Source organism: Nicotiana tabacum, chromosome 3 (assembly GCF_000715075.1).
Source record: "Nicotiana tabacum cultivar K326 chromosome 3, ASM71507v2, whole genome shotgun sequence".
NCBI classification, from domain to species: domain Eukaryota; kingdom Viridiplantae; phylum Streptophyta; class Magnoliopsida; order Solanales; family Solanaceae; genus Nicotiana; species Nicotiana tabacum.
This window is the reverse complement of record NC_134082.1, coordinates 166456775-166527528: the sequence shown is the minus strand read 5'-3', so window position 1 is coordinate 166527528 and position 70754 is coordinate 166456775. Positions and strand designations below refer to the sequence as shown.

The 70754-nt window shown below is 38.8% G+C and overlaps 7 protein-coding genes across 7 annotated transcripts; 3 read left to right on the top strand and 4 right to left on the bottom strand.

Annotated features, from left to right (window-relative positions):
* The first annotated feature begins 9650 nt into the window (after window positions 1–9650).
* Window positions 9651–14543, top strand: LOC107824636 (purine permease 21-like). Its single transcript, XM_075247030.1, has 3 exons — window positions 9651–9764; window positions 13899–14214; window positions 14302–14543. Exons 1-3 carry the CDS (start codon window positions 9651–9653, stop codon window positions 14541–14543), a joined length of 672 nt encoding a protein of 223 aa, XP_075103131.1.
* Window positions 14544–21004: 6461 nt separating this feature from the next.
* On the top strand, window positions 21005–23203 carry LOC107807887 (purine permease 21-like). Its single transcript, XM_016632340.2, has 2 exons — window positions 21005–21113; window positions 21769–23203. The coding sequence occupies exons 1-2, from the start codon at window positions 21077–21079 to the stop codon at window positions 22953–22955; spliced, it is 1224 nt and encodes a 407-aa protein (XP_016487826.1). The 5' UTR covers window positions 21005–21076; the 3' UTR covers window positions 22956–23203.
* Window positions 23204–24225: 1022 nt separating this feature from the next.
* Window positions 24226–35639, top strand: LOC107807888 (putative starch synthase 4, chloroplastic/amyloplastic). The gene is made up of 17 exons (XM_075240681.1): window positions 24226–24462; window positions 24553–24707; window positions 26744–26942; window positions 27961–28042; window positions 28183–29245; window positions 29329–29380; window positions 30122–30244; window positions 30344–30419; window positions 30515–30699; window positions 30776–30970; window positions 31075–31146; window positions 32098–32307; window positions 33213–33338; window positions 34281–34430; window positions 34536–34597; window positions 34695–34770; window positions 35036–35639. Exons 2-17 carry the CDS (start codon window positions 24553–24555, stop codon window positions 35210–35212), a joined length of 3003 nt encoding a protein of 1000 aa, XP_075096782.1. The 5' UTR covers window positions 24226–24462; the 3' UTR covers window positions 35213–35639.
* A 146-nt stretch (window positions 35640–35785) lies between these two features.
* Window positions 35786–37141, bottom strand: LOC107807889 (chlorophyll a-b binding protein 21, chloroplastic-like). Its single transcript, XM_016632342.2, has one exon. It carries the CDS (start codon window positions 36678–36680, stop codon window positions 35883–35885), a length of 798 nt encoding a protein of 265 aa, XP_016487828.1. The 5' UTR covers window positions 36681–37141; the 3' UTR covers window positions 35786–35882.
* A 1193-nt stretch (window positions 37142–38334) lies between these two features.
* On the bottom strand, window positions 38335–39681 carry LOC107807891 (chlorophyll a-b binding protein 21, chloroplastic-like). The gene has a single exon (XM_016632344.2). It carries the CDS (start codon window positions 39223–39225, stop codon window positions 38428–38430), a length of 798 nt encoding a protein of 265 aa, XP_016487830.1. The 5' UTR covers window positions 39226–39681; the 3' UTR covers window positions 38335–38427.
* A 1208-nt stretch (window positions 39682–40889) lies between these two features.
* LOC107807890 (chlorophyll a-b binding protein 21, chloroplastic-like) lies at window positions 40890–41847 on the bottom strand. The gene has a single exon (XM_016632343.2). It carries the CDS (start codon window positions 41781–41783, stop codon window positions 40986–40988), a length of 798 nt encoding a protein of 265 aa, XP_016487829.1. The 5' UTR covers window positions 41784–41847; the 3' UTR covers window positions 40890–40985.
* Window positions 41848–43596: 1749 nt separating this feature from the next.
* LOC142177943 (uncharacterized) lies at window positions 43597–52045 on the bottom strand. The gene is made up of 5 exons (XM_075247025.1): window positions 51809–52045; window positions 51100–51165; window positions 50149–50985; window positions 44668–44915; window positions 43597–44341 (listed from the first exon to the last, which is right to left on the bottom strand). The coding sequence occupies exons 1-5, from the start codon at window positions 52043–52045 to the stop codon at window positions 43597–43599; spliced, it is 2133 nt and encodes a 710-aa protein (XP_075103126.1).
* Window positions 52046–70754: the final 18709 nt, after the last annotated feature.

Sequence of the window (70754 nt, the reverse complement as noted above, 5' to 3'; positions counted from 1 at the left end):
TGTAAGTAGCCCCCGCATTCTTCAAACCAAATGGCATGACCCGGTAGCAGTAGGTGCCCCAAGGCGTGGTGAAGGCAGTTTTCTCGACGTCCCCTTCATCCATCAGTACCTGATGATATCCAGCGTAACAATCTACAAAAGACTGTATCTTGTGTTTGGCACAATTATCAACGAGAATGTGGATGTTGGTCAGCGGGAAATTATCCTTAGGACTTGCTCTATTCAAATCTCGGTAATCTACACATACCCGAGTTTTCCCGTCCTTTTTTTGTACCGGAACCACATTCTCCAACCATGTTGTATATTGGACTACCCGAATCACTCCCGTTTTCAGTTGTTTGGTGATCTCTTCTTTAATCTTGTCACTGACCTCAGTTTTGAACTTTCGTTGCTTTTGTTGAACTGGAGGACAATCAGGATGAATCGGCAATTTATGAACCACTAGATCAACACCTAGCCCCGGCATGTCATCATATGACCAAGCAAACACGTCTTTAAATTCAAAAAGAAGTTGAATTATCGCCTCTCGCGTTTTCTTGTCCATGTGAATGCTTATCTTGGTTTCCCGGATTTCTTCCGGGGTTCCTAAATTTACCGGTTCAGTGTCATTCAGATTGGGCTTAGGTTTATTCTCGAAATATTCCAACTCTCGGTTTATCTCCCTAAAAGCCTCTTCCGCATCATATTCTGGTTCTGGGTTCATTAATTCGCAGTTAAATAACTCATTGTGATCTGGGCGTGAAGTCCGCAAGCATGTCATACTTAAAACCGCATTATTATGACTAAAAAGAAAGATAAAAGGAAAAATAATAAAAATCAGAACAAAAGAAAGAATGGGAAAGCAATGATGATTTTTTTTATTATTTTCTTTGGAAAGTTGGAAGACAACAATGTTTACAACTAGGAATTCAAAACAACAATTGAAAAGAAGAAAACGTTCAAGTTATGTCCTGGAGATAACTTGTGACACAGGAAAGGTGGCAGGACAGGTCTACCCGGACTTCCGTCTAGTCGGGAATGGCGTGGCCTCCCAGTTTTGAAGTTGGGCGTTCGGCCCCATGTACAACATCTCAGCAGTGCTTGTGCCTTCACCTGGTTGAACCATGTGGACCTCGTAGAGCATCTTTCTCATCGCCCCACATATCTCCTCGATTTCCTCAGCTGTGAAGACCTCATCACCTTCTTCAACGTACCTTGGCCTGATGAAAGTTGCATATAAATCTGGCAGTGGTCGAGGTAACTTCCAACCCTCATTTTTCCTTTTCTTTGCCCACTCTTCGTCTGCTGGAGTAGGCTTGAAACCTAGTCCAAAAGGTTTCTTGGTGACTGGCAAGGTAATGGGTTCTGTTATTCCCTGAAGGATTCGTCCAAGCCCCTTCCCTGGCCTAAATCCATGCCGGATCATCTCTTTGGCCACCATAACCGAGGCGTTAGACAAGAAAGGCTGGGGGCAGGGTATTCCCTCTTCGTGCTGCTCTGCCAGTACAATCTCAAAAGCTTGATAGACTGTGTGTTCGCTCCCTTCTCTCGGTTCCAGATATGGGGTGGACGGGTCCCGATAGATAGCATGCTCATCTTCCCCGTGGACCACGATCTCTCGGTCTTCTTACTCGAACTTCACCATCTGGTGAAGAGTGGAAGGCACGGCTCCTGCCGCATGGATCCAAGGTCTGCCAAGGAGAAAATTGTAGGATGTATCCATTTCGATCACCTGGAAGGTTACTTGAAATTCGACTGGTCCTATGACCAACAACAGGTTTATTTCTCCCATGGTATCTCTCTTGATGCCGTCGAAAGCTCTTACGCAGACATTGTTGGGTCGGATTCTTTCGGTCCCAATTTCCATTCTTTGCAGCGTGGAGAGCGGGCAAATGTCAACACCCGAACCCCCATCAAACATTACCCGCTTGACATAATAGTCTTCACATTTAACTGTTAGATGCAAAGGCTTGTTGTGTGTCGCTCCTTCCGGGGGTAATATCGTTCTTGCTGAAAGAGATTTGGTTGACGGCGAAGAATCTTTCCGTCATCCGCTCTAATTGTTCTACCGAGGTTTCAACTGGCACATATGCTTCATTCAGGGTCTTCAGTAAGATCTTTTGATGCTCGGTCGACCTCATTAACAATGACAGCATGGACACTTGCTCGGGGTACTTGCGCAGTTGATCTATCACTTCGTAATCCGGCATTTTCATTTGTTGGAAGAACATTTCCGCTTCTTCAACACTCACGGGCTTCTTTGGCGGGAAGCGCCTTTGTGTGGCGTTGTTCAGTTCTTGAGTATTTGAATACTTTCCTATGAAAGTATTTTCTGGAAGTTCTCCCATGACCTCTTTACCTTTGTACATTACCAAAGTCTTTTGATAATTCCACGGCACTGTGGACGGGTTGGTCATTGGCTTTTGTGGCACGCGTCCGATAACCACTGGCTCATTCGGCCGAGGTGGTTGAATCGTCCCCCGGACCACATAGGCCCCTTTTGGCACGTACATAGGTTTTGTCTTTTGGATTCCGAAGTTCTGCGTCTTCTCAGCTTGACCTCGTGGTATGTAAAGAACTTCATCCTTTACCGGTACCACTTTATTCTCCACCTTCTTTTCAGGCACTTTCTTTATAGCTTTGGCCTCTTCCCCCTTTTCTGGTTTTTGGTCTGTCTCAGGCCTCTTCCCCGTGTCGACAATGGCAATTATGGCTTTCAGTGCAGGGTCGAATTCTTTGTCTTCGCAAATCATTCCGATCAGCGGCCCATTATTGTGAGTAGGTAATGGATTGTTAGTTATATTTGGGATCTCCTCGTCCCTTAGCACTATTTTCCCTTGCTCTATCAAATTTTCGACCACTCTTTTCAACGACCAGCAGTCATTTGTATCATGTCCCTCGGCCCCTGAATGATAGGCGCATCTGACTCCAGCTTTGTAAGAAGGTGACGTCGGGTTTTGCCTTGTTTGAGGGATTGGTTGCAAGAAACCCAATTGGACTAGCTTCGGGAACAAAGTAGAGTATTGTTCACCGATGGGCGTGAAAGTTCGCCGTCGAGGTGGCTCTTGAGGGCGGAAGTTATTCTGCGGGGGTTGTGGGTTATAGTGGTTGCGGTAAGGAGGCTGATTTCTAGGAGGTGGAGCTGGGCCACGGTTGGCTTGTTGTGGTGGATGGGCATAAGGCTGGGCATTCATGACCATATAAGGTTGATGAGCATATGCCAAATTTGAGTGGGTGTAGTAGTGTTGTGGAGCTCTTTCCGGAAAATGGGGCCTGGGATGACGATACTCCCTTGCTTCCGAGGCTGCCATAGTCGTTTCTTCCTTCTTCTTCCCCCTTGTCGTTCCTCCGGACCCGCTTTGGACGGCCTGGGAGGTCGCCCTTATGGCTGCTTGACTCAGAATCCTACCTGTTTTCAAGCCATTTTCCACCATCTCTCCAATCTTGATCGCTTCCGCGAATGGCTTACCCATGGCTGACATCATGTTTTGGAAATAGTCAGACTCTTGAGCCTGGAGAAAGGTAGTGACCATTTCCACTTCATCCATGGGAGGCTTCACTCTCGACGCCTGTTCACGCCACTTAATAGCATATTCTCTGAAGCTTTCCGAAGGTTTCTTCTTCAAATTCGACAGAGAGTTTCAGTCTGGCGCAATGTCGATGTTATACTGGAATTGTTTTACAAAATCTCTGGCGAGATCATCCCATATATGCCATCGGGACATTTCCTGATCCATATACCATTCCGAAGCTATCCCTACTAGACTTTCCCCAAAATACGCCATCAGCAGTTCTTCTTTTCCGCCGGCTCCCCGTAATTGGTTGCAGTATTTCTTAAGATGTGCAATGGGGTCACCGTGCCCATCGTATTTCTCGAACTTTGGGGTTTTGAAACCCGTTGGCAGGTGCACGTGAGGGAACATGCATAGGTCGGCATAAGAGACGCTCTTTTGTCCGCTCAATCCTTGCATATTCTTCAAACTTTGTTCAAGGCTTCTCATTCTCTTGGCAATCTCATTTTGTTCTGCAGTTCTGGGTTTCTGATCCTGCCCAGGTGCGAGCTCGCACTGAGGCGGTAGAGGATTAGTACTGGTAGCGAACCTAGTTGGTTCCATTGAGAACGATGGTGCTTGGAATGTAAAAGAGGATGAGTCAAAGCTTGGCTTGTACGGGGTAGGCTGTGCCGCAATCGGGCAAGGCGATGCAGTAAAGACGTTCATGCTTGCATCAGTGGATGACATTCGGGGATGAGGCTCAGAAGGCGATCCAGCAGAGAAGGCTGAGGTGGCTGGGTACCCGAATGAGGTAGCAGGATAATTTATGGGGACATTAGAAGTCCCACTTGACCTGGAGAATAATTCAGGGAATCCGGGGACGACACTTGGCGGCTCTTTCCCATTATTCCAATCGTCCAACATTTCCAACATGCGGAGCCGTAGGATTCTATTTTCCTCCGCAGTTTCGGATTCAGGTGTGAGGACGGCTGAGATCGAGCTCTCCTCGGAAACAGGGATTGTTTGCAATGGAATTTCTGAAGAAATTTCCACACTTCCTTTTGACCTGGTGAAGTAAGTGTGAGTACTGCTTCTGGTCCTAACAACAGGTAGTTGAACACTTCTCCTTGACCTCGTGAAGTATGAGTGCGAGGCCAGACTTTCACCAAACCAACCGTCTTTTCAAAAACCCTGGATACTCATCGACAAACGCACGGTTAATTTGCAGCAAATAACAGATAGTTAATCTCACGTTGGGCATGATGCACCTATATAGTTAAGTAGATTACTATATGTTTGCTACGAGAGCATGCGTCATTCCGGCATTTTTCCTTTTATTAGTTTTTCCCCTTTTTCTTTTTTTTTCTTTTTTTTTGTTTTTCTTTTATTATTATTTTTGATTTTGCAGTAAAAGAAATGTGACCGGATCCGATGAGGATTGCCTACGTATCACGATGCCTACGTGAATCAGATCATTACGTAGTTCGAAAAACACAAATGAGCGTAAAAGAAACAACCTCTTTATTGTTGAAATGTTCTGTTACAAACTACATTTTGTAAAAGAAAGAGCAAACTTTGAAAGTAAACCTAGACTCAAAAATAAACTAAAAATCACCCTGGTGAGAAAAAACAGGCAGAAGATGCTAAGATACAGGCTTGACTTATGAGTGCATTATGGTTTTGAAAATTGGTGTCCGCGGGGCATCGTTCGGCCTCGCCGCGGTCCTAGGTGTGAGATCCCTCTCAAGTTGCTCCAACTCATGCATAGTCTGCTTGACATAACCCATTACTGCCGAGAGGACGGTAACGTTGGACATGTTCTCGCATCGTAGACATCGTCTGGTGATGGCATGGGCAATGTCCTTGATCCTATCTCTGGCTTGCTTCTTCTCTATGAGTAGGCATTTTATCTGATCGCTACATATCTTGAATACTTGAGCATCCTGTATATGCTGGTGCTTCAGTCGCCGTATTTCCAACTTCATCTGGGCTATTGAGTCGTACCAGTATCTGCTCTCAATTTGGAAACCTTTGGCCTGATTAGCTGCTTTGATCTCAAGTGTAACCATCTCTTTCTTTATTTTAGCAACAGTTTTCTCGTGGTCGCCTTCCAATTGATTCAGGTATCGGCGATGCTCATCTGCTCTTGTATCCCACTGTGCCCTGAGCTCTGCCATGATGTTTTCAGATTTCTCCAAACCATCTTGTCATTCCCTGATTTCACCTTTTAGCCTTTTTATCAGCTGCTCGTCTGATCGATGCCTTGGCTGTTTATCCGCATCCACCCTTATCTGTTTGATCTGGGCTCTGAGTCTTTCGTTGTCCTGAATTAACCTGTTCCGCTCTCCCAGATTGGTAGCATCTTGCACATTGTGCTCATATTTCAAACTTTCCACTTGTTGTTTTAACCTGCTGATTTCGGCGCAATAACCTCTTTCCTTTGCTAACCAATCCCACTGCCTTTGCGATGATTTGGTGAAATTCCGGATGTGGGGTCTCTTAGCAGGCCTTTCATGCTCAAGTTCCCTTCTATACCATGCAAGGTAACCTGGCGCCGTCTCTCCTTTGGCTCGATCCCGCACGCAAGTATCTGATTTCAAATATTGACACTCACTCCAGATTTGGCGAATCTTTGCTTCTGGGAATTGTCCGTTAGGACTTATCTCAACTGCTTGAGTGCTAAGATCTTCCTCATGAGGTACTGTTTGGCATCTTCCGAACTGTCTCAAAACTCGGCAGGGTGCGTAAGGTTGAATGCTCTTAAGCCCCATTAGTAAGAAATGAGTTTTAGCTACAGACATATATAGGATCTCATCAACAGGCAACCATCCCAACGTCCATTGTATTAGGATGGCAGTAAGAGCTTGAAAGAACGAGGTCCATGCCAGGACTCCTTTGGGCAAACTGATCCCTTTGGTTCTCGTGTAAGATTCTTCTATGCAAGTCTTTTTCGGGGAACCATGGCTCAAAATCTCGGAATGATGGCAGAGGTGCTCGGTCATCCATATCTGTAGGAGCAAGTTACAACCTTCGAAGAAATTTCCCCCAGCTTTACAAACTGTAAGAGCTCGAAAGATGTCAGATACCACCATAGGTGCGAGAGTACTGTCACTTTGCGTGAGTAAAGTGCTGACAACCCCGGATATCTTCAAATCAATGTTTCCGTCTTTCCTCGGAAATACCAGAAGGCCCAGGAACATCATCATGAAAGCTACCCGTCTGTGCTTGTCCCACTTCTGACGAACTCCTTTGCTGCACAGTTTGTTGATTGGATTATTGAATCCCCCTCGTGACCGTACCTATCATATATGAAGCATGGAGTACAAAATCCGGCTGCCAGATCCGGGTTGTGGACTGTTCTAGGTATCTTCAATGAATCTAGGAACCTATGCACCGTGACAACTCTTGGGGCGACCAAGTATTTTTCCTTCAAGGGAAGTTCAGTATTCCCGATGTATCCGGCCATTTCTTCCAAAGTCGGGGTGAGTTCAAAATCAGAGAAATGGAAAACATTGTGCGCCGGGTCCCAATAGGTAACCAAAGCTCTTATGATATCTCCCCGAGGCTGGATTTCCAACAAACCCACAAGACCTTTCAGATATTTCTTAACCTCGTTTTGTCCTTCAACACCTAGATCATTCCACCATAGCCGTAACTTGACAGGGATTTTGATCATTATTGAAAAATGTTCATTTTGCATCGTGCTCATCCTGCACATTTATTAAGGTGATTTCAACAAAAATGACTTGACTCAAAAATATTTTACAGAGGGGATCAAGTTTTGAACACGGCCTTTAAACACTTCGGGGACGAAGATTTTAAGGCTGTGTGGGTCAACTGGACAAAAATGCTAAACAAGACCCAAAGGTGGCTGTTTATGCAAAGTCAGCCTTCCGGCGTCCCTTTCGGGAACATTCGGCTATTTATGACAAAACAGCGTCACCCGATTTATTTACGACTCTTTTAAAGTTTGAAACGCATTTTTTTTCCATTGATTTTGGCTATTTTAGCAAAAATGGGGGTTGAACCCGACGAGAGTTGCCTACGTATCTCACGTCCGGTGAGAATCAAACCGGCGTAGTTCGGGAATATCGTAAATAGAAAAAATCAAATAAACCTAGAAATCAAGAATACATATTTTTATTATATTTTTTTCTTTTGCAAAGAGATAAAAACTAAAGAAAATATTATTTTTTTAGGAAATATTTGGACTGTTAGTCTGAATTTATAAAAGGGGTACTACGAAAGAGACAACATTTTTTTGATTATGAATTTCCGTTTTTTTTACTTTTAAATAAATACCTTCTTTTTTTTTTTTTAGGGAAGTGAGTCCCTACCCCTGTGTTGAGTCCCCTAAGTCAAATGCAACATGATGCAAATAAGCGTTCCTACTAGGGATCCGGCATGAAGTCAAGTTATTCTAGGTTCGTAACCTAGGTATTTGTTCTAGACTGTGTACCCGAGCGGACAACTCGAGTCGAGGAGGGGGCTACGTACCGGGGACCCGCGAGATCGTCCGGCTTTGTAACTTGTCCGACCTCTTTCTTATTTCGGGTATTGACACTAACAGAATAGGGAGTCTCGACCAGCGAGCTTCTCCCCGGAGGTAAGAAGAGAAGGGTTTCGGCACAGTTTATATACAGTTCAGATAATATCAAAGCGGTAAAAGACAACATTTAGCACGTTATGCAAAAACATGTAATAAAGATCAGATAATAAAGCCAAATATAACAATTATTCTAAGCTCGAATTCTTGAACCCTGAACCAGTGGTTCTGGGTTCAATCCCCAGCAGAGTCGCCAGAGCTGTCACACCTCCTTTTTGCGCGCCCGGCCTCAAAGGGTTAAATGCGCGAGGGGAGTTTTTCCAATTTAAGTGACAATATTCGAAATGGGATTATTTATTTAATTCAGAGTCGTCACTTGGGAAAGGTTTGGTTTTTGGTGTCCCAAGTCACCGGTTTATCTTGAATCCCAAATCGAGGAAATTTTCGACTTTTCCAAATGAAGTCTGCGAACCAGAAATTCTAAGTAAGGAATTCTGTTGACCCGAGGGAAGGTGTTAGGCACCCTCGAATCCCGTGGTTCTAGCACGGTCGCTTAAATTGTTATAATGGCTAAATATCTGATTAAAATACATGTTATGACTTACGTGTTTTTATTAAGTTTAAACCGCTTTTATCATTATCACTTATTTTTATAGAATTGCAACGTCGTGAAAATGCATCTCGAACCACGTCACAATCAATGCGTCCGTGATCGTCAACACATTTTGACTTCGTTGAGATTTGGATTTGGGTCACATCAATGTGCACCCGAATTTAAGAATATGATTTAATTAAGCCGCGCCTAAAGAGTCTAACGCGTTATTATTTTTTGAGAAGGCCATGAGATTCACTAAACGGCCTAGCCTGAATTCTAAATATTATGATTAGTTGTTGAGGGCCCCGCAGTTTGCATTTTTATTTGGCGAGGCTCGTCTCATTATTTTAGAAGAGGATATCCTAAAGTGACTACATTTCTATTATTTTTGTTTCCAGAAATAGAAGAAAGAAAGATGTATTCTAATTGAAGTATATGCTTTGGCCTAAACCGGATTCCTATCAATTTCTAATTACTTATAAAGTGAGAAGACGCCATACCTTACGAAAATGATTTGATTGAACAAAGAAATTACATGTGAGATTGATGAAATGCAATACTTAATCCGACAACATCCTTAAGTCGAATCCAAATCAAATTGCTTAAACAGGATTAACAGAGTTCTTTATTAAAAGATGTTACTGATAATGTTCAAAACTAGTCCTATAAACTGCCTAAAGAAATCGAAACTGGATGATTCAAGACTGTATTATATTTGGCTAGATTTAACAGCCATTTGCCCCTACCTATTCAAACGTAACTAGAAGAAGAGTGTGAATTAACAATTCTACCAAATGATAGCACATTCCATAAATTATATGACTACATCACGTGTACTGCCAACAACCCTATCGCAGTTTTAGACTAGAATATTTTCAATTAAGTACAAACTTACTAATGTGTTTTCTATTGGACTACCAATAACAGAATTTATACAACTTTAACAATATTCGCAAAGCTGTAAGTAAGGCAACAGATGATTTAAAAATTCTTCAGATCTTTCAATTCATGCCTCTCATGGTTACATCAGTATGAAATGTATACCTGGATGTTGAATACGACAGAAGAAAAGGAAGAAGATAGAGAAGATCAGCAGCAACAAGAACAGAGTAACAGCAGCAAACAAAATAACACAGCAGAAGAGGCTCGGGTGCAAGAATACAACTATAGCCGATAGAAAGAGTGGCCAAATGACAGCAGCACACAGTGGAGTAGAATCAAAACTCCAGGCAGACCAAAACCAGTAGTAAACCAATGAAAACACTCGACTAGTAGACTCAATTGGAACTTCAAAGAATCAGAATTGATTGAACGGATTGAACAAATGAAACCCAAACGGCAATAGGAAGAAGCAGTTTCTGATTGTTGACTGTATGCTTTCTATTTCTTAACCTCTCTCTATCTGTTCTGAAAATCCCAACCCCCAGTCCAGTCTGAGTTCCCTATGTGTGTTCCCTAATATCAGATGTATTCCTCTCCTATCCCTGTCTCCTATATGCTCTGTGTGTATTAATATCTATGTATTTCAGCTCTCCCCTTCAATCTCTTCTCTCCTCTGTGTTCACTCTATCTCTGCCCCCTATATGCTCTGTATATCCCTCTAATATCAGGTGTTATCCCCCTTTCCAACTGATGGAAGTCTGTGTCTATTCCTAATCCCCTCTCCCTTTGTGTTCACTAATATCCTATCCCTTCCCTGTGTCTTATGTCTTCCCTTTTATAAGCCTTCACATTACCCCTTTTACAGCCTGATAGATTAAAAGAAACCCCTCCCATGTGCCCTCTTCTTTTCAGTTCCACTTAGCTATTTAAGTATTAACCCCCATCAACATTCCCTGGCAGACTTATTCTTTAAAAAGGTTTAATACTTCTTTAAACTAAAGCAAAGTATGGGCAGCAGAATATATCTGACAGCATATGCTGTCAAACCATTTTTAAATCAAAAGCCCTTTATGCAGGAACCAGGTTGTGCACAAGTGCACCTGTGGTGCATAAATGCACATGCTGTGCCAAGTGCACATGCCCTCCAATTCAGAACTTTAAACAAAACATTCCTTTTACATTACTGATTCAAATTAACAACTATAAGTAAACAAACTCAGTTCTTAATTGATTCAAACAAATGCTTAGCAGAAGTAAGTCGATTTGTTATTGCTCGGATAACTGAAACTAATTGACGACATATGTCGACTCGACTATACTAGTTATAACACATACAATCGTAACCAAAAATCAGACATTTAACTGTAACGACACACGATTTGAATTATATTGACTAAGCAGAATTGTACCTGAGGAATCAGTTAATCAGTTCAAATTTGAAATTTAACTAATTGCACAACAAATACATACATACACATTATCAGAACAAGTAGAAGAAGAAACTCAATCAAACAAACAAAGGTTCGGGCAAGGTGGACAGGACATAGTTAATAAAAACTCAAAACAAAAGATTTCAACAATCATGAACAGCTTTTAAAACAATCACACGGACTAAAATAGATAAAGAAAAGCAAACTCACCTTAAAACCCAAAAATCAGAAAATCTTGACTTGGATTTGAACAAACCTTTCTTAAGGCTGAACGAACTTTAATCAAAGTGTTTCTCAGATGAGAAACACTTCGATTAAGGTCCATTAGACCTTAATCTCTTTGGCTCGAACAAACACGGAACATGCACGGGGAAAACTAGGGTTCAAAAAATTAGATCTGGAATTCGTGTTTCCCTGGTTAGATTCGGACCAAACCAAGCATGGTTTGGTCACGAGGGGGGTCTGGGGACTGTCTGGTGTGAAGTTGAGGTCGGTTGGTGTAAATCGGGTTCCGACTCGAATCTTCATCGAATCTTCAAATGAAGATTCGAGAAGGTGGGAAGGGATTCGAACTACGTGGTTAATAGATCCGTGTTCCGGATGGCAAGGGGTTTCTATGGTGTTAAGGGCGGGGTCACCGGCGTCCGTACCGCCGGTTTTCATGGTGAAGGGTATAGGGGAGGCTCTAGGGTTTGGGGTTCTGGTGAAGACGACGAAGGCTGGGGTTTGGATAGGGGGGCAGGGTAAGGTAAGAGGCTTATATATGGAATGGGTGGGTCGATCTCAACCGTCGGATGAGGCACGATGAAGGGCCAGGATCCTTCACCTCGAAGGAAATGGTGTCGTTTCATCTTTTAGAGGGTTTGGGTCGGTCCAGGTGGAAACGGGTCGGGGTCATTAGTGGGTTATGAGGAGGTGATCTTGGCCGTTGATCATTCAGAGATCAACGGCTCAGATCAGACTCAACCATTACGACGTCGTTTGGACGTCCTTGGTGTCAACTGGACACGGACCGGGCAAGCCTGGTTTTGGGCTGAGTTTGTTTGGGCCAATTTGTTAAAATTGGCCCAAGTCCGAAAAAGGAAGAGCTCTTTTTTTTATTATTTCCTTTTCTTCTTTATTTTAAAAAAAAACAAAACTAAGTAAAATCAAATTAAAATTAAATAAACACTTACAATTATTTGCACACACATTAAAATAATTCAAAACAGGTAAAAATCAAACAAAACAAAATCACAGACAAAGACGCCTGTTTATGATTTTCTATTTAACAACCGTGTTACGGTTCAGATTACGCATGACACGTACATTTTTTGTATTTTGTTTTAATAAAGTAAAAATGGGCAAAAATCATAAATAATTAACAAAGTGCCATGTAAGAATCCAAAAATTGTACAACGGGATCAATTGTTATTACTTTTTTTTTATTTCTTTTGGAGCGATTGTCGCGCGAAACAAAAATCACGTGCTCACAATGATGTTGATGACTCTGTTGTAACTAATGAGAAATCTGAATCATCACAATCAGCTACATTTGAATCCATAATGGCCTTTCCATTATTATATTTGGCCTTATTCTTCAACTTCGGGCAGTCTTTCTTCCAGTGCCATTTTTCTCGACAAAAGGCGCATTCATCTTTGCTGGGTCTGGATCTTGACTTGGATCTTCCCTTCTTTGTCCTCGTTTGATTTTGAGGACGACCCCTCACAAATAGTGCTTCTCCTTCTCCGCCCTTCTGTTTTTCTCGCTTTCTTTGTTCATAGCTGTACAAAGCCGAACAAACTTCTCTGAGAGAAACTTTGTCATTTCCATGGAGTAGAGTAGTTTCAAGGTGCTCGTACTCATCAGGAAGTGACGCCAACAACATTAAGGCCAAGTCACCATCATCATAAGTTGTATCCATATTTTGCAAATCTGTGACCAACTTATTGAAACTGGTGATATGTTCATTCATCGTGGTACAAGGAACATAGGTGAAGTGAAACAATCTCTTCTTCATGTACAATTTATTTTGACTGTTTTTCTTCAAAAATTTATCCTCCAGTGCTTTCATAATTTACTTGCAGAAGTTTCCTTTGTGTATGGATATTTCTGCTCTCTAGCAAGGTAGGATCGAATGGTACCGCAAGCAACACAGTTGATAATTCTCCAATCTTCTTCTCCAATAACATCTGGTTTCTTTTCTTCAATGGCCAGATCTAGCCCTTGTTGAAAAAGGACATCTAGAACCTCGCCTTGCCACATCCCAAAATGTCCGGACCCGTCAAAAATTTCTACCGCAAATTTCGCATTTGACACAATTCTTGTCATAAGCGAAGATGCCAATGATGACGTATTGTTGACACTTGATGTAGATTCTTCTTGTTTATTGTCTCCCATATTTGACACAAATATTATTTAATAGCTGACGACACAAATCAAGATTATTTCCTTTCTGATGTAGAAGATCAGACTAAGCTGCAACTACAGAGCATACTCAGACAGAACCTTGACTCAGTTACCAAGATAAATCTTTTCTGATGTGGAAGATCAGACTATGCTGCAACCACAGAGCATACTTAGACAGTACCTTGGCTCTGATACCAATTGTTGCGGAAGCCAAATGTATATAGTGTGAATAAGTCACAACTACTATACCAAAAATTATGACAGCCACCAAATAATAAATAAGACAATAAAACAACAATAAAGGGAACACCAGAATTTACGAGGTTCGGCTAATTTTGCCTACTCCTCGGACACAACCAATATTTTATTTCACTCCAAAAATACAAGTGAAATAATACTAAAGAGAGAAGATACAAATGCCTTAAACAGATGAGAAGGCAAATGAGAGGTGTATTTAATTTCCGCCACTCAATTGGGGTTCAATGTCTTGTTTTCACTATTCATGAGACTACAAAAAATTACACTTTTTGTGTCCAATTCTATTGTTCTCCTAACCATTTCCTCTGTTCTCTTGGCGTTACAGCCTGATCATGACTCTTCAAGCAAAAGGGAATCGTCTTCTCAAGGGAACCATCATTATGTGAAGGGGTTTGTATTCACACTAATTGCTTCAGCTGGTTTTGGTTTACTATTAGCCACGACAGAACTCATGTTTAGAAAATTCCTAAAAAAGAATAGCTTGAAAGAAAACATGGATGTCATTATTTGTCAATCGTTTTTTGCCACGTGTCTCATCCTTATTGGACTATTCGCAAGTGGAGAGTGGAGGAATTTGAAAGCAGAGATGCAAGATTTCGAGCTTGGAGAAGTGTCATATGTCATGATATTATTTTGGATAAGTTTGTGTTGGCAACTTTACTCCTATACTATAGTCTTCTTGGGCTGATTATGAAGGTATCTGCTGTATTTGCCAATGTGATTACCAGGTAGTTTGGGTGCGCCTCTAATTCAGATTCTATCTGTTACTATTATTTTCCCTGACAAGATGAGTGGGGTGAAAGCAATTTCTATTGTTTTGGCTATTTGGGGATTTTCTTCTTATGCCTATCAGCAGTACCTTGATGAGCAAAAGCACAAAGCTGAATTTTTAAATTGCAACGGAGCATCTGAAGAACTCGTTGGTGAAAGTGGTTTCACGTGCAAAGAAAATTCTACAGTTATTAATTAGCTAGGCTGTTTTCTTTTAAATTAAAATCTATTAGCTAGTATTTTTATGGAAAGGATTGCTGTTGATTGTTACTGTTATTTTCTTTTATCAATATGTAATATATTATAAATGTTCCATTACTCTCTCCGTCCTCTATTGACTTAAAATCATTTATTAAGGGTTTATTTTACTAAGTTACCCTTGTTAATTAATGGTTATAATAGTTGTAACTCCAATAAATTTAAAATTTGAGGGTACTTAATACTAAAAGTAATTTTGGAAGAAAATAATAAATCTCTCTTGAATTTGCTAAAGGAAACTACTACATAAAGATTTGTTGTTACAAGTTTCTTGGAAAGCTCCAAGATCACACTATTCTTACGGCTTAATATTGATGGTACTTTGGGTAATTAATCCGGGAGAGGTGGAAGTGGAGGTAGAGGAGTGCTTAGGAATAATAACAGGGATTCTTTAATTTGATTACGGCTTTGGATTTAGGAGATGGCTAATAATGAGACCGATATTAGACTACTTTAGTATATGGAATGGTGTGTATAACAAATGCATGTGGACTTTCTAGTCAAAATTCTGGCTTTTGTTCAAAGTGGTGACTCCTTGACCAAGACTATATTGAAGAGTATTTCAATCCACTTCTTATATTTTACACCCCCACGAAGTGAATAAAAAGGGCAGCCCGACACCCCATAAGTTGATTGAACAAAAGCCTTTATCTCAGTTCAATTTTATATACTATTTGGTTAATTTATCTTTATTCAAGCCTTGTTTAAATATTTTAAATTAGAGTATTATTATCGTGACTTGTAAATTAAAGTATTCCAAATAGGTAAGTTTATTTCAAAAAATTAGAAATGATTGTGTTTCGATTCACACAAAAAGCTAAGTAGCTTCGAGTCTTGTACTCCTAATGCGCTGTATAAACTGGGGGAGTAGTTTATACTGTTGAAGTTTGACAAAATGCCAAAGTCCCACATTGGTTGGGAGTTAAGTTTGGGGGGATTTTTCCCCTATAAAAGAAGGCCTAATGTTTAGGATTGAAACACACCTCTCATTTGCCTTCTCATCTGTTTAAGGTATTTATATCTTCTCTCTTTAGTATTATTTCACTTGTATTTTTGGAGTGAAATAAAATATTGGTTGTGTCCGAGGAGTAGGCAAAATTAGCCGAACCTCGTAAATTCTGGTGTTCCCTTTATTGTTTTTTTATTGTCTTATTTATTATTTGGTGGCTGTCATAATTTTTGGTATAGTAGTTGTGACTTATTCACACTATATACATTTGGCTTCCGCAACAATTGGTATCAGAGCCAAGGTACTGTCTAAGTATGCTCTGTGGTTGCAGCATAGTCTGATCTTTCACATCAGAAAAGATTTATCTTGGTAACTGAGTCAAGGTTCTGTCTGAGTATGCTCTGTAGTTGCAGCTTAGTCTGATCTTCTACATCAGAAAGGAAATAATCATGATTTGTGTCGTCAGTTATTAAATAATATTTGTGTCAAATATGAGAGACAATAAACAAGAAGAATCTACATCAAGTGTCAACAATACGTCATCATTGGCATCTTCGCTTATGACAAGAATTGTGTCAAATGCGAAATTTTCGGTAGAAATTTTTGACGGGTCCGGACATTTTGGGATGTGGCAAGGCGAGGTTCTAGATGTCCTTTTTCAACAAGGGCTACATCTGGCCATTGAAGAAAAGAAACCAGATGTTATTGGAGAAGAAGATTGGAGAATTATCAACCGTGTTGCTTGCGGTACCATTCGATCCTACCTTGCTAGAGAGCAGAAATATCCATACACAAAGGAAACTTCTGCAAGTAAATTATGGAAAGCACTGGAGGATAAATTTTTGAAGAAAAACAGTCAAAATAAATTGTACATGAAGAAGAGACTGTTTCACTTCACCTATGTTCCTGGTACCACGATGAATGAACATATCACCAGTTTCAATAAGTTGGTCACAGATTTGCAAAATATGGATACAACTTATGATGATGGTGACTTGGCCTTGATGTTGTTGGCGTCACTTCCTGATGAGTACGAGCACCTTGAAACTACTCTACTCCATGGAAATGACGAAGTTTCTCTCAGAGAAGTTTGTTCGGCTTTGTACAGCTATGAACAAAGAAAGCGAGAAAAACAGAAGGGCGGAGAAGGAGAAGCACTGTTTGTAAGGGGTCGTCCTCAAAATCAAACGAGGACAAAGAAGGGAAGATCCAAGTCAAGATCCAGACCCAGCAAAGATGAATGTGCCTTTTGTCGAGAAAAGGGGCACTGGAAGAAAGACTGTCCGAAGTTGAAGAATAAGGCCAAACATAACAATGGAAAGGCCATTATGGATTCAAATGTAGCTGATTGTGATGATTCAGACTTCTCATTAGTTACAACAGAGTCATTAACATCATCAGACATATGGTTGATGGACTCGGCTTGTAGCCATCATATGTGTCCCAACAGGGACTGGTTTGTGGAATTTCAAGAAGGAGAATATGGAGTCATCCACACAGCGGATAACAGCCCTCTTACCTCATATGGCATTGGTTCAATACGATTAAGGAACCATGATGGAATGATCAGAACATTAACAGATGTTCGATATGTACCGGATTTGAAGAAGAATCTCATCTCTGTGGGAGCCCTGGAATCAAAAGGGTTCAAAATCATTGCAGAAAATGGAGTGATGAGAGTATGCTCCGGTGCACTAGTGGTAATGAAGGCTAATCGGAAGAATAATAATATGTACCGCTATCGTGGCAGTACAGTTATTGGGACAGCGATAGTGACATCCAGTGACGACAAAGAGGCAGAAGCAACCAAGCTATGGCACATGCGCTTGGGACATGCTGGAGGAAAATCCTTGAAAACTCTATCAGATCAAGGATTGTTAAAAGGAGTAAAAGCTTGCAACTTGGAATTTTGTGAGCATTGTGTTAAAGGGAAACAGACAAGGGTTAAATTTGGTACAGCGACCCATAATACTAAAGGCATTTTGGATTATGTACACTCTGATGTTTGGGGTCCTTCCAAAACACCTTCATTGGGTGGGAAGCACTATTTTGTAACCTTTGTTGATGATTTTTCCCGAAGAGTATGGGTGTATACAATGAAGAGCAAAGATGAAGTGTTGGGAATTTTTCTCAAATGGAAGACGATGGTGGAGAATCAGACAGGCAGGAGGATCAAGTGTATTCGCACAGACAATGGAGGTGAATACAAAAATGATCATTTCAATAAGGTCTGTGAAAATGATGGCATCGTTCGACACTTCACTGTTAGACATACACCACAACAGAATGGAGTGGCAGAACGTATGAACCGGACCTTGCTGGAGAAGGTACGGTGTATGTTGTCCAATGCTGGCTTGGGCAAAGAATTTTGGGCTGAGGCAATTACATATGCATGTCACCTCATTAATCGTCTACCATCTGCTGCTATTGATGGCAAGACACCATTTGAAAAATGGTATGGAAAACCTGCTGTAGATTATAACTCTTTGCACGTGTTTGGCTCAACTGCATATTATCATGTGACGGAGTCAAAATTGGATCCAAGGGCAAAGAAGGCTATTTTTATGGGAATTACTTCTGGAGTCAAAGGATATCGCTTATGGTGCCCTATGACAAAGAAAGTAATATTCAGCAGAGATGTTACCTTTGATGAATTTGCTATGGTAAATAAGGTAACAGAAGATACCAAACAAAATGAAGGTGCTTCTAAGCAGGTGGAGTTTGAGGGAAAATTTATTTTTCCTACACAAGAAGCAGATGAGGAAACAAATGAAGATTACCCTCTGGAAGGAGAGCCAGTAGAGGAGATTCCAACTCAGGAACCTCAACAACAACTTGAATCAATAGCAACCAGCAGGCCAAAAAGAACAATAACGAAACCTGTTCGTCTCATTGAGACGGTTGCTTGTGCAACCTCAATTGTAGCTGATGATGTTCCTACCACTTATAAAGATGCTGTCCAAAGTTCAGAAGAAGATAAGTGGAGGATTGCCATGAATGATGAAATACAGTCCCTTCATCAGAATCATACATGGAGATTGGCCAATCTCCCGAAGGGAAAGAAGGCAATTGGGTGCAAATGGGTATTTGCAAAGAAGGAAGGATTTCCAAACCAAGTAGATGTTCGCTACAAAGCAAGATTGGTGGCCAAAGGATATGCTCAAAAGGAGGGAATTGATTACAATGAAGTGTTTTCTCCAGTTGTAAAACATTCCTCCATTAGAATTATGTTGGCTTTGGTAGCACAATTGGATTTGGAACTAGTTCAGATGGATGTAAAAACTGCGTTTTTACGTGGAAACTTGGAGGAGGAAATCTACATGACTCAGCCAGAAGGATTCAAAGTTGCTGGAAAAGAAAATATGGTGTGCAAACTTGAAAAATCATTGTACGGATTGAAACAATCTTCTAGACAATGGTACAAGCGATTTGACGAGTTTATGTTACGACAAGGGTACAAGAGAAGCAAATACGATCATTGTGTGTATTTGCACAAGTTTAAAGATGGTTCCTTTGTATATCTTCTCCTATATGTTGATGATATGTTGATAGCTTCCAAGAATTCGGAAGAAATTGATAAGTTGAAGATTCAACTGAAGAAGGAGTTCGAGATGAAGGATTTGGGTGAGGCAAAGAAAATTCTTGGCATGGAGATAATTAGAGATAGACGTTCAAAGAAACTCTGTTTATCTCAAAAGGAATATTTGAAGAGAGTACTTCAACGTTTTGGCATATATGACAAGACTAAGCCAGTTAGTACTCCACTTGCTTCCCATTTTAAGCTAAGTACTATTATGTCGCCAATGGATGAAGCTGAACGAGAGTATATGTCAAAGGTACCATACGCAAATGCTGTTGGTAGCTTGATGTATGCAATGGTTTGCACAAGGCCTGACATTTCACAAGCTGTTGAAGTTATTAGCAGATATATGCACAATCCAGGGAAGGAGCATTGGCAAGCTGTGAAGTGGATTCTACGGTATATTCATAATACTGTAGATGTCGGGTTAGTTTTTGAGCAGGAAGACAATCAGTCTGTAATTGGATATTGTGACTCAGATTTTGCGGGTGATATGGACAAACGAAGATCAACTACTGGTTATGTGTTTACTTTTGTAAAGGCACCAGTTAGTTGGAAGTCTACTCTGCAGTCAACAGTTGCTTTGTCTACAACAGAGGCAGAGTACATGGCTATTACAGAGGCTGTGAAGGAGGCAATTTGGCTTCAAGGATTGCTAAAGGAGCTTGGTGTTGAACAAAAAGGTATCACAATTTTTTGTGATAGTCAAAGTGCTATTCAATTAGCGAAGAACCAAGTTTATCATGCAAGGACGAAGCATATTGATGTTCGGTATCATTTCGTACGAGAAATCATAGAAGAAAGAGGAGTCACAGTGAAGAAAATTCATACTACGGAGAATCCTGCTGATATGCTAACTAAGGTGGTGACTGCGATCAAGTTTCAACATTGTTTGGATTTGATCAACATTGTTGAACACTGAAGATTGAAGATGAAGACACAACCAAAATTTGTTATTGAGAGAGAATTGAAAATGTGGAATTTTGCCAAGGTGGAGATTTGTTGAAGTTTGGCAAAATGCCAAAGTCCCACATTGGTTGGGAGTTAAGTTTGGGGGGATTTTTCCCCTATAAAAGAAGGCCTAATGTTTAGGATTGAAACACACCTCTCATTTGCCTTCTCATCTATTTAAGGCATTTGTATCTTCTCTCTTTAGTATTATTTCACTTGTATTTTTGGAGTGAAATAAAATATTGGTTGTGTCCGAGGAGTAGGCAAAATTAGCCGAACCTCGTAAATTCTGGTGTTCCCTTTATTGTTGTTTTATTGTCTTATTTATTATTTGGTGGCTGTCATAATTTTTGGTATAGTAATTGTGACTTATTCACACTATATACATTTGGCTTCCGCAACATATATGTGAAAAAGATAATTTAGTAAAGAGTCTTCTTCTGCAGTCCTGCAGGAAAAAAAGAATTTTACTTAGGAGAAGGTCCATTTTTTGTTTGTATTTCCTCTGTCCAGGTTTATATCATTCAACCTTATTTAAATTATACTAGTAAATGCTTGGAATTCCATTATATACTTCCTAAAATCTAATAAAGAGCAAACTTTACTTGCTCCGTCGTTAGACCTTTGTCCGAACTTATATAGAGTTGTCTTTTTCACCTTCAACCAGTTATCCAAGTTAAGACCATTCCTTCAATTATCGAAGCTAAACACATTGTGCAAAACTAGAAAACGGTAAATTGAATCGGAGAACAACGACAAAAACCGTTCAAATTATTTAGAAATAATTTCTTTAAACTTTTTTTTTTACTCTTATTATCCATCTCATCACCCCCTCTCCTACAGCCCACCTCAACCTTCACATGCAACTATATTAAGCCATCCGAATCCTAACATGAGATTCTAACTTTTCTTCAAATTCATATATAGAAAGATATAGTGTCCACCAGCTAGAGAATAAGTCAGAAGTCGGAGTTCTTTTACGTACGCGTTTGCCATGGGAAGTGTTGCAGAAAAGCAGCTTGATATAACGAGTAAGATTGCTCACATCCTTCGAGTCATCTTCTCACCTTGACCTTTCTTCTTGTTTTGACCTTAAATTTCTTAAACTCCTTCTCTAAATTGTTCTATGGAAAGTGATTTTGAAGTAACAATTTTTTAAAGAAAGCGAAGAAAATGGTCAAAAATACTCCTCAACTATAAAAAAAATGTCTTAAGTTATCCTCCGTTATACTTAAGTCATTATATTTATACCCTTTTAATTTTGCCAGCAAATCATTTCGTACTTGCCCTGATTGTAACGGAGCTCTAGCATGGACCCTAACAGAAGTATAACCGCACTTGCTAATGTTCAATCATAGTTAATAAAGCAGAGGGCTAAATCTAGACATTTTTTTCGTATACTTGAACATGTGAATATCCACCAAGTCAACCTGAAGCTCCATTAAGGACAAATACGGGATGTTTTGCTTATGAACCAAGGTATGAACGACCAAAACGTATAACATAGTAAAGTCAAAATATTTTGTATAGTAAACGGGTAGATTATTTGGACATTCTTTCCAAAAATATATGTGTTTGTGTCTGTGTGTGAAAGAGAGTGAGACTAGTGTATGCTGCTGAAACTATACAAGGTGCATGGTGGAAGAAAAGACGCTAGCTAACTTTGATCTTTTTGCCGATTGACAGTCCAAGAAGAAGCAGAAGAAACGAAAAACATGGAGACACCAATTGTTAAAGCTCAATCATTGAATCCAAAGGCAGACAAATACAAGAAATGGCTCGAGATAGGCATCCATACCTTCATTGTCCTGGCTAGCCAATCAGTAGCTACAATACTTGGAAAGTTGTATTACAACAAAGGCGGAAACAGTACGTGGTTGTCTTCACTTACTCAAACTGTAGGTTTTCCCATTCTTCTAATTCCCATGATATTTTGGACAAAAAGAACCCCTAAAGAAGAAGAAGGACCAACGTTAAGACACATTAACGATGACACAAAATCTCCTTCTATAATGGTCTTGTTATCAGTCTATGTTTTTCTTGGTTTTCTGCTTGGAGGAGGCTGTGTTTTGTATTCAATTGGTCTTTTATACCTCCCAGCCTCTACTTATTCTCTAATTTCCTCAAGTCAATTAGGTTTCAATGTCTTGTTCTCACTTTCCATGAGACTAGAAAAACTTACACCTTTTGTGTCCAATTCTATTTTTCTCCTAACCATTTCCTCTATTCTCTTGGCATTACAACCTGATGACTCTTCAAACAAAACGGAATCATCTTCTCAAGGGAAGCGAAATTACGTGATAGGGTTTGTATGCACATTAATTGCATCAGCTGGTTTTGGTTTCCTATTAGCCACAACAGAGCTAATTTTCAGAAAGATCCTAAAAAAGAATACATTGAGAGATATCATGGACGTCATCATTTGTCAATCATTTTTCGCGACGTGTCTCATTCTCATTGGCCTATTGGCAAGTGGAGAGTATAGGAACTTGAAAGTAGAGATGCAAGATTTCGAGCTTGGAAAATTGACCTATATCATGATATTATTGTGGATAAGTTTATGTTGGCAACTTTACACCTATAGTCTTCTTGGGTTGATTATGAAGGTATCTGCTGTATTTGCCAATGTGATTTCCACTTTGGGTACGCCTCTAGATCCAATCCTAGCTGTTATTATTTTTCATGACAAGATGAATGGGGTGAAAGCAATTTCTATTGTTTTGGCTATTTCGGGATTTTCTTCTTATGCTTATCAGCAGTATCTTGATGAGCAAAAACACAAAGCTGAACTTTTAAACTGCAATGGAACATCTGAAGAATCTCTACATGAAAGTGGTGTGATGTGCAAAGATAATTCTACAGAGATTAACTAGGCTGTTTTTCCTTAAATTAGTTAAAACTATCTTAGTATTTCCATATATTAAAAATATTGAAGTTGTTTGTTGCTGTTATTTTCTTTACACAAAACTCTTGGTTGAGCAAAAATTAATAAATTCGGCAGACCCCGTAGACGGGCCTCTAGTTCCGCCCTGTAAGCACGGGAATCACAAATGCATGTGAAATTTTATGCTTTTGTTCAAAGTGGTGACTAAGGTATAGAAAGTTCTTCTAAAAGTATCAACATGTGCGGTATGAGTTCAGCATTATTGGATACTATATATATTACTCCCTCAATTCTTATCTGAAATTGTTTGACTGAATACGAAGTTTAAAAAAAATGAAGACTTTTGTAATTTGTGGTCCTAAACAAGTCAAAAGAGGATCCAGAGTATTTGTATGGTTATAAAAGATTCTGATTAAAGGTAAATTAAAAGTCTAAGTTAAATTATTTCTAAATTTAAAAAAAGGTCATTCTTTTGGAACAAATAAAAAAGAAAATAGGTTCGTGGAGGAGGAAGTACTATTCTATTGTCAAGTTTCACTTTATAAAAAAAGACACATGAAATAGGAGTGATCCTGTTTCCAAATTATCAATAAATAAAATAATATATTTAGTCCTCCAAAAGAAAAATAAATTAATAAATCGAATTGCATTCATACGCGCATAAATATAAAAAGAAATGCACGCACCGATGAGTAAGTCCTCTATGGACCCACTTTTGCTTCTTGGCCCCACCTATCCAAACTTCTTCCTTCCTTATTGGACCATCACCATGTAATGGAATAGCTTATCCTACACCCTCGAACACCATGTTAACTCCCAATTCCTTTAAACAAATACCCCCGTAAGGCGCTAACCACAAGTTCAGGATCGGATTTAGATCATTTCAACTGTTACAATATTGTCAAATCAATTTCACATTTCCAAAAAAGCAAAATCCGTTTCATTAGTTGTATCATAACCGGTACTTCAAATATTTGATTATTGTCAACTTAGATAAATTAGCTTAATCAATAAGGAAATAATGCTTATTCAAACAATAAAGATTTTTGATAATATGAACCAAAAAGGCTTTTATTTGGAATCGGAGTTAAAAAAGAAGTAGGTATAATATATATTATTGGGACTTTTGCATTTATAAAGAATGAGATAAAGATTGACATAGAATTGAAATGGTAAAAATAGATCCCACAAAAACACAGATTAAGGTCAGATATTTTCGCTCAAAAAGAAAATAGGAAAGGTTAGAATTACTTTTTCTTGACAAAGGAAATACTGGATTATTTCGATCTTCAAACTAATATTACATTTTTATCCTGGACAGCAACGCAGTGAATCATCCGCTTTCCCCGAGTCCAAGATATTTCTTCTCTTTTTCCCCCGAGTCCGAAGATATGTGCACTTTTTTCCGGAAAATTAAAAAGAAGATATGTGCACTTTAATTGGCATACACCCAAACAGTTTTCACTTTTCAGTGTAGTCGTTGGTTCTAAGAAACGGTTTGTTCTTTCCTCTCTTCTCTTCTCCACAACCCCCTCCCCCCCCCAACTCTCACTTCCTTCAGCTGAGATTTATTGTATTTCCTATAGATGGAGATGAAGCTCTCCAACTGTTTACCGAGCCAAAAATGGTGCGGAGGAGGAGCACCTTTTGTTAGACAAGTAAATGTTCGATTCTATCCACCGCCTTCTCAACGTTTGCTTCCACTTCCAGCTTCCGGCAAAATGCGCCACCGCAACTTCAGGTACTCCTATTCTCCATTCCGTTTTCACGAGGAATCGACTAGTGTAGATTTGGTATGGAGCAGTTGATTGCCTTTCTGAAATATTTGAGCTGGTTTCGTTGAGTAATTTGAGGTTTATAGGGGGGGAAATGCTGAGGTTTTGTAATTTATTTTTAATTTTTTGCTATTCAATTAGGAATTTATGATAAATGAGAGTTGCGGAGAGTCAGTTGGTTTCCTGTGATTTGAGGTTCTGTGTTGTGGAAAATACCTCTGGTTTCTCTTCTTCTTTTTTCTTTTTCCTTTTTTTTTTTTTTGGTTTTAAGTTAGGTTTAGGGATTTATTTCAAAGATTTTAAGTTTACTCACTGATACCGTAAAAGATATTTACACAATCACTTCGCTTAAAAGGTAATAACAGCCCACTCTATTTAATAAGCATCGATTGGTAACTTGGAATAAATGGTATAACATGCGATAATAGATTAAATTACACTGATAATATATATTGCGTAAGATCGTGGGTTAAATAGCACACAATCACACACAAAGCGTATAGAGAGGAAAAATCAACTCAAGGATTTAACGAGGTTCGGCTAAGCCTAATCCTCAGGGCAGAAGCAGAGAGAGTTTTCCACTATAAATGAGAGAAGAAAAGCACGATACAATCTATAGAATCCTCGACTACAACCCCTATATATAGATCCCAAATAGTCCCAAACCTATAAGAGAAAGGTTTTCCAATTTGACAAAGACAATAGGTTTTCCTTTCCCAGATCTATTAGGACAATGAATTTTCCCAAACCTATAGGGATTATGAGTTTCCTAAAAATACAAGGAAATAATTCAAGCCACAAAATAACAATATAAAATTTCATTAAACTATCAGTATATATAACTTAAATCCTATTTGAAATCCTTTTGGAAAGAGTAGTTGAGTAGATTTGAATTGTCGAGATTTATTTGCTTTAGTTTCTGTTAGTAGGAGTTGGTTTCGCTGTGATTTGAATATTTGTAGTGGAAAAGTCTTTTGAGTGTTTGATTCTTTAATTAGGGCTAGTGCTTTGTTTTGAGTTAGGCGATTGTAAACAAAGTGTTATATTTCTTTAGTTTTGTATTATATATTGTTTCAATCAGGTGTTTGGATATTATTATTGAGATGTATTTGTCATTGAAGCTCTGAATGTTTAGAAGAGTTTCCTTTTCCATTTTTTTGGGCAAAAAGTTTTTAGGTGATCAACTTCTGGTTAATGTGATACACGTCCATTATCTAATTGTTGGGAATTGTACATGGACTGGTACTTTGTTGTGCATTATTCTCTGTTTAAATTTCACTTGATTGAGCATGTTATCATGGTAGTGCTGAATAGAATATGCTAAATATTAAGTATTTGAGATATTTGTCTGTAGTTTATGGCTTGAAAGATTAAACAAGAACTGTTGGTATGGCAGTTTAATTCTTTATCAAAAAAAGAAAAGAAAGATTAAACAAGAGGACGTATCCTTCATGGCTACGGCATAGAACTTTTCCATAGAGCACATATTTGTGTTTATTGCCTTATGGATATTAATTTGCTCATATCTGGGAAGTTCACTGGCGTATAGAGAAAAGAAGCAACAAGGAACATAACTTGTTGGGTTTCAAATTATAGATTAGGTTATGTGTGTATGATATGGCAGCATGCGCTGATGATGAACAAACTGACATTTCATGATGGTAGTCTTTATAACAAGGAAGACAGTTAGTGAGTTCTCCTCTCAAAATAGGGAAGAGGACTGGCTTTTGTAATATGATTAAAGATATTGACTAAGAAAAGTAAACATTTTAATTGAGGGAAGGAGAAAACATTTGTGATCGATTCAATCATGATCGCGGAACCTGGAACTGCAAAAGATGAACAACGATATGCTGTAATTTATTAGTTTGGAACTTTACTTAAATAGCTTGGTGAAAAATGTATTTCTAGAACTCGAGTAGATCAACATTGTTGGGAACTCAAAATTGATCTGCTTTTCTATCTCCAGCTGCATTAATTGACAATGCTCTGAAATTTCCAGTTTGCAGAACAAGAGACAACAAACCAAGAAAATAAATATTGAACGCCCGGATGCTGATCTTCAGTCAAGTGATGCTGTAGATTCCAATACGAAAAATATGTCCAAACAAAACCTATCAAGTTCAAATCAGGAAATCTCAATCAAAGAAAATGTTGACACTTTGACAGAAGCCGAAAGCTCCGAGGAGATTAGTTATTTGGTATGTTCTTTGAGATATTGGACAATGAGATACTTGTAGTCATTATGTACTCTGTGTATGTTGAATAAGGCTTTTCAAGTGCGTCATCCAAATTACCCCTTTCATTAAATTCTCTGAGTGGAGTTTTTCACAAATCTAGGACCCTATTAGAACTATCTGAAAATCTCTGGCATGCCGCAAAGAGTGCCTTGAGGAGAGCGTACCTTTATTTTGGCCATTGACAAATAACTAAGCGCCTTTCAGCATTTGAACTAAATTGCTGTACCTTGTGCCTTTTTGATGGATCTTTCTCAATATATGAAGTATGAACTATGTGCCAAGGTGGGTGCTTCCATTATAAAAAGAGAGTTCTTATGTTATCATAATTAATTTCAAAATTTACATGACTTCATATACACCAGAGCTATAGCTTCTGTACACCTACAAATACTGTAAGAGAAATGGAGTTCTTTAAATGGTTTAACTAGTATGCTAAAAAAATTCCTGAAATTATAAACCAAAGAAAGCTGAATGCGCCTTCCAGACCTTCATGCTGCATTTCTTTCTGCTGAGCATATTGGCCCCTGAGATTTCCTGCCCATCAATATATTTAATGCAGGAGAGTTAATTTTCTTGGACCTCTCTTTGATTCTTGTCTTTTGCAATCGATGAATACTTCCCTTACATTTTCTACCGACCTATGACCTCTACTGTACCATTTACATAAGTATGAAACCTGATCTATCATCAGTGTATATGGACCTAACAACTTAGTTTGCATCACATATGATCCAATTTATTGTCGTGGCCGGAGCAGAAAGCTAGCATCAACAGAGGTTTGATGCATGTCATACATCCTCAGAACTAAGCTCCACCGGACTCTGTCATTTTGTTCCTCGCTAACATAGAAGTTGAAAAGATGCTTGTTCATATCTACTCTTTAATCAGTAATATCTTTTCGTTTTGTCTCTTTTGTTCAATTCATCCTAATGGTGCATTTTCTTGGGATCATAAATTGAATACCTTGTGATTGAAACAGTCTGTCGACTCAAATGAGGAGGGACAACCTTCAAGTGTTCATCTTCAGGATTTGATTGGCATGATAAGAAATGCAGAAAAGAGTAAGACAATTCTGGTTTTCCATCTTCAAGTTCACTCTGTTTGCTATTTCATGGTTTTCTCCCCTGGAAAGTTTGTGTGAATTCATCAAAATCAAAAGAATTGTTGTGTAACTTCATTACCTTCTGAATAACATATGTAGATATTCATCTACTCAATGAAGCTCGTATTCGTGCATTAGAAGATCTTCAAATTGGAGAGAAAGAGGATTTGCATGGAGAGATCAACATTTTAGAAATGAAGCTGGCAGAAACTGAAGCACGGCTCAGAGTTGCCGCCCAAGAAAAAATACATGTGGAACTTCTAGAAGACCAGTTGGAAAAGTTGAAAAATGAATTGTCTAGCAGCAGAAGCAGTGAAGAAAATGTGCTTCATGTGAATAATTCAGTTCCTCTTTCAGATAATGATTCTGTTAAGTCACTGAGCGAGGAACTTGATTCCTTAAGGAAAGAAAATATATTATTGAAAGAGGATCTTCAAGCGTTGAAGTCAGAGCTTACTAATGTCAAGGAAACAGATGAACGCATTTTAATGCTAGAGAAAGAACGATCAGTTCTTGAATCTTCTTTAAGTGAGTTGGGATCTAAACTAGCTGCATCTCAGGAAGATGTTTCAGAGCTCTCTGCCTTGAAATATGAGTGCAAAAATTTATATGAAAAAGTGGAACACTTGCAAACATTGCTAGCTAAGGCAACTAAACAAGCAGATCAAGCAATATCAGTGCTACAACAAAACCAAGAGCTACGAGAAAAGGTTGATAGGCTTGAAGAATCTCTTGAAGAGGCTAGTATCTATAAGCTTTCATCTGAAAAGTTGCAGCAGTATAATGAACTAATGCAGCAAAAGATGAAACTTCTTGATGAACGTCTTCAGAGGTCTGATGAAGAGATACAATCTTATGTCCAGCTCTATCAGGATTCTGTCAAGGAGTTTCAAGATACACTCGATAATTTGAAAGAGGAAACTAAAAATAAAGCTCTAGATGAACCTGTAAATGATATGCCTTGGGAATTTTGGAGTCAGTTGTTGTTGATGATTGACGGTTGGTCTATGGAAAAGAAAATCACAAAGGATGACGCAAAGTTGTTAAGAGAACTGGTCTGGAAGAAAGACGGACGTATCTGTGATGCATATATGTCATGCAAGGAAAAGAATGAACGTGAAATTATAGCGACATTTCTTAAATTTACGTCATCGTCAACACGGTATGTCTGGTATTAGTAATTCGCAACAGAATATTCCTAGTTTAAGGATATAACTTGCAGTTTCTTTTCTGGTCAATCAATAGTCCGGGACTGCATATCATCCATATTGCAGCAGAGATGGCGCCAGTTGCAAAGGTATAACGGCTCCTCTCTGTGGATTTTAGTCCTCTATTTGATGAAGAAAATGAATCTTAAGCTATATTTATTTGTTTAACAATTTCTTCAGAATGGATTGTTGGATTGTGTGTTCTGTATTTAGGACGATGTAATTGTCTCCTTACATCGATGTACGCGGGGGGGGGGGGGGTGAAAGGGAACAAGTCTCTAAAAATTAATTAAATAATAGCTCCTGGTTTTAAAGATGAAGGCAATTATTGTGAATTGGTTATAGATCATCTTTTTATCGTAATTCCAGATAACTAAAGGTTAGGCCAGAATCACATATGCACCTAATCTGTAAAAAGTTATGTTCTCTTCATCTGTGCATTGTGGACTTTTCCTGGTGGCTGGTGCTAATGTTTGTTTGGTACAAGTGTATACTTACCTTTTTCTCAAAAAAATGTTTTTTCAGTACAAGTGTAGCAAAATAGGCTGCATATGATAGCTAGTCATGCAACCAGTATTTCTCCTCTTGGGATCTTGGGTTTTTCTTTTATTTGTTTTCTGTTCTCTGTTATGCCCTCTGAAAGATGAACATTCTGTTGTATGATACTAACATATTATTCGTCCTATTTAAGTATAATAAGCTTTCAAGGACATTGCTTGGTTAATTAAGCAACAACTGTATAATTATATCCTCAAAACTAAGCACCAATTGTATTGGTGGCATTTGAAATGTATAAATTTATTTGAAAGGAGTTCTTAATTGTCTCTTAGGTAGGTGGTCTAGGGGATGTGGTGACAGGCCTTGGCAAGGCTCTGCAGAAGAAAGGACACCTTGTGGAAATTGTTCTTCCTAAATATGATTGTATGCAGTATGAGTCAATTAAAGACATGAAGGTATGCTTGAAAGTTGACATTCCAATCATCATCTTAGTAGTCTTAGTAGACCAGGTTGTATTATGATTTTAAATCACGTAAATGGTTATGTTTCTACAGGCCTTAGATGTGGTTGTTGAGTCATACTTTGATGGTCGGTTATACAAAAATAAGATCTGGACGGGCACTGTTGAAGGTCGAGAATATTTACGGTCCAAAAGGGTCCATTTCTTTGTTACATCTTTTGCGTGTAGGCTTGGCGATATCATATTCAGTCGCTTTTATTTTCAGGCCTTCCTGTCTATTTCATTGAGCCTCAGCATCCTGGTAAATTCTTTGGGAGAGGACAACTTTATGGGGAGCACGATGATTTCAAACGATTTTCATTCTTTAGCAGGGTAGCACTTGAGTTACTACTTCATGCTGAAAAGAAACCAGATATAATTCATTGCCATGATTGGCAAACAGCTTTTGTTGTAAGATGGATTCCAATTTCTCTTTACCTTTTAGCTCCTGTTTTTCATACATTTAGGATTCTATTATTTCATGAAGGCACCACTTTATTGGGATCTGTATGTGCCAAAAGGATTGGACTCAGCGAGGATTTGCTTTACATGCCATAATTTTGAGTATCAAGGGACTGCACCAGCATCAGAATTAACATCTTGTGGTCTTGATGCTTATCACTTGAACAGACCAGACAGGATGCAGGACAATTCAGCAAATGATAGAATAAATTCCGTGAAGGTAGCAAGATTTATGATGATAAGTTGTTCTAATTGATTTTGGTGGCTCCATTCCCTCCATGTCAACATTTTTAATATGCAGTATGTTGTTCTTTCTTGTTGCAGGGTGCAATTGTGTTTTCTAACATTGTTACCACAGTTTCACCAACTTATGCTCAAGAGGTCCGGACTGCTCAGGTATGAATTTCATTTCCTTAGGCACCTTCTCTCACCTTCTGTCTTCATGCAGCATGCAGTCATTTTTTTAATCTTATACTTAGGTAAAAGGTTTCTCTAGTGAGACACGATAGGTTTTGTTTGGAATGCAACTTAAATGGGACTTTTGAACCGTAGTCTCTGCAGGGCCTCAACTGACCTCTTGCTGCCAAACTTCTTCACAAGATAAAAAAAAAAAAAAAATCTGTTGTTGCCAAAGAGTCTCAAAATATATCTCGTCGTTTCCTTCTTCATTCTTTCCTTGTCTTTCTGGTCTTAAAGAGGCTGAATATTCCCCTGTTGACTTCAAGAATTGGTTTGAAAATCTAAATGTCTTCTATAAACAATTGACTGGTGACATCCTTGATTTTATAGATCCCAATAATCATGTCTTTTGAGTCTTCATTTGATTTATGTTAGCCATATGGCCCATATATTTTCAAGATGGTATTTCTACTTTTGACCAAAACTATAGAAGACCTTGAAACTTAATTCGTGGTAGACCTGATATTTGACTAGATCAAAAGCTTATTCGAGATCTGAAAAGTCCAAAGGTGGTTTGGCGGAAGTACCAAGTTCTCTTCAAAAATTGATTGCACATGTATTTGATTTCTAAGCTTTATTCATATGATACATGATGATCGTTGGGAGTGTAGAATGATCCAATTAGCAAGGTGATGATATAAATTACTTGTGCATGGTTCAAGTAACTAATCCCATCCTCCTACTAGGTGAGAAAAAAAGTTACTTTGGCAACACTTTTATATAAGATAATGTTATTTGATTGAAGCTAGTACCAAGAAGGTACTGAGGACACTTTGACAATCTGTTATCATGTTTAGACAATCCTTTTCCTCTTTTTTTACAATCATCACTTTACACCTTGCTTGATGAATTTCTGCCTCTCAGTCAATTTTCATTTATGATGTACAGGGAGGAAAAGGACTTCATGCAACAATTAACTCCCACTCTAAGAAATTTGTCGGAATTCTGAATGGAATTGATACTGATGCTTGGAATCCTGCTTCTGATAATTTTCTTAAGGTCCAGTACAGTGCCAGTGACAGAGAGGGGAAATTAGAAAATAAAGAAGCTTTAAGAAGACTTCTAGGGCTCTCTTCTTCTGAAATTAGACGACCATTGGTAAGAATATTAAAAGAATTTATGTTTATGATCTCAGTAAGTTTTTTTAGCAGTAAATGATTATGATCTCAGTATTATACTGCTACAACACCAAAATGCTTTAGTTAGTTTGCGACTAACCTTTTAATTATGAGTTTCAGTACAAAAACTATTACTTCTTCCGACCCATTTTATATGACCAGACTGGATTTAAGAAACAAAAAAACCTTTGACATGTAAGCCAGATATATGCAAAGTATCAACTTTTAATTGAGTAGTGGTGAGTGTTTCACATGTCTTTTCATTTTGTCTCTCCTTATAAAAGAATAAACTTCTATATCAAGTGGGTCCCAACTAGGCTTGTCATTACGGGTAAAATGGGATGCTAAGATAAATAATTTCCAAAAGAGAAATGTGTCATTCTTTTTGGATAATATTTCATCAAAGTTAACTCGAGAAACATTTTGTTTCAAGTAAAAACCTCTTGAATCAAGTCTAAATTCTTAGAAAATGTTGGAATGTCATGTGTTATGAGTTATGACAGTTGTGATGCTTAGATACCATGAGTCATCCCACTGTTTATATTTTATCGTTAACAATATTTTGATGACACTAGACTACTCATTTTATTGTACCAATCGACCTATCTTGGCATCCACACCCTTATTTATCACAAAATCTGATGTAATTATACTTACTGCTTATAATGGAAGTTAAAAGCAAAGACAACAAGAAAGACATGGTGTAGGTTATGTTAAAATTTTCAAATACGATATTGGAGGATTAAGCTAATGAGTTAAGAAGAACATCAGTTGGGCTGGATATATTAATTGACATTGCATTATGAGATGCTGTGATTATTCTCTCATTTTGGATAAGGACTTCCATATCACTTATAATTTTAACCTAAGATTGCTTGGTTACAGGTTGGTTGCATAACAAGACTGGTTCCTCAAAAGGGTGTGCATCTTATTAGACATGCCATATATAGGACTTTGGAGTTGGGAGGTCAATTTGTTCTTCTTGGTTCTAGTCCAGTGCCACATATTCAGGTAATGATTTCCTTTTCCTTCGCAGCATCATGCTGTATGCAAATACAATCATCATGACGTCTTAATGATGAAATTGAGAAGATATACTTCACTGAAATTTTAGCACACAGATAAGTCTGTTTAGCTCAAGCTCTTAAACTTTGTTTATCGATAAAATGAGAAATACGGAAGAAGAAGAAGAAGAAGAAGAAGAAGGAAGTTCTACATTTTCAGTTTTGTCAATAGGAATTCACACCTGTACAGAAAGATAGCTGTTGGATTTCCAATTCCAAATGTTGGATCTTCTAGTTAGGTGTACGAGAATGAAGAATTCAGTAACCAAATCTCAAGTCTAGCAGTTCTATTTTTTTGTTTCTGTGCTTATCAACTCAGAAATCCTGTCTTTAAGGAGACACCTGAAACTTGGAAACCTCATGGAACCTCTTTCTGACGATTCAAAAATGGTTGGCATCAGTCACAGCTACATTCCTTAGACAAGGTTGTCTTTTCTTTTCTTTGAGATGATGTGTTCTTTTGCTAAAGTCAGGAGTGCTGGTTTCTTTTAATTTCTACATACAATGGTAAATCATCCCCATTCTTACTTGTATTCTTTTGTATTGGTACTTAAATGAATTGAAGCATTATTTTTTATTCTTATTTCCCCTGACAGAGATGAGGAGGCTTGGATTTTGCTAGATTTTCTTTTAGTGGCTTCTTCTTCCATTGTTAATCATAGGAAAATAACAAAATTGTATTATGATGGAAATTTAATGCTTCTCTGTCATGATACTTTTCAGTTTTGGTATGTTACATCTTCTGCTTTTTCCATGTTTGTTACTTGCCAAACCTTTCATGTGAACTTTTCTGCACTTGCTGTGAATTCCTCCACCATTTGCTCTACCCCTAGTGCATCCTAGCATAATGTTTAGCATTCTGTCAACTCATACATCAATATCGTTGCAGAGGGAGTTTGAGGATATCAGAAACCATTTCCAAAATCACGAACATGCTCGGTTGGTATTAAAGTATGATGAGGCTCTTTCCCATTTGATTTATGCAGCATCTGACATGCTTATCATCCCATCCATTTTTGAGCCTTGCGGCCTTACTCAGGTCATTCCATAATTGCTTGAACACTTTCTAGTAAATGAAGAACCTTTTTAAATAACTCAGTATTTTTTTGGCTCTAATGTTTGAATCCGAATTCTATTTCTGCAGATGATAGCGATGAGATATGGGTCTATACCAATTGCTAGGAAAACAGGGGGCTTGAATGATAGGTTCGTCAACGCGACACAGCAGGACTTCTTTATTAATCAGAGTTCATGGTTATATACTGTTTCATATTTATTATTAACCATTCAAATATGTTTGCAGTGTTTTCGATGTTGACGATGACACAATCCCGGATCAGTTTAGAAATGGATTTACATTTGTGACTGCTGATGAACAGGTAACCTCGCTTTAATAGCTGCCTAAAACATTAGTAAAAAGTTGTCCAAGACATAATACTGGTTCAGTTTTGCGCTTCATTAGCAAATTACTGCTGTTCGGACTCTGCGTCAAGCATTGTTCTTTATATCGAGCATCAAGCATTTCTTCTTTACATCGAGCATCAAGCATTTGTTCTTTATATCGAGCATCAAGCACTTGTTCTTTATATCGAGCATCAAGCATTGTTCTTAAACGAGTTTTATGTTGCACTGTTTCATGACCAGGGATTCAACAATGCCTTGGAACGTGCATTTAACTACTACATGAACAAGGCTGAGACTTGGAAAGAGCTGGTTCAGAAGGACATGAGCATAGATTTTAGTTGGGATTCGTCAGCATCACAATATGAAGAACTTTACAATAGGGCTGTTTTGAGAGCAAGAACTGCAAGTCGTAGTTGACCTCTTTCTAATCATGATTTGTTAATTCATTGATCTAAGTTGAATGTCAGTGCCATCATTCCGTGGCGATAGCATCCGTTAGGGAATAACTGGGCGAGCAATCCTTGACATAACATAGTGATTCACAAAAGTAAAATGCATGTATGATGTCGGACATCAAAGGTGAAAGTCAGAATTGGCATACCATCTGCGAAGCTTTTCCGGCTAGAAAATGAACAACAGAGTTTTACAAATTTGTTTAAATCTCTATGTTGTTAGTAAATATATATTCTTTTCGACCAAATATGTTGTTAGTATATACTTCACATAGTGCTTACAACTTAAAGCAAAAACATAGACAGTGTAGTCAACTTGTTTAGTACGTGATATCTTGTATAGATTTTAAAGAGAATTCCATTAAATTGCATAAGCTGCTCTAGTCTGTAAATTCAAGTTTAAGCTTTTAACAGCTTTACAGTGTTTTTGGTTACTCCAGTGTCCAGTGGTCATTAGGCCTTACTTTCCTCTCTTTTTTTTTTTTTTTTTTTTTTGTGGCTGTTTGATTAATGGGTATGAAACTCAGAAATAAAGTCATTTAAACACAAACAAAATCGCATTATATTGTCAGGTGACTCACAACAGCTTTACAAGGCCATCAAACAATCAGAATTTTGAGAATGTTTTATGATATTCATTTTCCGGGGACAAAGTTTGTGGCGTAGGCCCAAGCATTGTTGTTAACTGGGTCTGCAAGGTGGTCAGCAAGGTTCTCTAATGGGCCCTTTCCGGTAACAATGGCTTGAACAAAGAATCCGAACATAGAGAACATGGCGAGTCTTCCGTTCTTAATCTCTTTTACCTTGAGCTCGGCGAATGCCTCTGGATCCTCAGCAAGGCCCAGTGGGTCAAAGCTGCCACCAGGGTAGAGTGGGTCGACAACCTCACCAAGAGGCCCACCAGCAACACGGTAACCCTCAACGGCTCCCATCAAGATAACTTGGCAAGCCCAGATGGCCAAGATGCTTTGTGCATGCACCAAGCTTGGGTTGCCCAAGTAGTCAAGTCCACCCTCGCTAAAGATTTGGGATCCAGCCTTGAACCAGACAGCTTCGCCAAACTTGACACCGTTACGAGCCAAGAGCTCAGGGAAGACACATCCAAGAGCACCAAGCATAGCCCATCTGCAGTGGATCACCTCGAGTTCACGGTTCTTGGCAAAGGTTTCTGGATCTGCTGAAAGTCCAGCAGTATCCCACCCGTAATCACCTGGGAATTCACCGGTCAAGTAGCTTGGGGCCTCACCGGAGAATGGGCCCAAGTACTTAACACGGTCTGGGCCGTACCATGGGCTGCTAGATGCGACAGGTTTGGCGACGGTCTTTCTCATGGACACCCTTCCATTTCCAGTGATTTCTGAGGCAGATGGGGAGAGTTTCACTGCCTGTCCAGCAAAAGAAGGGGAAGAAAGAGCCATTGTAGAAGCAGCCATGGTGTATGAAAAGAAAAGTGAGTGTTTGATGGTTTGAAATGCCGAAGTTGGCTTTGATGAGCTGAAGTTAAAAGTTAGGCTTCACAATATATATAGGAGGTAAGAGCAAAAGAATCCTTATCTTGTGATATCTATATCTATGATCTCATTGGGTATCAAGATTCCATAAACAGCAGTTGATGCGCACTTGGCGATCTCTAGTCCATCAATTTTCCAAGATTTTTACTAGGGGGACCCGACCCATGTGTGGCTACAAAGGATTGCACTCTATCCTGTGATGAGCTGTGAGCTCAATACCATATCTCCTCCTTTATCCATTTGGCATTTCTCTAGATTTTTATCTACCACTAGGGGTAAAAGATACCACCTCTATACTGATTCAATTTAGGACGATTTTATTGTTCATGCATCTAATTTCTCTGGTTTATGTTATTCTAAATCGGTTCAGGATAAGCTGAAATTTATTACTACTGCCTAATTTATTAATTGTGGGGAATTTAATATTGCATGCTTATGATTGTAAAGCAATGAGATTAACAGATGATACTCCCCGCCAAATTTATTCTTCCAAAATGAATCGAAAAGGGAAGAAAGAAGAAGAAGAAAATACAAATGAATTAGGTGATTAGTGGCATAATACCTTAATTTCAGATATCTATACGCGCACGGGGTGGGGTTGGGTTGGGTTGGGGGTTTATGCAATGCTATCTACTTTCTGGATATACATTTCTTTCACGGCATCAGTACTAAGTCAGTCAAAGACTTGAATCTTTGCGATCGACCTTAACTGAGCTATTTAAATTAACTGCTTATTTAGCTTGTTTTATGCTTTCCACTGTACTAGACAACTTAAGCAAGAGTCAGTATCTAGTTACATACTTAAGTTTCAATTTCACAAAAAGTGAAGATACTGGTTTTGGTTGTTTTACACATCTAAAATTTATAATGGCAGGCAATGCAAGGACGTCAAACTACATATTTTCAAAAATAATTTAACATAGGTCTATACTTGGATTTTTGTTAATCTCATGGTCATGAAGTGGTATTCTGCCCCATCCGTATAATGGTGTTACGCCACGATCACAATGTGAACTATTGCAGCTCCACCAGTTAAACTATTTTCTGGCAATGTATATTGCACTATTAACCCAATACCATACTTAATATTGGGAAAATTAAATCAACAACAACAACTCAGTGAAATCCCACAAGTGGGGTCTGGGGAGGCGAGATTTTTCAGAGCATTGGCATAGACATCTGCGGAGTTTTTCGGGCTAGAAATTGAGATATTAAGCCTATTTAATAAGGTTGCAAATAGTCTGTATGTTTCTATTGTGTGTATTATGTCTGTGTGCAGGCGTACAGCTGAAATCTTTTAGTTTATAAGTACTACTTTGCTCGTACTGCTTAAGAAAGAAAATAGACTGTGTACATAATCAACTTGCTATATACCTGCGATTCTGTACAGATTTTAAGGAGAATTAGTTTAAATTCCCTAAGCTTCTCTGGTCTACAAATTTAAGCTTAAGCTTTTAACAGTTTTATAGTTACCACTTAACACATCCCAAATGTTTGTTCGGTCTTTTTTTATCTTTGGTATGGAAATGGTAGTGTCTGAATGACTTTGGAAAAAGAACTCAGAACTACACAATCATTGGTAATAAACAAAAATTCATTCTATTGTCGAGTAACTCAAAACAACTTTACAAGGCCATCAAACAATCAAATTTGAGAATGATTAAGATTTTCATTTTCCGGGGACAAAGTTTGTGGCATAGGACCAGGCGTTGCTGTTAACAGGGTCTGCAAGGTGGTCAGCAAGGTTCTCCAATGGGCCCTTTCCGGTAACAATGGCCTGAACAAAGAATCCGAACATAGAGAACATGGCAAGTCTCCCATTCTTGATCTCCTTTACCTTGAGCTCAGCAAATGCCTCTGGGTCATCAGCAAGCCCCAATGGGTCAAAGCTACCACCAGGGTAGAGTGGGTCGACAACCTCACCAAGAGGTCCACCAGCTACACGGTATCCCTCAACGGCTCCCATCAAGATAACCTGGCAAGCCCATATTGCCAAGATGCTTTGTGCGTGGATCAAGCTTGGGTTGCCCAAATAGTCAAGTCCACCATTGCTGAAGATTTGGGATCCGGCCTTGAACCACACAGCCTCGCCAAACTTAACACCGTTACGGGCCAAGAGCTCGGGGAAGACACATCCAAGAGCACCAAGCATAGCCCATCTGCAGTGGATCACCTCGAGCTCACGGTTCTTGGCAAAGGTTTCTGGATCTGCTGAAAGTCCAGCAGTATCCCACCCATAGTCACCAGGAAATTCACCGGTCAAGTAGCTTGGGGACTCACCGGAGAATGGGCCCAAGTACTTAACACGGTCTGGACCGTACCATGGGCTGCTAGATGCGACGGGTTTGGCGATAGTCTTTCTCATGGACACCCTTCCATTTCCAGTAATTTCTGGGGCAGATGGGGAGAGTTTCACTGCCTGTCCAGCAAAAGAAGGGGAAGAAAGAGCCATTGTAGAAGCTGCCATGGTTTATCAAGAGGAAAGTAAGAGGTTGCTAGTTTAAGATGTCAAAGTTAGTTGTGATGAGCTGAAGTTATTCTGGCTTCATTATACATAGAAAGTAAGAGGGAAAGAGTCCTTATCTAGTGATATCTATATCACTGATCTCATTGGGGTTCAAGATTTCATATGGGCAGCAGTTCATGCACATTTGGCAATTGCTAAACCATCAATTTTCCAAGATTTTTACTTGGGGTACCCAACCAAATTTGTCCTTGATCCCATGTGTGGCTGCTACAAGGATTGCACTCTATTCTGTGATTTATTGAACTTACAATACGATATCTCCTATCATTATCCAATAGCCATTTAATTAAATTCTCTAGTTTTTATCTACCAGCAGTGTAAAATATACCACTGCTATAGCTCATTCAATGTAGGACAATGGTTTATGGCTCTGCTAAACTAAATTGAGGAAAAACTGAAAATTATTACCTTTATAATTTGTGGGAATTGATATTGCATGCTTATGATTGTAAAGCAATGCTATTAAATTAGAGAAGATATTCTCAAAATTTATCCTGTTCTTAAAGAAAAAAAGAAGAAGAAAATACAATGAACTAGGTGACTTAGTGGCATAATTTTTCTTGATTTATACTTTTCATAATACTGTGGAACATAAGCAAGAGTTAATGTCATAGTTATGTAACTTTCAATTTAAATGAAAGTGAAGATACTGGTGTTTGGGGGTTTTACAAATGCAGGCAATGCAAGAATAACTAATTTTTATGGCATTGGGCCATGCTTGGCTTTTGTTTATCGCATATGTATACAAAGTTTTATATATGTTGTACTGTTAGTTTCATGTTTAGAGATTGAACAACGGCTTAATTAGTACGTGCATTTTAACTACTACATGAGCAATGCCGAGACTAGGAAAGAGTTTGCTCAGAAGGACAATGTACATGGATTCAACTAGTTGGGATTCATTGTGTTAAGAACATTTGCTGCAACATGCTATGTTCAGAGTTCAGACTACTAAACATATTGGTTTTCCCTTAACATAGAAATGTCAATGGTCTTGTGGTGAAGTAATATTCTGTCCCTCTTTCACTTCTCAACAGAAAAATGAGGAATCATGTAATAACATATCATGTTGTTGAACATTATTAAAATTGTATGCGTGGAGTCCAAAATTTGTCCTTTCATCTGTATGATTTTTTTAAGTTCATTATCATGAATTTGTATAACGAAATTCCAAATTTTTTGTGTTTGTTTCAACTTAACTTGTGTAGTTTTTCCAAATGGATAAATGCCTTTAGTTCTGCAGTAGATGTTTTCTGCATAATTCAGAGCAAACGGTGAGAGACAAGAGAACTAGGTGCCTGCTGAGGAAGCAACATACCGCCTTCTTCATTCAAGAGACGAGACAATAGGTAATTTTTAGAAAATACTTCTTTAGCCTTGGATGTTCAACTTCAACACTAAATTATTCTTGGAACTATATTATTGCTTCTTGAGAACTCATTAAATTCTATAAGCTGCTATGATCTGCAAATTAAAGTTTAAGATTTTTAACAGCTTTATAGTTTTTCTAGTTACCACATATATCCCAATTGTTTCTTTTGGTCTTCCTCTGTTCTCTTTTATTTTTATCTTTTTTCTCTTTGGTATGAAAGTTGATTCATAGCTTTGGAAGATTAAAAGAATTCATTCTATTGTCAAGTAACTCACAACAACTTTACAAGACCATCAAATAATCAAATTTTAAGATTGTTTTATGATATTCATTTTCCGGGGACAAAGTTTGTGGCGTAGGCCCAAGCATTGTTGTTAACTGGGTCTGCAAGGTGGTCAGCAAGGTTCTCTAATGGGCCCTTTCCGGTAACAATGGCTTGAACAAAGAATCCGAACATAGAGAACATGGCGAGTCTTCCGTTCTTAATCTCTTTTACCTTGAGCTCGGCGAATGCCTCTGGATCCTCAGCAAGGCCCAGTGGGTCAAAGCTGCCACCAGGGTAGAGTGGGTCGACAACCTCACCAAGAGGCCCACCAGCAACACGGTAACCCTCAACGGCTCCCATCAAGATAACTTGGCAAGCCCAGATGGCCAAGATGCTTTGTGCATGGACCAAGCTTGGGTTGCCCAAGTAGTCAAGTCCACCCTCGCTAAAGATTTGGGATCCAGCCTTGAACCAGACAGCTTCGCCAAACTTGACACCGTTACGAGCCAAGAGCTCAGGGAAGACACATCCAAGAGCACCAAGCATAGCCCATCTGCAGTGGATCACCTCGAGTTCACGGTTCTTGGCAAAGGTTTCTGGATCTGCTGAAAGTCCAGCAGTATCCCACCCATAATCACCAGGGAATTCACCGGTCAAGTAGCTTGGAGACTCACCGGAGAATGGGCCCAAGTACTTAACACGGTCTGGGCCGTACCATGGACTGCTAGAAGAGACGGGTTTGGCGGCAGTCTTTCTCATGGACACCCTTCCATTTCCAGTGATTTCTGAGGCAGATGGGGAGAGTTTCACTGCCTGTCCAGCAAAAGAAGGGGAAGAAAGAGCCATTGTAGCAGCTGCCATGGTTTATCAAGAAAAAAGCTAGTAGTTGCTGGTTTGAGATGTCAAAGTTGGTTGTGAGGAGCTGAAGTTATTCGGGCTTCACTATATAAAGGAAGTAAGAGGGAAAGAGTCTTTATCTAGTGATATCTATATCTATGATCTCATTGGATCTCAAGATTACTCTCACGCACACTTGGCAATCTCAAATTCATCAATATTTCAAGATTCTTACGGGGGGGGGGGGGGGGACCATACCATGTGTGGCTACAAACATTGCAGTACTCCGTCTTGTGAGTTATTGAGCTTACGGTAAGATATCTTCTACCTTTCTCCATAATTGGGCAATTGTTTATATATTTCTCTTCCGGCAGTGTAAGAGACACCACAACTATTAATCATTCAATATATGTATACTTTTCATGCATTTATTCTTCCTGGTTTAAGGTTTTGCAAAATAAATTCCCATGATGCTTATGATTGTAAAGCAATGAGAATTAAGTAAGCAGATGATAAGTATTGCCTTTCAATTTTACAAACCTAAGGCGTCACGACCTCTGTAGTTTAGCCAAAAAAAGAAAGAAGATGAGCTCACCTAAAGGACAATTGAGAAGAATTTCCCTTGAACAGCTTGAGTTCTGGAAAACAAAGATGAGAAAGAGACGAGAGAAGAGAGAGATTTTATTCCAAAATTATCTGATAATCCCTACAAAATGAGAAAATATCCCCTATATAGAAGAGGTGGGAAAGTTAGTTATAACTAACTTTTGGATCCCTTCAGCTACTTATTCCTGCGCACGTGCTAGTCACGTGAATTGTAACTAACCTAACAACCAACAGCTAATACAACTAAATTGGATTAACGACTAACAACCATTACTATGAATTGAGCTGAATTGGAAAGAGGTTTCTTTAGAATCGTAACAATACTCCCCTCTTCAAATAATCCTTGTCCTCAAGGATTGAAATGAGGAAATCGATGATTGAGGTCGTAGTACTCTTCCCATGTGCTATTCTCAGGTGCTGCGTTAAACCACTTGGATAGAACTTGGGAAATAGCTCTCCCATTCCTATGAATCATCCGTCGATCAAGTATGGCCTCAGGTTCTAGCATAACATGACCATACTCTGAGAGTACTACAGGTAAAGTGACCACTACAAAAAAAATTGGAATTAGCTACGAGTGTCGTCGCTAATCTGTCGCAAAATCGCCCGTAGCTAGTAGAATTTTTGATAATCTGTCGTTAATCCGTCGCTAAATGAGATTAGCGACAAATTTTTCTTTTTAGCTACAGAATTTGTCTGTCGCTAAAATCAGATTTTTTAGTAGTGGACTGTGGCTGAGTGAGATCTTATATTCTTCTTCAGCTGAGAAATGTGGAAAGTAGGATGGATCTTGGTACCAGCAGGGAGGTCTAAGGTGTAAGCTACAGATCCCATTCTAGAAAGAATTCTGAAAGGTCCAAAATATTTGGAGGAGAGCTTTTGAAACCCATGTTGTTTAAGAGATAGTTGTCTGTAGGGCTGTAGTTTGACATAGACCCAATCACCAATGGCATATGTCCTGTCAGTCCCGTGTTTATCAGGTTGAACCTTCATTCTATTTTGAGCTTTCTCCAATTGAAACTTTAACAATCGTATAGTGGCTTCTCTAGCTTGAAGAATTTTGTCGACCACATCCAGCTGAGAATCAAAACTCATGTAAGGGAGCATGTGAGGGGGTTTCTGGCCATAAACTGCCTCATATGGAGTCATGTTTATGCTGGAATGATAAGTGGTGTTGTCCACCACTCAGCTAAAGGTAACCATTGGGGCCAAGACTTGGGCTTCTCAAATGTCATGCATCTAAAGTAGCATTCCAAGCATGTGTTAACAACCTCAGTTTGACCATCTGTCTGAGGGTGGTAAGCGGTGGAAGATAGCAGTGACATCTTCTGCAATCGGAATAACTCTTTCCAAAATTTGCTTGTAAAGACAGCATCTCTGTCAGTACTATGGACTTAGGCATTCCATGTAGTTTGAACACCTGATCCATGAACAACTGAGCCACATCCAAGGCAGTATAAGGGTGTTTAAGGGGCATGAAATGAGCGTCCTTGCTCAATCTATCAACCACCACAAAGATCACCTCCTTACTAGCATCTTTAGGTAGACCCTCAATAAAATCCATTGAGATGTCTTGCCACACCTTATCATGTATGGGAAGAGGCTGAAGGAGACCAGGATAGGCTGCATTGTCACTTTTGCATTTTTGACATACATCACAGACTCTTATATAAGCATAGACATCCTGTTTCATCTTCTTCCAGTAAAAATCTTGTTTGAGCATTTTCAAGGTTGTTGTGATGCCAGAGTGGCCACCAATAGAACTATCATGGTAAAAGGAGATAAGTTGGTTTCTGATTGTAGCATCAGCTCCTACCATCAATCTGTTCTTCCTGCTTAGGACCCCATTATGGAATCTGTAATAAGGTTTGCTAGCATGTCCATCTTGAATGGATTGGATAATGTGTTGAAGTGCAGGATCTTGCCTCCATGATGCTTTAACTGTGTCTAAAAGATCTGAGTTGACACCTGAGATGCTGTAGAGTTGGATGGACTCTTCATACAGGCGCTGGAGTGAAGTGATCCCCACCCGGGAATCACGAACGGAGCTGTCCTTCTTCTCTAAAAGTAAGGGACTAGGGCTCTCAAGTCAGCCTTTCTCTAAGGCTAAATTTTTCTGGATAGAGCATTAGCCACAATGTTCTCCTTGCCCTTCTTGTAAGCTATAGAATAATCATAGCCAAGTAGTTTGACTAGCCATTTCTATTGACTGGGAGTGGTAATTCTTTGCTCCAATAAGTATTTGAAATTGTGGTGGTCAGTTTTGATGATGAAAGGTCTCCCAAGCAGGTAAGGCCTCCACTTTTGCATAGCAGAAACCAATGCCAATAGTTCCCTTTCATAGACAGACAATGCTTTATTCTTGTCTGATAACCCCTTGATGAAGAAAGCAATTGACTTGTTGTCTTGTGCCAAAACAGCTCCAATTCCTCCACCTAAAGCATCAGTTTCCACTGTGAATTCTTTTGAAAATTCTGGAAGAGCTAACACAGGAGCTGAAGTGATAGCTAGTTTCAGATCTTGGAATGCAGCAGTTGCTGCAGGGTTCCACTGGAAGTTACCCTTTTGAGCAGATCATTGAGGGGCCTTGCAATGATGCCATATCCCTTGATGAACCTCCTATAGTAGCCTGTTAATCCTAGGAATCCTCTTAGCCCTTTAATGGTGGTAGGTAGTGGCCAATCTAACACCCCTTGAACCTTCTGTTGATCCATAGCTACACCTTACTCGGAAATGATGTGACCTAAGTAGTCAATCTGTGTGACCCCAAAGGCACATTTACTTTGTTTAATGTACAAAGTATAGGATCTAAGGACCTTGAAAGCTTCCTCCAAATGCAACAAATGATCCTCCCAACTCTGACTATATATCAAGATGTCATCAAAAATGACTAGGATAAATTTTCTGAGATAGTCATGAAAGATCTGGTTCATTATGCTTTGAAAAGTAGAGGGAGCATTTGTTAATCCAAAAGGCATAACCAAGAATTCGTAATAACCATGATGAGTTCTAAATGTAGTCTTAGGAATGTCTGGCTCAAACATCCCAATTTGATGGTAACCTGACCTTAAATCCAGCGTAGAGAAATATTTGGCACCATGCAGTTCATCCAGCAATTCTTCAATCACAGGGATGGGTGTGAGCACGTGATTTTTGCCTTACGAAAACTACTCCAAAATAAATCAAAAAATAAAATAAATTTCTTTTACTGTGTAATTTTTGAATTTGCGTGGTGTTAAATATTTATTTTATGTCCGTAAATATTTACTTTGTCATAATAAAATGAAAATTAAAATAAAATACATGTTGCATGCATATAGGATTTAATTATGCATGTGAAAGATAATTTAAATAAAATCACAAAAATATGCATTCGTTCTATTTTTAAATATGTTAATGTGTGATTAATGTTTTGACTATGTGTTAAATAGTTGTTATAAAGTAATTAATATTTTTGTGTAAGGTTAAAATTGTTTTATAATTTTTATTAGGATTTTTTAATGATAAATAATAAAATAAAATAAAATAAAATAAGTTGTAAATAAAAATTGGACCTGGATTAAAATCCAGGCCCAAATCAAATTACCCCCCCCCCCACAGCCCAATCCAAATAGCCTGTCCGGTCCAATTTACACAAGCCAAAACGACAGCTTTTGGTCACATTTCATCAAAGACCGTTGGATTAAATCAATCCAACAGCGGAGGTCTCACCCCATTACCCGTAACCCTTTACCCGACCCAATGACCCGATCCAGGCTGACCCTGAACTTAGATCAAACGACAACGTTTGGTTAAGTGGATTGATTTCAACCGTGCATCTTAATTGATCCAACGGATGAGATCAATCCACCCCACCCCTATTTAAGGATCAAACCCCTACCCTGGCCCCTAACTTAACACCCCCTCTCATCTCACTGTTCATCATCGTTCCCAAACCAAACCCCTAACCCTAGCCGCCCCTATTCCCCTTCGCCTGAAACCCGGCGGCATCAACGCCGCCGGTCACCACCTTAACACCTCAGAACCCCCTGAACACCCTCTATCCGAATATGTTAGCCTCTTGGCTCGAATCTTCCTGAAGGTTCTCGAATCTTCATTTGAAGATTCGAGCCAAACTCAGATCTAAACCAAACAACCCCTAGTTAACACCATAGTACCCCCTAGCATGCCTCGTTATGGATCTGAAGTTTGTTTGGCTCGAATCGTTTCCGAGCTTCTCGAATCTTCTTTTGAAGATTCGTACCAAACAAGAACAAACTCAGATCTGTTCTAAACTGACGCCAAATGACCCCTAGGCTACCTTCACCCTTGTGTTATTGTTGGTTCCCCTCGAATCTAACCAGAAATGGTTAAACCCAAAATCGAACCTTCTGAAACCCTAAATTTTCCAACCTTGGCATCTTTTTCACTTCAGACGAAAGATTGAGGTTTAATCGACCTTAGTCAAAGTATTTTCGACTAAGGTCTGTTTGATTTCAAACAAAGTCCAAATCCAAGTTGAGTTGAGTCCGGTTGAATTTGAAGGTTCAGAGGTAATTTTCTGTTTCTTATGTGTATTCTACATGTATTCTATGTTCGTTTCATTAGTTTGTTTAAATTTTTATAATTTTCTAGTTCATTCTGTTATATTGTCTCCTATCCGTCTACTTGATTCTAAATGTAAATTGTTTCTGTTGGTTGTGATTATTTACAATGTAAGTAATCGACTCGATTAAGTTCGTCGATTAGTTATATTATGAATTCTCATTTATGATAATGCTGATTGAAACAGTCTGCTTCTATTGTTTTAGACTGATTATGGACAAATGTTGTAAATAGTCAACTGATTAATACTCGTCAATTAAATCATGTTTGTTTGCAAATCAGTAAATTCAAATGTATGATGTGTATATATTGTTTTCTGAACAGGGCATTGTCAGTATATTGACAATGCTCCTGTGTGTGTTTGATCTTGGTTCAACGTTTAAGTCCAGTCTGAATTGTTATAATAATTTCAGTGAGATGTTGTTATGAGGATAGTTCTGAATTCAATAATTTTACAAATGTTGATTAAATGTAATTATGTTAGAAGATTACATTCTTAGTTAGGAATCAGTCCAAAACTTTAGGATTGGTTGTAGCTGCTAGACAAGTTTAGATTCAGATAACTTGTTAAAATTTGAGACAGTAATGCCAGTAGAAAACAGAAAATTTGGGACATTTTGGGACAGAACAGTAAGGGTAATATGATAGCATAATGGGCTGAAAATGGAAAGTTAGTGGCTATTATTTAAAGTGATAATGGGAAACAAGGGATAATGGGGCTGCTGAAAAATCAGGATAAGAGCACATAGATTTAAAGTATTCAAAAGCAGTTTTAATGGAAAACTTTCTGATTTTAAAAGAAGAAGGGGGTCCAAGAAGCACTTAAAAAGATAGGACCAGCCCTGTATAAATACAGGGAGCTGGACAGACTTTAGAGGGGGCAGATTTTAAGAGAGAAAAAATCAGATTTGAAGGGGGAAGCCTTAGAGTTCAGAAGAAAAATAAGGAAGAGATTGAGAGAGAGAAATAAGTTTTCAGACAAAGAATTTAGGACTGAATATCAGTCTTCAGGGAGAGTCTTTAAGAGAGTGAAAAGTCAGATTTGAGTGTGGAAAATCAAGCAGAAAATCAGAAATGAAAATCTGAAGAGGAAAAAGAAACAGAAAAGAAAGCAGTCACATACACACACACAGATACAACAGCAGAAACAAAAAATCAGAAATGGGAATTTGAAACAGAAAAGAAACTGAAATCTGAAATATTGTTCTTTCGTTGAATCTGTTCAAATTTATTTGATTCCATTGTTCAGTTAAAATCTGAAGTGTCTTTAAAAATACTATACCATGCATTTGGTTTCCTCGGGTCTTATTATTGCTCAAATCTGTGGAAATACTGCTATTCTGCTGATTTTGTTACTGCTGCAACTGCTGAAAATTACTCCTTCTACCTTCATTTTCAGGTACGTATCTCTTAAATTCTATGTTGGAAAGAGATTCAACATGACGAATAAATAAAGTTTGAATTGTAATACTATCTTCTATTCATTTGAGCTCTTTAGTTAAAAATTCAGTTTTGTTTCTTGATCAAATAAGTAGTATATGTTGACAGGATGACTGTAAGTCAAATGTCTTTTATTGAAGTCTGTATAAGTGTTGTAACAAGGTTAATTTCTAAATTTTCATTAAAGTATAGTTATGATTGAATTGTTAAGATAGGGAACATGGCATGAAGTTGGCTATTAGTTAAGTCCTATGACATTGTTAGTCAGGTATAGAGTATTCTGAAATATCAAGAAAATGCATGGTTAGTGTATTTCGATTGTTTGGTTGTGGATTAAGGTTAGATGTTGTTAGTTGAATAAAGAGTAGTATAAAAATGTCAAAAACCATATTGCTAGTTTTTTCTAATGCCTGATTTAGTTATGGATTGAATGATGTGAGTTTTATGTTCATATATGGCGTGATAACAGGTATATATATAACCATTAAGGGATGATGAGTTGATGTATCTCATTATGATGTTAAAATGCTATGAATGTTTTAGACATACAACTATGTTGCATGTAAGGCAATATTATTAATTGATTTATAATTCCCTTTCTTATCAACTTGATGCATATTTACCATCCTAAATAAATAATTAGGCCTATTAGATTAAAAGCAAGTATATGAGAATAAGATGAGATATACAAATTGCAACACTTTATATCAATGACAATTAGAAATAGGATTTGCACTAATTAAATAATGAAAAATTGTTCAAAAATACTTCTTCCCTTCATAAATATGTTTGTTAGTTTCATATACAATTCATCCTTTGGCATATATATGTTGTATTTGCTAGAATCATATTTTTATTCTTTTCTTTGAACTTGAATAGTTGGGCTGAATATAATTTATATCCGGAAATTATAATCGACGGGCAACATTTAATAAATTGTGAATTTCTTTTAAAAGAATTCAAAGACATCCCTTGAATATGAATTTCTCAGTATTTTCATATAAAATGTGTAGATATAACAAACAATTTGTGAAAAATTCATAATACCATTAAGAATATTTGGTGTAATTAGGGATACGTTCGCGTAACCTGATTATACCAATAAAAGCAATTCGAATTATGCGTACGCGCAATTTCGAGCGAATATTTAATATAAGGGATTTCTTCGAGGACGTTAAATTAATTTCATAAAAACCCGAGATGTGCGGTTCACTATTTAAGAAAAACAAATATTCTTGATTCGACACAATTTCGAAAAAAAAATGATTGTTTAATAAATATATTATCAAAAGTTATCGTGTACACGTACGCGTGACACAATTCCGCATTTTTAAATTTATAACACGAATATACGTACGCGTAATTCGATTCAAAGAAGGGTCCTTAATCACAATAAGTAAAAGCGGTAGAAAAATCACGTAAAAAATGTATTTAATAAAATCAAGATAATTAAGCCAATAATAAAAACAGTTAAGCGACCGTGCTAGAACCACGGAATTCGGAAATGCCTAACACCTTCTTCCGGATTAACAGAATTCCTTACTCAGGATTTCTGGTTCGCAGAATAATAAATAGAGTCATATTCTCCCCGATTCAGGGATTAAAATTGGTGACTTGGGACGCCTTAAAATTCCCAGGTGGCGACTCTGAAATAATTAAATAAATCCCGTTTCGACTGTCCTTCAATTGGAGAAAATTCCCCACGCGCCCCGCGGGCACGGTAAAAAGGAGGTGCGACAATGGGGAATTTATCCTTTACTGTGCAATTGTTTAGCTCCCTGTAATCCACACATAAATGCCATGACCCATCCTTCTTCTTTACCATCACAATAAGATATGAATAGGGGCTGGTGTTGGGCCTGACAACACCAAAAGCTAGCATTTCATTCATCATCTTCTCAATCTCATTTTTATGAATATTAGGATATTTGTAGGCCTGATGTTGATGGGGGGAAACCCCTTCTTTCAAGGTAATCTTGTGGTCATGTGATCTAGAGGGAGGTAGTTGTGTTGGTTCCTCAAACAAATCATTGTACCTTTGCAATATAACTTGCAGATCCCAGCTCATACTTGGTTTCTTTGGCAAGCCTTCCAATGTAAAGAAGCTGACTTCCACCCCTTGTTGCTGGCTCTCCAAGAATAACCCCACAGATATCATACACAATTCTGCAGGCTTGGCTAGTAGTTTGTCCATGCTGGCTTGTTGAACCATCTTAGTTGCAGGAGGCTGGATCCCTCTTAATGACACTTTATGTCCCATGATGCTGAATTCCATTCGAAGTTTCTTGAAATTCCACATAATGTCACCCAGTGCGATCAACCACTGAATTCCCAAAACCATACTACACCCTCCTATTGGTAGCACCAGCATATCAGAATCAAAAGAAACACCCTGCATTTTCCAAACCAACTTCTTACAGATATAGTTGTTTTGCACCTTCTTTCCGTCAGCAACAAATACATCAAAAGGAGATATAGCTGTCAAGACACATCCCAACTTTTTGGCAGTGTTAAGATCCAAGAAATTGTGGGTGCTCCCAGTATCAATTAGAACTTGCACAGCCTTGCCCTTAACTGATACAGTTATCTCATAGTTCTGAAGTCATGTAGTCCATTCATGGCATGGACTGAAACATGAGGTAAAATGGACCACTCGGCGTCAGTCTCCATCCCCTGGCCTATCATTGTTAATAACTCTACTGAATCTAACATCACTTCCTCTTCCAGCTCCACTTCTTCTATTCCCTCCTCCACCTCCATAGAGAACAACTGCCTCCTGTTATTACATATATGCCCAAATTTATACTTGTCATCACAATTGTAACATAGCCCTTTGCTCCTTCTCTCCTCTATTTCAGCAGGAGTCAATCTCTTGGCATTTATGTAGGTAGGTTTTAGGGATGGGGTATGGGTATTGGATCTCCTACTGGAAGGTTGGTTGAATTTGGTAGGGGTATAATGTTGAGAAAATTGAGAGTTAGAAAGGGGTTGTTAGGTGTTTTTGGTGGAATAGGATGGGATTATGGTGGTCATAAAAACTTGCTTCTTCACTATTAATGTTTGTTCCTGAATTTTAGCTAGACTAATTGCCTTAGATAAAGTTCTAGGTGCTAACATTTTAACGGGCAACCCGATTTCTGGTTTCAACCCTCTAATAAAGCAGCTAACAACATATTCTTCTGATAATTCCACCTTAGTTAGTAGTTCATCAAACAAATCAACATAGTCTTGTATTGAACTTACCTGCCTTAGATCCTTGAGATCTCCCATGGATCATCAAAAAGCTCAGATCCAAATCTGGCGTATAAGCAAGCTACGTACTCACCCCAACGAGGCCAATCTCTAGTCACCATGTGCTTCATGTAAGATTGGTGCCATTGGCGTGCCCTGCCCTCCAGCTTGCACGAAACTACTCTCACTTTAGAATCCTCAAGTATTTCCTCATACGCAAAGATCTGCTCACATTTGTACAACCAATCCTTCAACCCTACGCCATCAAAAACAGGAAATTCAGCGTGGTACTCGCGATTGGAAGGTTGATGGCCTCTGGGACGATGGCCTACCACTTCTGGCCTTTCGTTTTCCACAGGTATCTCATGGTTTTGAACTCCAGTTGTAGCCAAATTCCCCACCAGCAACTGCCTAATTTCATCCATAGCCTGAGCTACTCGATTGTCACAGATTTCTATAGTTCTGACACAGAGGATGTAATTGCTTCTATCGATCCTTTGAGACTATCGACATCCTTCCTCAACTCGTGCATTCGAGTGTTGTGATCGCCCATATTCACAGATCCAAGGAGCGAGTGCTCTAATACCAACCTCTGTAGTTTAGCTAGAAAAAGAAAGAAGATGAGCTCACCTAAAGGACAATTGAGAAGAATTGTCCTTGAACAGCTTGCTCAAGCAGAACTCAACAGAGTTCTGGAAAACAGAGATGAGAAAGAGACGAGAGAAGAGAGAGATTTTATTCCAAAATTTTCTGATAATCCCTACAAAATGAGAAAATATCCCCTATATAGAAGAGGTGGGAAAGTTAGTTATAACTAACTTTTGGATCCCTTCAGCTACTTATTCCTGCGTGCGTGCTAGTCACGTGAATTGTAACTAACCTAACAACCAACAGCTAATACAACTAAATTGGATTAACGACTAACCGCCATTACAATGAATTGAGCTGAATTGAAAAGAGGTTTCTACATAAAGTCAACAAATGCAGGCGATTATGCAAGAATATCATTTTCCTTTCTAAAATATTTTCAAAATAGGTGTATCTCACTTGGATTTTTTGGTTAATCCATCTCATAGTTGCCAAAACATATTCTCCACCATCCATACAAGTGGTCCTCCGCCTGGGCACACAGAAACATGTGAACTACAACGGTGCTATGGTTTACTCTATATTCAGGCCATGTACATATTTCACAAATCCACATATCATACGTGTCGACTCCCGTTTGAAAAATTTAAAATTGTGCTAGATTTTTCAGAGCATAAGATATCCTCAACAAAAAAAATAGAGTTGTGGTTAGTGATATTGGAGTTTAACAAATGGGCATGAAATGACAATACATAATATTGGTAAAAATAGTACGGGCTAGCTAGTTTTTGGACTGGTCATTCAAAAATAGCTAACGTTTGCAAAATCATTGAAAAATAGCTATTTTGCTACAACACCGAAAGTTCCAGCATAATATACCGGAGATCGGTGCATCTGTGTATGAACTTCCAGCATATTATGCTGGAACTCCAACACACGGAAAGTTCCATCATAATGCACCGGAGATTGGAGCACTTGTATATGAACTTCCAATATATTATGTTGAACCGGTATATTATACTGGAACTCCAGTACATTATGTTGGAGTTCCAGTATACTTATACTGGAATTCCAGTATATTATGCTGGAGTATTTTCTGAATTTTGAACAGTGTTTTCGTTCAGATTTATCTTTACATGAAAAGTGACTAAATTTCGATTACTTTTGAAACTATGGCTATTTTTGATTGACCACTTATAAATCTTGTAATTTTTGAATTTCTCCCATAAAATTGTGATCCACCTAGGTCCGGTATTGTCAACATATTTATTCTCTTAGTTTTGGTTACCTGTGGAAATACCACTATAAAAATTTCATATTCATAGTCAAATGTTTGGCAGTGAAGATCTCCCTTTCTCTATCCTCCTTATTCACAATTTTAGGAAGAATTTTTCTACCCAATAATATAGTACCATTTTTCATATCAAAGTTAAACTGTTGGATCATAAGAAAAAGAGTAAAATAACAACGTCCCTTACATTCGAAGGGTGGTAACTTTAAGAGTACGAAAAGTTAATTTTGTCAACGGCGAAGCAAAAGGGCAAAGAGTGCGTATTGTGTCAATTTTAGAAAGAAGTTCCCCCTTCTTTCTAAAAACTTGAGACTACCTCTACCAACTCAACCGTCCCAGCCAATCTAGATGGACACAAATTCAGAAATGATCCTTATTGCCCCCAAACCACCCGACATTAACATTGATGATAGTACCAAGAACTCTAGACATTAACAAGCCACATTTAAAGACAAGTTAATTAAGGGAACTGAAGAGGCGGATATCATTTTTGAATCCACCGGCCCCCTACCCAATGGTGCTTACTCCTCATCAAGATATTCGGAAGTTAATACAACTGAGAAAGGAAAAATTATTCTCTCACAAGAGGATAAGGAACGCATGTACATGCCTTGAAAATATTCCATAATCCTCAAGTTACAAGGCAAACGAATTCTCCATCAAACCCTTAAAAAAAGGTCCAAGATCTATGGAAAGTAAATGAAAACCTTCCTCTAATTGATTTGGGAGCAGACTACTATATTGTTAAATTTCAAAAATAAGATAGCATGAATCAAGTCCTACAAAATAGACCATGGTTCATCTTTGGTCACTTCTTATCTTGCCAAAGGTGGGAACCGAATTTTGTAGCGTCCAATGCTAAATAAATATGCACAGCTGTATGGGTCCGGCTACCTAATTTGCCTACTGAATTCTACGATGGGATTATTCTCCAAAAAATTGGTAACTCAATTGGGAAGCTCTTAAAAGTTGATGTTTGTACTTCCTCCACCTTGAGAGGTAGATATGCTAGGCTTTGTGTAGAATTGCCAATGAACAAACCAGTGGCAAAATTCACACTTATAGAAGAACACAAACAAATTATTGAATATGAAGGAGACAAGATACTATGTAAGAACTGCGGTTCAATAGGTCACACAGTTGGCCAATATTCTATGATATTAAAATCACTATCCCAGATGGAGAACATTAAAGAAAGATCTGACCAAATGCAAGGCACTCAAAGTTCCATTACATCAAGCAATGGGGACGTCTGGCATACCGTTTCTTTTCAGAAACCAAGAAGGTCAGTTAGGAAAATTCCAGATGCAGGGATGGAAACTTCTACAGAGGAAGGTATTAATGTTAAATTATTTAATGCTTCAACTGGTAAGTATATCAACACCCAAAAATTTAAATTTGTCAATAAACACTCCAATACCTTGTCTTTAAATAAGGATGTTAACTTCCCTACTCATATGGCTTATTCCACCAAAGTCATGATAAACGAGAATAAAGATGGGTTCAAGCTAGAAAACAGCTTCTCAAAGTTGTGCAATGAGCACATGGTTTTGGATGTCTCCTAAAAATAACAATTTATTATTCAATAAACATAACAAGCAGCAGTCCACGTGTATGCTCGACACTACTAAGTGTGCTACTAGTAATAATACTTCTACTAATCTCATTACCCTAGTCCCTAATATATCTTCTAGTAACCACCAACCAAGTCATCTTGCTAATGACCCCAACAATATTAATTACATTACCTCTAATGAGTTCACCACTAAAAACAAAAAGTTTGCTATTTCCTACCAACACTTGTCCACTGAAACATCTCCAAATGAACAAATGGACAAAGACACATGACAAGTGGCTGAACAGTGTCATGCAAAATCCACTCCAAAATCTTCTTCTAATACTCCTACGCAAACCAATTCAGAATCATGCATGTAGAGACAATTATAACCTACCCTTCTACCCCCTCCAATTTAAGTGAAGACAAAGATCCCAAACATGCCAAGGCTTCCATTGAACAACAGAAGGAGATACAGGCTTATACAACTTCTTCGTCCATCAAGGCCACTGAATATGGCAATCCTTCCACCACTACCAAACCAACTCCCAAACAACCCAATAATCTATGTCCAACCACTATTAATCCAAGACCATCACCCACTATCTTGGATAGAGATAGGTCTAATGGGAAGAGGTTTGATGTTTAATGCCACCATCAAAGGACAAGAGAGTGTGATATTAGTTCAAAACCCACGTTACTTAGCCCAACTAGTGTTAGAGGGCCTTCACCTGGCCATGAACAATTACATGAACCATGTCTGGGTGAACAACATCTTACAACCTTTAACTCCAGCAATAAATCCAAATCTAGTTCAAGAAATGAGAGCTCAATGGAACCTATCCCCTCACTTCAATCCTGTCCCCATCCCATCCCAGAACTTAGGCCTAGATCTATCCTTCTTTCCCCCGGAAGCTCTAACAGCTATGAACCCAATCTTAATGCAGTGGGATATACCACAACCTCACCCATACCCACAGAACCCCAACATGCAAGTCCCTATGGAAAATATTAATCTCAAACCCCCAGTAGCTCCAAACGTAGACAACCACATGGAAGAGAAAATGATAGATCCAATAGATTTGATAGGGGAATCAGTGGTGGAATTGGGAAACCTAAGCGATGTAAGCACGTGATTTTTGCCCCATATGAGAAATACTCCCAAAAAATTCAAAATAACATGATTTTCCTTGGTGTGCAATTTTGAGTATTTCTGTGATATTTTTGGATAATTATTTGTATTTGTCTGTGTTTGCTTATTTGTTAAATTAATAAAAAATATAAAAATATGTCGCATTTTTCATGTAGGATTTAATTCTACAATTGTTAGTAATTAAATTAGTTTTACAAAAATTAAAAATTACAAAAATAGGCATCTTTTGTATTTTTAGCATTTAATGTCCAAATGAACAATTTTATGCTTAATTATTACTTAATTGGGCGTTAATTGTTATTGGGAGTTAATTTGCGCTTTTATAACTTAATTTAGTTCTTAATAATAATTTAAGTATTTTTATAATTTAGTTTTAGAAAATAAAAGAAGAAAAAATAACAAAAATACAAAGAAAAATCGGATTGGGCCACTTCTTCAAATTTCAACCTCAGGCCCAAATAATTGCCCAATCTTCCCCATGACCCAGTCCACTTCAGACCGGGTCGACCCGTTCCGCCCCATTAACCCAACAACCCCTCTTCATTTTTCATCCAACACAAAACAAAACAAAACAAAAAAACCCAAAAACCCTAAAAAAAGACCTAAGCCTACCCGCCCCCCTCCATCTTCTTCTTCTCAAAAATACCAAATACCCCAAGCAGCCATTGCAGCCATGCTGCCTCCCTATCGACAACACACACACACACATCAACCACACACAAGCTCCACCTCCCTCGCGTCCAAGTAAACCCCGCGACTGCTGCGTCTTCGTCGAGCTCAAGTTTGAGCTCGACATCCATGGTCGCCACTGCTGCGTCGTCGTCGTCAACCACCATCCATGCCATAACAGTCGACTCACCATCACGTCCAAACAAACCCAGCTACCCCCGACCTCGTTCCAGCTTCATCGGAGTTCATCGCTGCTACTACTCCGGCAAACGCCATTGTTTCAGCAGCTACTGCTTCGTCTTCCCGTTCCAAACGTGCTGCGGGCTACTGCTGCGGTGTTCTTCGCCGTTGGTTGCTGCCGCGCTGCTGCTACCTCACTTCGTCTTCTTTGAGCTTGAGCAGCACCATGGCCAGTCTCCATCGCTGCTTCTTCTGCCTTCATTTTCTTCGTAAACGAACCCCCAGCTGCTTCCGTTTCATCACTTCTGCCGCGTCAGCTGTTGCTGTTACTTCGGCTTCAACTTCTTAGGTTCGTGTTCATCATCGTTTGGTCGAGCTTTGGTCGAGGCTCGTCGAAACAGTCCGTACATATTTCATTTCGATCCGGTTAGTAGTTTTTGAGTTTTATGTTTGTCCGTATTTCGTTTTGATAAAATCGGCAAATGTTTGTTTTGTTCATGTCTATCGTTTGAATTATTTCGTTTTGTATTATTGTATCCTTGCTCATACATTCATGGTCTAAATTAACCAGGATTGGTTCCCGATATGGTTAATTCATTCCATTAATTTTGAGTTGTGTTGTTCATCGTGTTCATGTGAGTTGTTGTTGAAGATTGTTGAGAAATTGGTCATCTTGACTATATTTTGGTTAAGTTATGATTAATTGATCGTTTAGAGCTGAGGGGGTAATTTGGTAAATTGCAATCCGTTCAGGGGTAAAATGGTAATTGCAATAAGGTCGGAGGGGTAGTTTGGTAATTGAACATTATTTTGATTCTTTATGTTAAGCATGGGGGACAAAATATAATGGGGTGGAGTTTTGATGTACTTGTTTAACATAATGGGGGACAAGACAAATTATAATGGGAGAGAATATTGTACTTATTTAATTTAGGCATGGGGGACATATTGTAATGGGTTGGGAATGTGGTATTTATTTAATGTAGGCATGGGGGACAAGGTTTAAAATAAAGAAAACATTAATAAGTGGGACAAAGCATGACATTGGAGGAATAATTTGGGGTTGGGAATTGAAGACTTGTCTTGCTATATATATAGGGTCATTTGAACCGAGTTTTGAGGAGATTTGAGAGAAAAAGGGGGGACGGGAATTAGGACTAGGACTTGAACATTAAGAGGGAAGGAGATCCGATTTGAACATTAAAAGAAAACAGATTTCTACACTTGAGAGCGGACAGACTTGAAACATTTTGAGAGTAAAAGAGAAAATGCAACTTGAACTTCTACTTGAATAATTTCCGGTTGCTTTTCTCGAGTGTTATTCAAAAATCAGAAACTACTGCATCTTGTATCTTTTCTCTCCTCTGCTTTGATTGTGATTGCACTTTGGTATTGCTGAGTTTTCAATCTGTTACTGGGTTATTCTACTGGTTGTTACTGGTTTGCGGTGTTGCTGAATCTGCTGTTGATGTGGTATTATTGCTGCTGACTTCTCCTTCTTTTGTTCTTGTACTGCTGTTTCCAGGTACACATTTGTACAATCTCGGCTTGAAGCAAAAAATGAAATATTAATCAGGCTTTGTTCCTGTTGAATTCCTCATGTTTAGATTTGTGGTTGAATATAATTTTTCTTTCTTTGTATAAAGATGTAGTTGAATAATTAATGAGTAATGAGGTTGCATATGTATAATTTCTTCATCTAATAATGTTAGTTTAAATTAATCGGAGAATAATTAATTTGTTTTTGATATTATTGTGTATCTATCTCATGTTCTAGCATTAGTAAATAATAGAATGTAGAATTAAAGCAGTTTTTCCTTGTACAAACGCGATCGCAATTTTCCGTTCACATTAGTCGTAACTTAATAACTGATAAGTTACGTTTTTCAGCATGTAATTAATTAAGAAATTTTCTTTTGCTTTTAGAGACAAACTTAATAGAAGAAATGTAGTCACTGTAGGTTTATCCTTAAAATAAAATGAGACGAGCCTCGCCAAATAAATCACACATCGCTGGGGCCCTCAATAAATACATAACCATTGACTAGACTTTGGATTTGGCCGTTTAATGAACGTTCACGGCCTCTTCCTAAAATAACAATACATTAGTCTCTTTAGGACGCGCCTTAATAAATCTTACCTTCTTAAACTCGGGTGCACATTTATGTGACCCAAATCCAAATCTCAACGGAGTCGAAATGTGTTTCTAATCACGGGTACATTGATTGTGACGTGGTTCGAGATGCGTGTCCATGACGTTGCAAATTCCTTTTAAAAATAAGAATGAGATGAGCCTCGCCGAATAAAAATACAAAATTGCGGGACCCTCAGTAAATACTTGTTTTAAATTTGCTTAGACTTCGGGATGGACCGTTTAGCAAAATTCCACGGCCCTACCCAAAGTAGATGATACGCTAGTCGCTTTAGGTGCGTATTTAATAATGTTATCTTCCTAAACTTGGGTGCACATTTATGTGACCCAAATCCAAATCTCAACAGAGTTGAAATACGCCAACAACCACGGGTGCATTGATGTGACGTGGTTCGAGATGTGTTTCCACGATGTTGCAATTCTTGATAAAAATAACAGTAAATGATAAAAGCGGTTAAAAGTTAAAATTTGCACATAAGTTCATACTTGCATAAAATCAGATAATCAAGCCAAATATGACAGTTGAGCGACCGTGCTAGAACCACGGAACTCGGGAATGCCTAACACCTTCTCCCGGGTTAACAGAATTCCTTATCCGGATTTCTGGTACGCAGACTGTAATATGGAGTCATTCTTTTCCTCGATTCGGGATTAAAATTGGTGACTTGGGACACCCTAAATCTCCCAAGTGGCGACTCTGAAATAAATAAACAAATCCTGTCTCGATTGTCCTTTAATTGGAAAAACTCCCTTATACCCTCTCGGGTACGGAAGAAGGAGGTGTGACAGCTCTGGCGACTCTGCTGGGGATATAAACCCAGAACCACTGGTTCAGGGTTAGAAATTCGAGCTTAGATAAATTGTTATATTTGGTTTTATCTGATTTTTACATGTTTGAGCCTAATGTGCTAAATGTTGCTTTTACCGCTTTGATATTATTTGAACTGTACATATAAACTGTGCCGAAACCCTTCTCTTCTTACCTCCGGGGAGAAGCTCGCTGGTCGAGACTCCCTATTCTGTTAGTGTCAATACCTAAAATAAGAAAGAGGCCGGATAAGTTACAAAGCCGGACGACCCCGCGGGTCCCCGGTACGTAGCCCCCTCCTCGACTCGAGTTGTCCGTTCGGGTACACAGTCTAGAACAAATACCCAGGTTATGAACCTAGAATAACTCAACTTCATGTCGGATCCCTAGTAGGAACGTTTGTTTGCATCACGTGCATTTGACTTTGGAGGCTCAACACAGGGGTTGGGTCTGTGTAGGACAGGTGCACCAAAAAATGAAAATGACCATCCTGATGCATCTTACTTGCTACTGCTTGCGCATTTATTTGATTCGGACTTGTGTGTTGACTGACTTGTGAATATCAGGAATAATATTTTGAAACTGAAAAAAAAAAGAAATAGCTGTTAGGGAATTGATTGTCTATTTTTGAAAAAAAAAACTAAATGCCCAAATACTATCAAAACTCCGCCGAAATTTTAAGAAAAGGAGAAAAATGTCTTATTAGTTTGTTTTATTAAAAGCTAAGAAAAGAAAAAAAAAGTCATTGTTCTGTTTTGTTTTTCAAAAAAAAAATAGAAAAAAAAAATAGTTTGTCTTGCCATGAAAATGAAAATGAAAAAGAGTTTTATTTTTAAAATAGTTTTTTTTATTTGTTTATGAAAATGCCAAAATGAAAATGAAAAAAAATCGTGCTTTGAAAGTGGTTTTTGTTATTTGTTGCTGAAAAAGAAAAAAAAATCCTGTTTTAAAATAGTTCGGTTAATTATTATTTGTCGCAAATATATATATAAATCTGAAAAGTTTTTTTTTATTTCCAAAATATATATATCTTTATTTGTTGCAAAGAATATTTGTCTTGCCAAGAAAATTCAAAGTAAAATTCCAAAAAAGATATGTCTTGCAAAAAATAATATAAATATCTTTATTTTCCATTGTTGATAAAACAAAAATAATAAAAATGTTTTTAAAAAAAAAAAATCCGAAAATATTTTGATACTTAAAAATAAAAGTATTTTCTTTTAAAAAAAATGCGAAAATATTTTGATTCTTCTTTCAAATTGAAAAGAAAATTCAAAATTCAAAAAATATTTTTTAGAAGCATTTCTTTTATTAAAGGTAAAATTCCAAAAAATATTTTCTTTTTCTTTAGAATAAGAGAAAACAAATGAAAATTCAGACAAAAAATATCTTCCTTTTACTTTTGAAATTCTCAAAGTTCAAATCACAAGAAAAGGAATTCTTGGAAGTCTTTTTTTTCAAAAAGAAAATCAATCAAAAATCCAAAAAAATAAATATAATACTTCCTTTATTCTGTTAAAGCAGTTCTTTCACAAATTCAAAAACAAATAATAATAATTAGTTTATTTACTTTATTCTTGATTGACCCGAACTACGCGGGTTTGATTCTCACCGGATGTGAGATACGTAGGCAACCCTTGTCACACCTCTTTTTTCCGCGCCCGCGGGGGCGCAAGGGAGTTTTTCCAATTAAAGGACAATCAAAATGGGATTGGTTTATTAATTTCAGAGTCGCCACTTGAGAGATTTAGGGTGTCCCAAGTCACCAATTTTACTCCCGAATCGAGGAAAAATAATGACTCTATATTACAGTCTGCATACCAGAAATCCGGATAAGGAATTCTGTTAACCCGGGAGAAGGTGTTAGGCATTCCCGAGTTCCGTGGTTCTAGCACGGTCGCTCAACTGTCATATTCGGCTTATTTATCTGATTTTAAATACAATTATGAACCAATGTGCCAATTTTAACTTTTTACCGCTTTATTACTGTTATTTCAAAAGAATGTGAACATCGCTTAAAACACGTCTTTGGATTGCGTCACATGAAATGCACCCACAATCCGGAACGCATCTTATTTGATGTTTTGGGATCGGGATTTGGGTCACATGAAATGCACGCCCAAGTTTAAGAAAATAGATTATTAAACACGCGCCTAAAGAGACTATCGTGTTATTATTTTGGGAAGGCCACGAAATTCACTAAGCGGCCCTCCTGAATTCTAAGTAATTTAAAACGAATATTTACTGAGGGCCCCGCAATTTGTATTTTTTATTCGGCGAGGCTCATCTCATTCTTATTTTTAAAAGGATATCCTATAGCAACTACGTTTCTTGTCGTGTTCGTCTCTATCAATTGAAAGCAGTAGATAGCCCTAATTAATTACATGTTTGCGAATTGTTCGTAGCAACATTCAGAAAAGCTTGAAAATCAGAAATGAGGCTGCATGTGGAATCAGCCGAACAAATAATCATGGGCCCAAATCCAGCCCATGCGTGAAAGGCCAGACCTGGGCCACTGCTTGTCCGATGCGGATCTGCCCGGTCTGTTTTGACCTTGGCTCGACCTTTATGAGGTTGAGGCCCTGAATTTATGCTCTTTATCTTAAAACATGATCTTAAGGGTTATACATGGCAATTTATTAGAACGGAAAGAACCTATTTACAGTATACGGATTTCATGCTTGGACTATATCACAGGCTCATACTATACCATTGAACTAAATAGGAGATACCACCTACTGCCTTGGGCATACTCTCATCATCAACCTATATGCACATTCTAGCATTCAACTACCATACATTGACATTTATAGGCATGAAGACTGTCTCTAATACCCAGAACAAGATGTAAAAAAACTATTACACATTACATGAATATTTAATATAACAATCTATGTGCAAGAGTCATCCTTCAAGATTCTTCATTTTTGCATTCATACTCATTTTTCAATTACATTTCTTGACAGTGCATTGGTTGTGTACCTGGTATAGAGGACAAAGAAGAAAGGGATGATCAGCTGGGCAGTATGCAGTAAACACAGCAACATCAGATTTACAGCAACAACACAGCAACAACGACCAGCCAACAATGATGAAGCTCAGCAAGGAGTCGAGCAACAAATAAACAATCCCAGAAAAAAAACAGAGTAGGAAATAACAGCCCAGAATGTTGAATGTAACAGCAACAGAAATCCAATGACCACAAGAAAGCTTGGCAAACGGCAGAAAAGCAAACCCACAAAGACAACCTGATCAAACTGGACTCTTACACAGTTTCTTCTAGACAATACTCATTCACAATGTTCTGAAATTTATTCCTGTTTTTCCTTTTTCAGTTTTCTTACTCACAGAATCTCTCAAGACTCCAAAAAAATGAACCCCTTTTCTAATGGAAGGTCTCCTCTTTTATAGCCTAACCTTAACACTTTACAGTCTGTCCAATTATTTTAATTCCTTAAAGCTAACCATACACATGCTGCCCACGGTCTAAACCAAATGGCATCGTGTTTTAAAATCAAAGTCTGAATCTGCCATTATAACCTTTCCCCTAGATGTTCTTTAATTCGATTTGAACAAAATCAATAGACAATACAATTCAGTTCCTAATGGGACTCAAATACGATCACAGCAGAAATAAGCAATACGAATCAAGTTGTTACCATTAACGATTGAAACTAATTGACGACATATATCGACTCGACTATATTAATCGTAACACATAACAATCAATCGTTCATATAAACAACACGTATAGAGTCCCGAATGACTTCAGACAAATTTGTTCAAACACTGGGAACTTATGTGAATTAAACTCGTTTTACGACTAACCTAATTGATGAGCACGTATATCACAGGGTATATTCAGAACACAAACAGAAGACAATTGGCCAAATAAAAAGGCCTTTAACAGAGATGGAAGAAATCCGAATGAAAAATAACAAAATAACAAACAAACACAAAGAAATATGCTGACAACTTAATTAGAAATAAAACAAAAGAAAGGAAAACTTACCAAAAAGAGTTTGAAATCAAAATGACCCAAACCTGACTCAACTTCGAACTCTTGAAGCCGAACAAACTTTAATCAGGGTGTTCTCACGTGAGAACACCTTGATTAAGGTCTATTAGACCTCAAACCCTTGTCAAGGCCGGCCAGATTCCCCAGGTGCATGTGTTCTAAGGTCTGGATTTCCAGATCTGATTTTTAGGGAGTTGTGGGTAGATTCGGACCAAACCAAGCTTGGTTTGGTCACGAGGAAGGTCAGGGGAGTGTCTGGTATGAAGATGGGGTGGTTTGGCATAGATCGAGTTTTGTCTCGAATCTTCAAATCCAGATTCGAGACGATAGGAGGTGATTCGAGGTTCGTGGTTAGTGGATTCGTGTTCAGGGTGGTTGGATGCTTTAGGGGTGTGAAGGGGGTGGTCACCGGCGTTCGTGCCGCCGGGTTTTGGTGGAGGGGAAGCTAGGGCGGCTTGCTAGGGTTTGGGGTTTCAGCTCGGGGAAGGAGACGAGTGAGGGGTGGGGTTCGGATAGGGGGCGTGGGGTGAAGGGTTGAGTTTATATATGGGGAGGCTGATTGGATCTGAGCCGTTAGATCAGATGATCTCAACGGCTTGGATCTGATGCTGAGAAATGAGACGGGGTCGTTTGGTAGTTAAACGGGGTCGTTTGGTTTAAGTGAGGGGTTGGATCGGATTGGTTCCTGGGTCGGGTTTTGAAACGGGTTACTGATAGAGGTCCTGAGCCGTTGGATCGAGAGTTTGAACGGCCCAGATCAGACGCATGATGCGGCGTTGTTTCGGGAGGTGGTCAGGGCAGTCCTGGTTTGGACTGGGTTTGAGTGCCGTTTTTGGGCCCCTTTTGTTTCAATTTCTGGGCCCAAATCGATTTTAATCCTTCACTCTTTTGCTTTCTTTTTTTTTCATTTTTTCTTTTAAAACAAAAATAAAAATAATAGATAATAAAACAACGAAATTAAAACTAAACAACAATGTAACATTTTAACACAATTATCACAAAAATATTTAAGTAAGTTAACTAAAAGCCTAGAACGAACGATGCACACATATATATATTTTTTGAATTTTCTTTTACCGACACATAGTTTTGTATTTTTGTTTGATAGTGACTGGATGCAAAATGGGCAGACACACAAATGACCAACAACACATGTTACGGAAAGATCGAAAAATTGTGCAGCGAAGCCATTTGTCACTATTTTTTATTTTCTTTTGGAGCGATCGTCCGTGAAGCAAAAATCACGTGCTTACAGCTGCCCCTCTTTGCACGAAGACACGAAGGGTTTTCGCACAAAGATAAAGCGAGCGATTTTTGCCCGTCCGAATACTCCGTGTGAAGCATTTTTTGAAAAAGATTTGACCGAACCTTTGCTTCAGAGGTTTCCTACATATCCTGGGCTGAACAGGAATCAGGTCAATGTAGTTCGGGAAATTTTGGTAGCTGGGACTACCGTGTGACTGTAGTGTTTGTTGTTGTTGTGCGCTGTTGTATGCTGCTGTAGGATGCTACTGCTCAACCGATCTCCCTATTACATTGCTCTAAAAGGAAAACAAGAAGCTAAGCTAAACTGAGGATCCTGAAATCTCATCCATCTTCAACTTGTTCTTGTTGCCTTGCTTTCTTGTCGGCTAACGCTTTCCTCTGACGCCTTTATTTTGTGAACTTGGAGATGATGCTGGTCCTTCACCTTTTCTGAATGTCAGTTCTCATCACTTTGCTTGATTTGCTGGGGACACGGCTTTCTTCTTTAGATCTTCCAATGGTTTCTTCAGTGGTATGGCTTTTCATCAGAATTGTTATACTGGGCATGCTACAACGTTCCCAAACTACTTCTTTTGAGACGCGTTCCTTTTTCCTTTTGAATTGCGCGCTTGCTTCTGCAGTTGTCTGCTTCTTGGTGCTGGGGATTTTATTGTTTCCCGTTTGGGGCTCCCTATTGTACCCTTCCGTCTTCAGGTGGGGTGACTGATTCCAAAATCTAGAGCTAAAGAGTATTCCCGCATTATACTGGTGGGCGACCTAGAACTTAAAAGTATTCCCGCATTATACTGGTGGGCGACCTAGAACTTAAAAGTATTCCCGCATTATACTGGTGGGCGACCTAGAACTTAAAAGTATTCCCGCATTATACTGGTGGGCGACCTAGAACTTAAAAGTATTCCCGCATTATACTGGTGGGCGACCTAGAACTTAAAAGTATTCCCGCATTATACTGGTGGGCGACCTAGAACTTAAAAGTATTCCCGCATTATACTGGTGGGCGACCTAGAACTTAAAAGTATTCCCGCATTATACTGGTGGGCGACCTAGAACTTAAACGTATTCCCGCATTATACTGGTGGGCGACCTAGAACTTAAAAGTATTCCCGCATTATACTGGTGGGCGACCTAGAACTTAAAAGTATTCCCGCATTATACTGGTGGGCGACCTAGAACTTAAAAGTATTCCCGCATTATACTGGTGGGCGACCTAGAACTTAAAGTATTCCCGCATTATACTGGTGGGCGACCTAGAACTTAAAAGTATTCCCGCATTATACTGGTGGGCGACCTAGAACTTAAAAGTATTCCCGCATTATACTGGTGGGCGACCTAGAACTTAAGTATTGAAATTGTTTCCCCGTTCTTCCGAGAAAATTTTCGACAATCGGCAGAAAATTTTCTGCCCCGGTTTTTGGTGACTTCCATGGCGTTGCATCTTGCTGCCCTCATCAATCCTCTGTTCCCCTGCAGCAGACAAAAGGATTTAATCAGTTTTAATCGTGGTGGTAGAGGGTGCCTTTCTGGCGAGCCGTCTTTCTCTCTTCCCCCTTTCTTGCTCTTTGTCCCCATAATTGGTTGGCGGGCAAAGTTGCCTGTTGGGGGTCTCTAGCCTGCTGGGGATTGGTTTTCAATTTATCCCTTTTTCTGCTTTTTCTTTAAACACATGATGTGGGAGTCTGCTTCTAACTCCCGGAACCACTCCCTTTTGGAGCTTACTTCTTCCAAAATTTCCGGGCACAATCACTGCATTGCCTGGGACCGGCCCTTAAGACTGTTTGTATTATCCTGCATTGGGATGAATTCCCCTTCGGTTTCTGGTAGTAAGCTTTGAAAAATCCTTTCAATACACATTTTAGGAAAAGAAATAAAGATATGGAAAAGAGAAAAACTTTCTGAACCAATATTTTGTGGGAGGAGACAATCCAAAGAACTTATCTGGAGGACACAACTGGTCCCCGTGATCATGGCGTGCACCATAGATTCCGACCCAGTCTATTTGTATCAATTGATCTGCTCGACGGTTTGACTTGCTGGGGATGATAAAGGAGTGTTCATTTCGTTTCGAATGTGGTAGCTTTGCTGATCTGTCTTGTCGCCTCATAGTGCCCTTCGAGGGGTTTTCACTAATGAGACTCTCTCTTTTCTCTCATCTCCCGGCGCCTTATGGTGCCTGTGAAGGTTTTCACCGATAAGACTCTCTCATTTCATATCCCTCATCTTACATCGCCTTTCGGTGCCTGTGAAGGTTTTCACCGATAAGACTCTCTCATTTTATTTCTTTCGAGAATCCGGGGTGTTGTAGATATGACCCTCTCTTCCGGGGATTCTTTTGACAATCAACTCATTCCCAGTCTTACGATCCTCTTCTTTGCTGGGGATCAGTGTATTATTCTCGGCCTTATTTGCCGGACTTGGCATCTCTCGAACATTGATCGGGAGGTCTTTTGGATGTTGATGTTGGTTTTGGTGTAGGTTTGAAGAAAGGCTATAAAAATGAAAACAACTTGAAGGGTGATGTGCTACAACTTTTGGAATCAAACCTTTGTTGGAACTTATAACATAACCTCTGCCCCAGTTTTCTTACTTGGAGAATTTATTTTTTTTTATTTTTTTTTTTACGCTTATGTTGAGCTACTGGCGTTACGCATATTGTGCTATATTATGCCCACTATGTACATTATGCATCCTATATTTGCTATGATGCATACTATGACCGAGCCGTGAGGCGCCTACGTATCCTCTGTGAGGAATCAGGTCAAACGTAGTTCCCACGGTTTTATATTCCTTGATTTTTTTCTTTTCTTTCTTTTCATTTTCTTTTCTTTTCTTTTCCCTTTTCTTTTCCTTTCTTTTCTTCTCTTTTCTTTTTCATATCTTTCCCATTAGTGATTCCAAAAGAGGGGTATGAAAGAATAACTTAAGGCTCAAAAGGGGGAAGCAAGGGTTAAACAGTGTTTGGGTATAAGAAAGAATTGCCTCCGTCATCTCATTATTCAACAAATGCCAAATACAAACAAATAAACCAAAAATTGCCATAATTAAAGAAATTACGCATAATATCTCTTGACTGCATCTGAATTGATAGCCATGTCGACACATCTACCTTCGACATTTGTCAAACACAAAGCACCGTTGGACAATATTCTGGTCATGATATAAAGCCCTTGCCAATTTGGGGCGAATTTGCCCTTTGCCTCGACCTGATGTGGGAGGATCTTCTTCAATACTTGCTGCCCTACTTCAAACTTCCTGGGGCGCACCTTCTTATTATACGCTCTTGCCATTCTCTTTTGGTACAGCTGACCATGGCACACTGCTGCCAATCTTTTCTCATCTATCAGGCTCAACTGTTCCAATCGAGCCTTGTCCCATTCATCATCATCAATCCCGACTTCAGCGACAATTCGGAGGGACGGAATTTCGACCTCCGCTGGTATCACGGCCTCAGTTCCATACACCAACAAATAAGGAGTTGTGCCTATGGAAGTCCGGACGGTAGTGCGGTAACCCAACAAGGCAAAGGGTAATTTCTCGTGCCATTGTCTGGACCCTTCCACCATTTTTTGCAGTATCTTCTTGATATTCTTATTGGCTGCTTCGACTGCTCCATTTGCCTTAGGACGATATGGGGTGGAATTGCGGTGTGTAATCTTGAATTGTTGGCATACCTCTCTCATCAAGCTGCTATTAAGATTCGCACCGTTATCCGTGATGATCACTTTTGGGATCCCAAATCTGCAGATGATATGGGAGTGAACAAAGCCCACCACTGCCTTCTTGGTTACTGATTTGAAGGTTTTAGCCTCAACCCATTTGGTGAAGTAATCAATGGTCACTAGAATGAACCTATGACCGTTGGACGCTGCTGGCTCGATGGGCCCAATGACATCCATGCCCCATGCTACAAACGGCCAGGGTGCTGACATCGTATGTAACTCTGTTGGCGGAGAATGAATCAAGTCTCCATGTATCTGGCACTGATGGCATTTCCTCACAAAAGTGATACAGTCGTGTTCCATGGTGAGCCAATAACACCCTGTTCGAAGGATTTTTCTTGCCAATACATATCCGCTCATGTGTGGCCCACAAACTCCAGCATGTACTTCTGCCATAACCGACGTTGCCTGTCCGGCATCTATGCATCTCAACAATCCCAGATCTGGGGTTCTTTTGTACAATATTCCCCCACTGAGGAAGAAACCATTCGACAAACGCCGGAGGGCTCTTTTTTGGTCTCCAGAGGCATGTTCTGGATATATCCCCATCCTGAGGTATTCCTTGATATCATGAAACCAGGGTTCGCCATCTGCTTCTTCTTCTATGGCATTGCAGTAGGCGTGCTGATCACGGACCTGGATGTGTAGAGGATCAACATACATTTTGTCAGGGTGGTGCAGCATTGATGCCAAGGTGGCCAAGGCATCCGCAACCTCATTGTGAACTCTCGGGATGTGTTTGAACTTTACCGATCGAAATTGCTTGCTCAGATCATGCAAGCATTGTCGGTATGGTATGAGTTTTAGATCTCGTGTTTCCCATTCACCCTGAATTTGATGTACCAAGAGGTCTGAGTCTCCCAAGACCAAGACGTCTTGGACATCCATGTCGGCAGCCAAGCGCAGACCCAGAATGCAAGCCTCATATTCGGCCATATTGTTGGTGCAATAGAAGCGTAGTTGAGCCGTAACAGGATAATGCCATCCTGTTTTAGAAATGAGTATTGCTCCTATTCCAACCCCTTTTGCGTTTGCAGCTCCATCGAAGAAAAGCTTCCAACCCGGTTCCTCGGGTAATTCCAACTCATTCGTATGCATCACCTCTTTGTCAGGAAAATACGTTCTTAAGGGCTCGTATTTTTCATCAACGGGATTCTCTGCCAAATGGTCTGCCAGTGCCTGGGCTTTCATGGCCGTCCTCGTTACGTAGATGATATCAAACTCCGTGAGCAGAATTTGCCACTTTGCCAACCTTCCCGTGGGCATAGGTTTTTGAAATATATATTTCAATGGGTCTAAACGGGATATGAGATAAGTAGTATATGAAGACAGGTAGTGTTTCAACTTCTAAGCTACCCAAGTTAGGGCGCAGCATGTTTTCTCGAGTTGAGTGTACTTGACCTCATGCACTGTGAATTTCTTGCTAAGATAGTAGATGACCTGTTCCTTCCTTCCTGTGTCGTCACGTTGCCCCAGTACACAACCAAATGAATTTTCCAAGACTGTCAGGTAAAGGATTAGGGGTTTCCCGGGCTTAGGCAGGACCAATACGGGTGGATTAGACAGATACCCTTTGATTTGGTCGAAGGCCTCCTGACACTCTGCTGTCCAACCTACTGCAGCGTCCTTTCTCAACAGCCGAAATATGGGCTCACAAGTTGCTGTGAGTTGAGCGATGAACCTGCTGATATAATTGAGTCTACCCAGCAAACTCATTACCTCTGTTTTGTTCCTTGGC

What these genes read in the sequence shown, in the direction of transcription:
- LOC107824636 (XM_075247030.1), top strand. Translation starts at nt 9,651, where the DNA reads ATGTATACCTGGATGTTGAATACGACAGAAGAAAAGGAAGAAGATAGA. An exon ending in ACACAGCAGAAGAGGCTCGG is followed by an intron (nt 9,765 to 13,898) that starts GTGCAAGAATAC and finishes TTGGCGTTACAG; the next exon opens with CCTGATCATGACTCTTCAAG. An exon ending in CATGATATTATTTTGGATAA is followed by an intron (nt 14,215 to 14,301) that starts GTTTGTGTTGGC and finishes TGTGATTACCAG; the next exon opens with GTAGTTTGGGTGCGCCTCTA.
- LOC107807889 (XM_016632342.2), bottom strand. Translation starts at nt 36,680, where the DNA reads ATGGCTGCTTCTACAATGGCTCTTTCTTCCCCTTCTTTTGCTGGACAG.
- LOC142177943 (XM_075247025.1), bottom strand. Translation starts at nt 52,045, where the DNA reads ATGGATGAAATTAGGCAGTTGCTGGTGGGGAATTTGGCTACAACTGGA. An exon ending in AAATACTTGAGGATTCTAAA is followed by an intron (nt 51,166 to 51,808) that starts GTGAGAGTAGTT and finishes ATGTAATAACAG; the next exon opens with GAGGCAGTTGTTCTCTATGG. An exon ending in GGGAGCTAAACAATTGCACA is followed by an intron (nt 44,916 to 50,148) that starts GTAAAGGATAAA and finishes GGTAACTTCCAG; the next exon opens with TGGAACCCTGCAGCAACTGC.
- LOC107807891 (XM_016632344.2), bottom strand. Translation starts at nt 39,225, where the DNA reads ATGGCAGCTTCTACAATGGCTCTTTCTTCCCCTTCTTTTGCTGGACAG.
- LOC107807887 (XM_016632340.2), top strand. Translation starts at nt 21,077, where the DNA reads ATGGGAAGTGTTGCAGAAAAGCAGCTTGATATAACGA. An exon ending in AAAGCAGCTTGATATAACGA is followed by an intron (nt 21,114 to 21,768) that starts GTAAGATTGCTC and finishes GCCGATTGACAG; the next exon opens with TCCAAGAAGAAGCAGAAGAA.
- LOC107807888 (XM_075240681.1), top strand. Translation starts at nt 24,553, where the DNA reads ATGGAGATGAAGCTCTCCAACTGTTTACCGAGCCAAAAATGGTGCGGA. An exon ending in TTTACGTCATCGTCAACACG is followed by an intron (nt 29,246 to 29,328) that starts GTATGTCTGGTA and finishes GTCAATCAATAG; the next exon opens with TCCGGGACTGCATATCATCC. An exon ending in GTCCAGTGCCACATATTCAG is followed by an intron (nt 33,339 to 34,280) that starts GTAATGATTTCC and finishes ATATCGTTGCAG; the next exon opens with AGGGAGTTTGAGGATATCAG.
- LOC107807890 (XM_016632343.2), bottom strand. Translation starts at nt 41,783, where the DNA reads ATGGCAGCTGCTACAATGGCTCTTTCTTCCCCTTCTTTTGCTGGACAG.